Source organism: Urocitellus parryii, chromosome 8 (assembly GCF_045843805.1).
Source record: "Urocitellus parryii isolate mUroPar1 chromosome 8, mUroPar1.hap1, whole genome shotgun sequence".
Lineage (NCBI taxonomy): Eukaryota > Metazoa > Chordata > Mammalia > Rodentia > Sciuridae > Urocitellus > Urocitellus parryii.
The window spans coordinates 85615763-85687851 of NC_135538.1; the positions used below are offsets into that span (position 1 = coordinate 85615763).

Below are 72089 nucleotides of genomic sequence, written 5' to 3' on the forward strand. Positions count from 1 at the left end.
AAGGAAAAAAAGCTATTCCTTCAAGAGTAGCCTTTACTGCTGGGCACGGTGGTGCACTCCTGTAATCCCAGCAGCTTGGAAAGCAGAGGCAGGTGGATTGCAAGTTCAAAGCTAGCCTCAGTAATGGCAAGGCACTAAGGAACTCAGTGAGACCCTGTCTCTAAATAAAATAAAATACAAAATAGGGCTGGGGATGTGGCTCAGTGGTGGCCAGCCCTTGAGTTCAATTCCCAGTACCAAAAAAAGAATAGCCTTTACTGTCAATCAGAATTGTCTAAATTGTTTAAAAAAAAAATCAGGCTTGCTCTGAACTGTGAAGAGAATTGCCTTTATTCTGATATACATTCCAGGTGATTTTCCTACAGAGAGACTTCCATCTCATGCTCACACTTGTTTATTTCTGTATGTAGCATTCAGGCAGTCTCTGAAACAGGAGGTACTTTGTAGATCTACTGTTTATGATTTTTACATTATTTAAAATTTCAAAATTTCAAGCCAAGCAGCAAATGTGAAACCACATGCCCCCATTCCCTTTTTTTTAATCTTGACTTTGAAGCTCTGTTTGGTGAGTTTAGAACCAACTAATGATATTTGTTGCTACATGACACAAGAAACCAGGAAGGGCTATGATCTAAGTTTGCAAAACAAACACTATGTACTTATGAAAGGTTCCAATATAAATCTTTGTACTGCCATATAAACATTTCATTTTTAAGACTGTTTGTCTTGAGGAAGATATCTTCTTTCAGCAATAGATCAGAAATAGCTGCCCTCACTCATATATATCTGTTGATAGATATTATTGCTAAACATTTTTTAACTTCAAGGACTATTTATTGTTTATGATAGACTTTATACTAGACACCCATAGATATCAAGTTATGCTATGGAATTTTTGAAGGTCCCATTCTCCTTTGGGGGCAGAGGGACAGATCCAGAATCATCTGCAATTGACAAAGTCCATGGAGGCAGTGAAGGTGAGGAGGAAGCAGTGGATAGGAGACAAATTCAAGGAGTAGAATCAGTGGAATTTGTTTTCAAATTGGGTAAGTTGATGAATAAAGCCAGGAAAACATCCTGGTCTCCAGTGTGGGGATCAGGCAATGCCATTTAATAAGATTAGGAAATGACAGATTAGGGCAGCACAGTATAGACTCCATTTTACCCAAAACAAGCTCTAAAAGGGCTACTGTGTACAGTGAGGCACTCTGTTAGAGATGATTGTGCTCAAATATTATTTCCAAGCCCAAAGTTTCTTTCCCAAGTGAGAACAATTGAACACATCTCAGAATCTGGTAATCATGTGCCAAGTGTTGAAAAAGCCTCTTTCATGAACAGGACTCTGGTCTTGGATTTCTACAAGAGCATATGCCAACCTACTGCCTGGATTGATGCTCTTGAATCCATTTTGATTAACAGGGTGTAGAATGAGTTAAAAGGGGCCACACACAGTACACAGTAGGTCCACTGAGTAGAAAGCCCCAATGGTTGGCCAAGTTCCACCTCAGGTTCTTGCAACCAGCAGCCTTTGAGGGGTGGAGTTCATGACACCTCCCCGAACCTCAGCTTCATATCTGTCCAATTAAGATCCACATTCTCCTAACTATAAAAATCTGTAATTTCTCTTCCTGTGTCTGGACATTGAAACAGATAAAATTAGGGAAAATGTTTGAATTAAATCTAGATTTTTATTTTCTAAAAAAATTAAAAATATTTACTTTCTACTCAAGTCAAAGTTTATTTCATACTTCATTCATAGTACATATGTGGCATTCTGAGGGATAAAGAGCTGCCGAAGACAATCATCTAAGATCTGAAATGACCCCATTTTAATGTCATGCAATGAAAATACCTGCAGTTTAGAAATGTGAAAGTTGAATATTTATTTAGTATGTCATCTGTCTGGCTCTGATTATAAGAAAACAATGGCAATTAGGCCGTGTGTTCAAAGAATCAGTCACACACATTTTTAAATAGTGTTAACTTTTAAGTGGCTTTAATTTAAAGTTTGTTGCCTTCAGTAAGAGTCCAACTGATACTGTCCTGAAATAAATAGGTCTCCTGATTGATTAAAAGACTGAACCTCTGTCTTATATTTCAGCTATTCTCTTAGTAGACAAGGAATCATTAAAAAAAAAAAAAATATATATATATATATATATATATATAAACACATAGAGAAGGTAAGTAATGAATGGCTGTTTAGTACATTACATTCACAAGTGATGGAAATTTTTTATCAATATCAGTATGTCAGTATGTCTCAATTCTATAACTAATAGCTTTTTTGGTAAAAATTACATTAAAATTACAAGTGAAACTTACTACACTTGCTTCAATCTATAAATCTGATCAACATAGATTAGATTGGTTTCCATTAATATAAATGTTCTACAATTCCTCTTATGACAAAACATCGAATTATTTTCTAGAATACCTGCAACTAACTATGAGCAAGTGTCTGAAATATGTCCCTGGGGTTTCACACCTTCTCTAATCTTTCCAAGAACTCTCAAAGTAGATTTCATTACCAATGAGAGCCCAGAGACTCAGAGAATTTACATGGCCTGCCCAAAGCCACACAGTCTGTTAAAAGTGATGATGTTGCCATGTGTACCCAAGTCCATCTGGCTTCAAAGTCTGTTCTATCCCCATTAAACAAAATGTCTTTGCCCTTACTTCACACCCCACCCCCAGCTCCGGTTTTTTTCTTGAACTTTCTTACAACGTTAAATCATCCACTTAAAGATGTCAAACAATCTCATTGTGCAAGGATTGCTGTCAGATCTCATTTGACTCACCTTGCCTACCATTTTTCCTGTTTACTCTTTCTCTAGCCTCTTCCTTTTCCAAAGCTGAGAGTAGATTAAATCAGCTACTTCAACCTCAGAAAAAATATACCATATGCCACTTGGAAACAGAATATTTGTATATTTCTGGGTAGTGTTTAATCTGCAACAGGGTTATAAAAAAATAGAAAGATACTAATAGAGACAAATCAATAAACTTGGTCTCGCTAAGTCAAGTCAAATCCATGCTGGCTCTCTAATCTGTCTCTTTAGTATCCTACTTTAAAATGCTGTTCCAATTAATCCTACATATTCATGGGGATAATCTCAAAGGTAAGATAATCCTCATGTGTGTTCCCTTTAATAGGCTGACGACTCAGCCACCACTACCAAAACCTAAATTCACTCACAGGAACCAACTGTCCATCCGCACTTTCATCAGGTTGGGATGTCCTTCCACTCCTGCAACACCAGCAAGCCTGCTTTGCATGCACTTGAGCCTTAAAATAAGGGAAATGTTGTAAATCTTTTTTTTTCCCACATTCTCTCCCTTATTAAATTTTACATTCTTGTAGAAATGCAAGCTCAGTCCTGCATTTCTCACTATTCTGAGAAATTCCATTTTCTCCAGATTTTGAATTGCCTTCAGATACTCACTATGTGCAGAAAAGAAAACCCTTCTATCTTCTGCTACCAAAATGTTTCCATTCTTCCTCCATGACAATAATTGTTTGTGTGTGTTCCTTTTTCTACTAAGCAATTCATCCAAAAGTTTTCAGTTAAAACCTTGCTCAATCACCACTATGGCTACTTTTTTTCTATCAGTTTCTCAATTATGCCCAATGTGAACTTATTCTCTTTGCACAATTCACCCTTAGCTCTCTCATCTTCTATTTTCCTGCCTGGATAGGTCAATGTAGTTGAACCAAAATGTCCTGCTTTTCCTCATTTCTGTCCCCATTGTCTTGAGATTCCCAGAGCAACCTCTCCTCTTTGAGCTCATTACTGCATTTTTCTTAATCAAAAACTTGACTTCCTAAAACATTAGCCTGCTTAATGAAGAAAAAAAAAAAGCCATCTCCATTAGTTGCTCACTGTCATTAATCTATATAAAATATACCTTAAAAAATCTGCATGGAAAAGGTAAAAAAGAGAACAATTAACACCTGAGTATTTATACATTTTTCTGTCTTATAAAAATCTCACAATACAAATAACTTCATATGTAAATAAGGTTTCACCCTTTGCAATAAAATATTTATTTCAGAGGATAAAGGAAATAATGTCAACCTTCTATGTTAATCATAAAAATATGTTTAATCACAGGAAAAGAGCAAGTCATTTTTTTCCAGCTCTAAAAATATTTTAATCATGCAAAATCAACATAATGGACTCTAGAACAATGCTAAAATGTTACCTAAGATGAATTGGCTTTTATTAGCTTTACAGGATGTATATTTGGCAATAGTTATTAAAAATAATTACTCTAAAGGAATTCTAAATATATTATTTTAGAAACAATATTTTAAAATACAGCAGTAAGCAACAGAAACTATTGTTCTTTATACATTTTTGGCATAACACTGCCATACAGTTACAGAATTATAAAATAAGTATTTTATAGTACCATACAGTTCCAGAAACTGGTTACAACTTCTACCACATACACATGGTATTGGTACTAACAAACATGCATAGCATTCTGTAGTTCACACTGCAGTTGAATACAGAGCACAGAGAAGGCCCAGTGGCCACTGGATAATCAGAGCTGATGTGACAAGTAAAACACTTCTTTGTAAGAATCATATCCGTTTTCCTAAATATTCAAAATACAAAGGACACGATAGTTTCCAACTTTAAATAGTGACTACACTTAGCCAGACTGATGGTCTTAGATAATACAAAAGATAAGACAATATCCTACTTGGGAAACAGGTAAAAGGCCTTTTTAAGAAAAAGGGGGGGGTGGGTGGGAAGTTGTCAGAGGACCTAAGGTTTTGCTCTCACTTGCTTCTCTGAATGGTAATGCCCCACGATCACTGTGCTGGCAGCTCTTGACCATGTGGGAAACAGTACTTTACCAACCCACCTGTCACAAGTCCTTCTCCTGCTCTGCAGCCTGTCCCTCAATTGAACTTCTAGTTGGTAAAACCACTGACTGTTGGTACACATAGACAAAGGAATTAAACTTGGTATCTGATCATTGATTACTTCCATCAGTCTAAGGGAAGATTCCAACATGGAGTAGGCAAAATTTGTGGTTTAAGTGAGTATACTGACAGGATCTATTTCCACATCAGTCACTGATCTCCTTGGCACAAATAGTTCAGAGATGATTCTCAGAGCGAATCCCATCACTGAGCTTCTTTAGACCATTCCTCACTTAATTCCAATAATACTGACACTTGTACAAATTTATAATTTGTGGTCTTTATTTCTGTGGTTTCTTATTACTGTTTCTAATTTTTTGTTTCATTAGTTTTCTTTTTTTTTTTTTTTACACATGAAACTAAATCTGTTAGCACAGGAGAAAACAAAACAATTGACCAATGAGTGCAAAAGTTGAACATTTCTTGGACCTAAACTTATATGTAACTATCTCCTTAATGAATAGAAACTGCTACACAAACTCCTTTAAAATTTAAAAAATGAAAATATGATAAACATCATAATTTAAATATTTTTCTTAAGGTGTTCTGATTTACAAAAAAAAACTTTTAGCATAACATGTGAGCATTAATACCTTTTCTTTTAATCATTTTATTAAAAGTTTTTGTATGTTACTCTGAAAGAGCAAACCAAATTTTTATTAAAGGATGGGGGGGGGCGTGCATGGAGGGTTGGAATTTTAATGCTTCCTAAGATAATTATAAAGAGTCACAATTCATATAGCAGATCCTAATTACTCACAATTTTGTAAACAACTACAAAGTGGTGGCAAATAAATTACAGCAGATATTTTGTCAAAACTGATACCCATTAAAATTGTGTGTGGAGTGCAAAGCAGCCTATCCTCCCCAGAGGTCAGAAATCATAGGGCTCAACATGCTCATGATCCAGAAGATGCCCTGAGGACCCAGCAGGTCAATGAAGAGGGTAAAACCTAGTGCAGGCTCCATTCCCCAAAGTATCCACTGGGGTCTTAGTCACCTCTCCCTCTCTGACCTCCACCTCTAGCCAAGGTTTGGGCCATAATACAAAAAAATTAATAAGAGTCTCCAACATGAAGACTTTGATCCAGGAAAACAACATATTAAGAAGTTATTTCCCACAAATAACTAAAACAAAAAACTTCACAACAAAATAGGAAAAGTTGATGACACAGAACACTTTCTCTAATCTAGGAAGAAAAAAAAAAGAACAGGGCTTTAAAAAATGTATGAGATTATAGCATAAGTTTTTCAAATTAATTTTAGATTCCTACAAACATCTACTGAGATTAAAGTTTTAATGACTTCTCTTATATAACACCATTTTCTGCATCCATCTGAATCTAAGAACAAGAAAGAAGTAAAACACAGATAAATATTACTTGTGTAGTAACTAAGGAATGGTTAAAGTGAAAATTACACCATGTAGCAAAGAAAAAGCATGAACACATGAAACAATACAGGTTAATCTTTCTTCCTCGAAACTCTTGTCAAATATCACACATACTGTGGTGAGTACACTTTTTTAATGAACTTATGCTCTTATTCCAAATGACAATTTCTCCAAAATGATAAAGCACCAAAGTAAATTTCATTAAAATAACTGATGTGATATACATGGTTTGAATAGTTCCTTATGACAAGATTTTACAATGGAGTAAAAGTGTAAACATCCGAATGAAAACCATTTACATTCATTAAGGCACATCTGGACACCTCCAGGCATTCATAACTATATGATTATTAATTTCAGTAGTAAGAGATTTCTACAGTCTGTCCCTGAACACAATCTGCTGGGTGGGTTGGATAACTAGAACAAGGCAGAAGGCAGGGCAGGACTCACTGTCACCCTAGAGATTGCCCACACAAATCTGTTCCTGTAATGAGCCACACAGAACTCAATACTGAAAGAAGTCAGGGGACAGACACAATTCCTAAGTCCAACGTTTCCTAAGATCATCTTTCGCTACAACTGCACCTGCATTCAAATGACCCTAACATGTCTAATTCCTGCCTTATATTGAACGCACATGCCCCAAAGAGAAAGTGGAATTTTCTAATGGAAAACAAAATAGAAATCCTGAAAATATTCCTGAAACAAGGGATCTACTTACCTCAAAGGACATTAAAGACTTGTAGATGTCATTAAATTAAATTAAGCAACATCTTTCTGTTCCTGGTTTACATAACAGAGATTTTAGAAGAGCCTCTAATACAGTTTCTTAAAAAATAAATGTTTGACTTAGTTACTCAGTGGATTATAAACTCAGCCATAACTCTATTGACTTGGGACATTTAGCATTAAAACAATTAATCAAATATTCTCTTATTCATCAATCTAACCAGATTTTGACAATTTGATATGGTTTATTTTACCAAAATGATGTTTTAAAGACTAACTCAGAGGTATATTATACTGTTTTTCCTTTTTCATCATACTTTCACTCAAATTAAAGTATAAAAGCTAGAAGCAGAATAGGTAATTTTATATGACAAAATATGAAACATAATGACTATAACAGGTTTTATGCCATTTTTATGTTTATATTTTTAATACTTAGCAAAAAATACCAGAACTTCCCTAAGAACTCCTGAGTTGTAAATTTTATTTTCTCTTTGAAGCTGGGAAAAAAAGTACTCTCAAAATCTAAAACAAAACTATACAATATAATTTTTAAAGTGACAACTGACTTGATTTAGAGAAAGCAGATATATCTTCATTTCTTTTATGATTCTTTTGAATTTTTTATGAGATTGAGCATGATAATGTATAATGGTGCAATAATCTTAATGTTAGAAACTTCTCTACTGTACAGAAATATATCTTATATATCACTTTAAAGTATTTCAAAATAATTTCACATATTTTATCTCCTTTGATATATGAAAGCACAAAATATTAGAAATATACTAGACTAAACAAGCAATATAACACCTATTTGCCATGAAATTCAAGTTACTATTTTATTAATAGCCAATATTAACTATCCTTGCAGCCTGTAGTACAACAATAAAGACTATATTTGCAAATACACAATAATGTTTCTAGTTATTTGGCCATGCTTCACTGAATTTTCTATAACAGCTTCTCTGTAAATTTCTGCAAGCACATGGTAGTTTTTAAAAATACAAAACAGAAGTGAAACCCCAGGGGGCAGTTTCATATCTAAGACACACATAAACACATATCTATAGATCTTATTTTAAAAAACCATTAAATATACAAAGTATTCTTAATATAAAAAGTTCTAGACATTTAATTTTTATCTGCAAAAAGAATGTCATCCCTACTTATTCTCCACTTAATAATTCTCTCATTAGTTATTTACAGATTAAATGTAGCAAACTATAGTCACATATGAATATACATTTAAAAAACACATGATGGAAAAAGGCCACTATTTTGGATGGAAGCCAGGAAGTTCTCCCCTTGAAACTAAGTATTCTCAAATAAAGTAGCACAATGTAACAAAATCCCTCATAAAAAATAATATTTTAAAAACTAAACTGTTAAATGAAATGTTTTTCTTCTGAGGGCTTTAATATATTGTAATTTCTAAGTAGTTCAGATTATATTCATTTATTTTAGTATCTGGTAATGGTAACTGTTAAAATATTAACAGTTACTTATCTATTAACAGTTACTAATATTTAATATTAAACATATGTGACCGATTAGTATCTGTAACTGTTAAAAATATTAGAAGTTAAATTAAAATATTAAAAGTATTAATAGATGCCAGATACTAATCTGGTCACATGTTTAATACTAAGCATTTAAAAAGCAGTCTGAAAGTGTCTATACACTGTCTATACACAACTAGTAAGATATTTTGAATTAAATTAATATTATTCCTATAATTCAGCCTAATTTGACAATTCACTCTTATCCACTAAACTCTGTGGAACTGTTTATTAAGATCTACAGGGACACTGCTATGACAAGCACCGTGTCAGAGGATCCATGTATTTCCTACGCGTAAAAAAAAAAAAAAAAAAAAATGGAAAAAAAAAACTTAAACTGTTACCTCAAATTCTTAATACTTCAATTTGACATGTTATAGGAACTAAAAATGATAAGGTATTCTATATTCTACATATTGAAACATGAAATAAAACATGAGTGCTACTAAGACTTTCATGAAAAAAATCAAGATTAAGCAAGTGGGGTGTTTTTGCATAAATTTCAAAGCAATAAAATCATATTTCTAAAGACATACTATCAGTGTGATTATTCTAGAAATCCACTGCTTAAAGTGTGGATCAATAAATATAACAGAAGACAATATGATGGGATATGAAATAGGCCATATAAAAAAATCCTCCAGGGGATTAAAGTAAATAGAACTTTTCTTAAAAGTGAAAGGGAGATTTAAAAAAAAAAAAAGTCAATTTATTTCTAAGTGATATAATATGAAAATGTTTATATATTCATTGCTTTTTCCATATTGTGTATATGTTTTGAAGTTTTCATTGCAGTGTTTCTGATTATTTTGATTTTAATAGTAATTAGTATAATATTATTGGAAATAAAATTGTTTTCAGTAATTATTAGTAATAAATTAAGTTCTTACTAGAACTGAGTATATGAAATTTCAAACTGTTCTCGATTTGAAAGTTTGATAAAGATGCAAAACTATATATGTATATATTAAAAGATACACTGTAGAATAAACAACATAGTAATTTAATAATCCATATATCACTGAGATATATTAATGAGTTAAGAGATATGCCTATTGATAGTGCAAGAGGCATGCCTTTTAAAAATGAATAATTTCCTTTTTTAATTCTTCAGTCATCTGCATCCAGAATCAACCACCAAATTTATGTGGAACATCCATTTAAGTAAAGTTCTTTTTTGGACTTTTGCACCAAAATTTGTTTTTAAGCACTTAATACAGAAAATATTTTTATTATTATTTTAAAGAAAACTCTGAAATCATACAATTAAAAGTTGCCCTCTGTTCCATTTAGATGTCAAGAAGATGATTATCCTAATGTATACTATAAATACACTTGATAGCTGACAAAGATGGCGGCTCAACGGCGAGCGAGGAGAGAGGGAGAAAGAAGACAGCAGGACTGACAGATTAGCTGGGGAGGTCAGAGCTCCCCCAGGACCTCCATTTCATTTATCAGAATCTAAAAATAAACACATTGAAGCATTAGGATCAAAGAATCCAAAATATTTTCTGAATATATCTGGAAAAACTAAACTTTTTCTTCCTACTTCAAAAATTAATCTAAAAATCAGGTAAAAGTATGGAGATACAATGAAAATGTTGTCTTGATTTTTTTTTTTTCATGGAATCTGTAGTCTCTTGAAAGAACATATTTGACGTGCATATCAAATACTACATGATTATTTCTAGACACCTTGAAAATAAGTTTAAAGTAATTGTTATATACAGAATTTGAAAACTCACATCCTAAAACCATTACAGAATATATTCATTTATTAGATCTGGTCTTAAATCCTCTCATTAAATATCCAATTCATTGTCATCCAAAATAAACAAATAACAACAAAATGCTTACAAGAGAAAACACAAACAGGTGGCTAACAGTGGAAACATGACATCATCTCTGTTCTTTAGAATAAATTAGACAGTAGCTTTTTCCTCCCTTAACCTAAACTGGCTTTTGATTTTCTGATAATTCACTGTAATAGTACCTCATCATGGCAACTGGTATTTCCAGGATTTTCACAGTCTTTGTTATGATTTTCGCCCTCTTCTTCTTTTTCAGAAGGAGATGAACTCTCCTTTCTTTCTGTTGGAGCAGTAACTGTTTTCTCAGGTTGAACATTTGAATTTCCAGTATCACTGTCCTCTGTGTTTTCTGGTTTGGCAGCTTCATTGCTGGGCTCTGGGCTGGGCCTGTCTGTCTCTTCCCCAGACTCTTTTGGTGCCACTTTGTTTTCTTCAGCTGTTTTGCTATTTAAATGAACAGCTGAAGAGGAAGTTTTGGAGTCCTTGGATTTTTTGTGCATAGACTGTGTTTGACCGTTATGACTAGAGGCAGGAGGGGCCGGCATTTTCTGAGCTTTGCTTCCCTCTGATTGTTCTTTTTTAGGTGGTCCCCAGATAAAATTCTCTGAAGGTGTGTAATGTTTCTGGGCAAACCGCAGGAGCTTTCTCCTTTCTCTTCGATCTCTAATTGTATAAACAAAATACTCCAGAGCACTCTGCTTAATATTGGGAATAGTGTTTTCCACAAGAGCTTCATGAAGAATAAATTTTACAAGAGGAGATTTAAAACTTTCATATCCAAGCTCACCAAGGCTTTTGAGAATACGGGTGATTCTTAAATAGTTGTGCTGGGACCTGGAAGAGAGGATTGAATAAAATGAGGTGGATGGTGAAAACTAAGGGGAAGAAAGCAGGAGAATACAAACGATTGGGAAAACATATTTTTTATGGAAGTGCAAGACAAGGAAATATGCCTTGTAATGATTTTCTTAAATATTGATAAAAAGAATAAGAGTTTATGAAAACTTTACACCTCAATGTAATCTCAATCTATGTGAAACTCAAATGTATAAAACAAACTCTGCCCCTTTAGTTCTTTGTATTGGAAAAATATTTAGATTTGAATTTATGCCCCCTGGTATTAAATTATTTATTTATTAAATTCACCAAGGACTGAGGACAAGTGGTTTAAAAGAGCATTCATAGGAGCTACCACAACCAGCCATAGCATAGTACCATATCATTATATGAACGGTGAGTACAGTACAATAAAATATTTTGAGAAAGAAAGACCATGTTCACATAATATTTTTATAGTATATCATTAAAACTGTTCCGTTTATTTATTAGTTGTTGTTATTAATCCCTTACCATGCCTAATTTACAAACTAAACTATATCAAAGGCATGTATGTATAAGAATAAACCATAGTATACATAGGATTCTACACCTTCCATGGTTTCAGGCATCCACGGGGTGCTTGGAACCTAAACCTTGTGGATAAGGGGTAACTTCTGTATCTGCAACACTACCAATGATGTATAGTACTCATCAAAGGTAGCTAGGGTTGAACATAAAAACGTTAACTAACAGCTGAATGGTGTTATTAATAGTGTCCACTAACCAGCAAAATCCATCTTGTAAGCCAAATTCACAAGGAAAGCAGCAAAAACCATTCTGCCTGGCTAGAACAATTCTGACAAAGGATGCAAAAATGACTTATTTAACAGAGCATCATTTAACAGTTGAGAGCATGGGCCTCAGAGTCAGTCATACTCTGGCTCTGTCACTTAGCAGCTATGTGAAATCATGAAGACTCTCTTAGTATCTTCATCTGCAAAGTGGGACAAACATCCCACAACTTACTGGACTTTTGTAAAAATCAAGTGAATTTATAGATATATAAGGCATGAAAAACTTAACAAATATCAGATACTGTTTAACATGATTATTCTTATCATTATCTCTAAAGATTTATTATTGTGAACCACCAAATTTGTATCTGTTCCAAATTAATAACCTAATTCTCTTCCATTCTGGTCACTCTCACCTCCTCTTACACTATCAGAAAAATTTAAATCTCATTTCTGTGGGCCTTGATTCCAAAGATGCAATCTTTCCCCAAATTACACTAATATCTTTCCTCTCTATCTCAAAACTAAGGCCATTATTGGATTAATGCTTTCCCAGAGGTTTTTTTTTCACTATTCATACTCTACTTCCACAAACTCATTCAGCTCAATCCTTGCCTTACCAAAGCCTAAAGAAGTCTTCAGCTACACGTATTAATCATGTCTGTCGTCAACAGCTCAGGTAGGTATTATCCAACATTCCCACTCAACCAGAACCAGCACTTAAATTTCTTACTTTCTGAAACCTGTTTTATAGCTCAGTCACTTCACTTTTTACAAAGTTCTGTCCTAGCTTCCAAAAGTACTCAGAGTCTTTACTTAGGAATAACTAGGAAATTATTTGAGAATGGTGAAGAAGGATATTGACAAATTATTTTAGGTATGGAAAGGGGTTTTTCCATGGCCTTATATTTTAATGAAAGAATGTGGACAAAACAAAATCTTAATGATTCAGGCTAACCATATACTGGAAAAGACAAGTGTAACAATAATTTTTAACATCTCTATCCTTCTGGATGTTTTCCAAGTATTATACTAAGTATTGTTATACTAAGTAGTGTCTTTACATCCAACTCTTTGAAGCCCAAAGGGCAAAAAATAGCACAGATATGTTTTAGTTTTATGAATTTGTATTTTTTCATATTTAGGAAATAAGAGTGTTAGGAGTCAGTACAATCTGGGTGAAGTTAAGACAATGTGTCACCAACAGTAGAATTGACTTAATTGTTAACATTTGTATGGAGTTTGTGTATTTGAACAACTTAGCGACAAAACTCTTGAGGAACATCTGCTTCATATGTCTGTGAAAAATTAATGTATGGAAAGGTGGAAGAATGTTTACAAGAGATGCTATGTGACAAAATGAATATGTATTTGCAGCCAGCTCAATTTCATACAATTAATCTTCAATGAATGGTCAAGTTAAAATATCTGTACATTTATCTTTATCTACATATTCTCCAGTTAATATATTTACAGTATAAAAGGACAAAAACTTGGGTTGAAGAAAATGATGATCAGGAATTGGAAATAAAATTACAGAAGAGAACAATTGGCTGTTTCAGTATGATTTGACGTGTCACAATGAATGAGAGGAGAGTGGCTAAAACCCACTAGTGTTACAAGCAGTCTTGAGGATGTACAACACATAGAAAAGCAATTGGGCTTCAACAGATGTAAAGGCAATAAACAGTCGGGCATGGTCAGGAAACTAGATAGGTGAAGAGAGAACACACAAAAAGCAAGAACCAGAAAATAGGAAAGTTAGAAGGGATTTCTGGGCCTAACATATGTCCCCACTATGGCTCAGTAATCTCAGCTGATTACAAATAAAATCATAATTACACCTTAGTGGTTGGTCTATATCTCTATACTCTCATGACTGGAAATATTTCACTTCTTTTAAAATGGTCACTTGTTTACTCCATGTTATTGTATTTCTTTTGATTCAATAATTTTCCTTTGCTTAGCTACTATAAGTATACTGAATTCTTTGCCTATTCTAGAAAACTTAAGATGCCATACAGATTAAAACACATATACACTGTGACATTTAAGAATAAATGAGAAAAGGACTCAACAGAAGAAGAAGATGGAGTAGACATTTTCATATCATCCCACATGATTTGTTCAAATCTAGTTGAAAAAATTTTTGGCAACTAAACTAGAGAGGAAATGTTTTTTGGCAGATTCTAAGACAGTTAATCCAGAACTGGAAAGGCAAAGAAAGACAGTGCACAGTAGAGGAAAGGTAGCTAGATGGAGCAGAGTGAGAAGGATTGTTAATTCAGACTCCCCTCCCTGACTCAAGCCAGGAGATCTTTCAGCTAAAGCCTTCAGAAAGGGCCCTGTTTATAGCTATAAATCAGAGGATCTGACAATAAAACCCAAGGAGGATTTGAGTCTGAAAACTACATTTTGTTCATGATTTATTCATTCAACAAAAAATTTACTAAACAAAATTGCTATTCTGATCAAAACCAAGTTGAGAAAAAGAGACTTTGAAATGCTAGATGTGAGTACAAAAAAAATGTGGCCCTATCCGACCCTTTCTAAAGTCTTACTTCAACCATCCTTCCTAACAATAGACTACTAGCATACAGCTTTCTTTGACAGCGTGACCTAAGTGCTTAGAAACTTTGTCCAGAGATACTTACCTGCACTGCTCAGGTAGAGATCACACAAACACACACACACACACACACACACACACACACACACACACACCAAAACTTAACTTGAGTTATGAGTTAAGGGGTGGCTAATCAGGATCATAATCGGTATGCACATATCCTCAGTATTTTCTTACAAGTTGCCATTTTAATAGTGTTGATAATAACTAAAAAGGAAAAAGAAGGCTCAACTTTTTTATACCCATTTTACCAAAGCAAGACGAAAGTCCTAGAAGACAAATAATTTACATAACTGATGCCAAAATTCACATTGTTCTGACCAAAGAATTACTTAAGTTTGTTCTCTTTTTTTCCTCTTACTACTTGCCCAGTTAGCTAATTATAATGTGCTAAAAAGTGCTTTAAAACTGTTGGTTTTATAGTCCAGCTCTTATAAGTCACTCTATAATTAAAAGAAAAAAAAAGCCAGTGTGCGTATGAAGAAAATATTTTTAAAAATAAGCTTTTGGTTATAAGTATTGGTGAAAGTTATAAATATCCAAGCAAAATAAAAATAGCAGAACATATCCAAATAAGCTATGTTAAATTTTTCTTGTAGGTTTTGGGGGTTAGTAGCTAAAACATGTGTTTTTGATTTTACCTAAATAGTAAAGATAATTATAATATTTCCTCTGTTTTAGTAAAAGGCACAGGTACATCTCGTTCCTATAATATGATTGTTATACATCATAGGCTTAAATCATGAATTTAATCTAAGAAGCATCAAGCTTGAAGGTGTTAGAAACTGACTGTGACCCAAGAAGCCCAGTAGAAGGAAAACAAAAGGTTGCATGTAAACAATAACCATAAATTCCAAATACTGTGGTAGGAAGAGGGTAAGAAGCTCATTTGGCCACACGTAGGAACTTCAGCAAGAAACAGCTATGAAGCTAAACTGCTGTGTTTCTACTTGAAATTTAGTTCTTTTTCATTATTGTTTTATTTTAGAATATTGAACAAGGAATAAAATGCATTTCAGAGTGAATTCTGAACATAAATTATTGGCCCAACTGCTAGCTATTCCTATGTTCCACAGAGAACTCTGACTACAGGAAAATACCATTTATTTATCACAAGGGCTTTACTTACTCATTCAGATGCTGAAATCTTTCCTGCCAGTTAACAGCCCGAGCAACATTTCCATTTTTATCAATCAGTTTTATTCCAAAAAATTCAAGCATCATTTTATAAGCCAGGAGGAATCTTCTAATTGCTTCTTTTGTTTTTTTGAATTCCTAATAAGAAAAATGGAAAAAAGGGTCAGCTGACATGACTTAGTAGCTACCAGGAAAATAAAATGACACTATTATTTGGCCACTTTACATAAAATGAAATGAGTCTGCATTACCTCAATTTCATATGTAGTTAGTTCTTTAGCATAAAAGTTCAAGCCTTGTTCTCTCAGGGGAAAAAGCCTATTTTTTAAAAAAATAAATTTTTTTCTATTAACATTGTCTGTAAAGCATACATAATTAAATAGGAAATGGTTCAAGATAGATAAAATGTAGCTGACCATTGAATGTAAGTGTGGTTGTGCTCCAGCTTTTCATAATCTCCTTTCCATTTATTTAAAACTTCTTCAATGTAAACACCTAAACAGTAAATATTCAGAAAATGAAAGAGAGGATTAAAACACTGTGAAGGCATTTTAAGATTTGAATTACCTGAATTTTATATTAAAACTTTTTAAAATTTAAAAATAGTACACAAGAATAATGGTTTTTAAAGAAGAATATCCTATCCATATACTCAGTTATAAGCACAAAAAAATTAATAGTACTCAAATCACAGAACATTCTATTGGGCAATGTACTCTACAGTAGAGGTTGGCAAACCCTGGCCTGCCAGCTATTTTATAAAGTTTTATCAGAACACAGCTACAAAGATTAATTTATGTATTATCTATGGTTGCTTTTATACTATAATAGCAAAGTTGAGTAGCTGGCAACAGAGACTTGCTAATCTACAAATATTTACTACCTGCCCTGTAAGAAAAAATTCTCTGTATTCTCCTGTTTTACTAAGGAAATTGTGCAATTTGCTGCTCACACACTAGGGAAAAAATTAATCTAGGGAGTAGAACATAGGTCTTTCTATTTCTGGAGAGTATGCTCTTTTACCATGTCCCAGTGTTCCCCTACAAGAACTTACTATGGTAAAATCCTCCTGATATTCAAGTCTATCAAGGTCCTTACAATTGACTATGTAGCCATTAAGTCAATCTTATGAAAATAGAAGCATAGTACTTCTCTAAACATAGCTCACTTCCTTCTTTCCTCCAGACATCACCATTTCCATACTTGGTAAAATGCTAAAACCATTTGCCTTTGTCATTGTTTTCCCCTCCAATGACCTCTGTTCCTACTTGATAAGTAAAATATACCACAGCAAATTATGCTTACTGGCAAGTGTGCATTTGTGTGTACACACAGGAGAGCAAAGTATGTGAATTGACACATTTGTGTAATACACTAGAATAAGGTTTAATGTGACCTTAGCTAACATTTTTGACCCCCATTATCTAAGGTTTCAAAATAAATTTTGTGATAAAATACAAAAAATTTTATGTGTTGCTTGAAGCTGCCAGAGCTTTAAATTATTAACTCAAAAATAAATTCACCACTAGAAATGTAAAAATAGAGTTAAATACTGTCATAAATTTATGTTCAATATTTCTAACACTTAAAGGCACTTCTTTAGCTGAGTTTTATGACATTCAAATTAGAGACAAATCAACAAACTATATGCGTTTCTTCAAAAGGTTTTCTTACACCAAGTCCTAACAAAACTAATAATTTAGTTAATATTTTTCCATTGACTAAAATAAAAGCAGCATATTTCTATCATTAGTAATCAGAAAGTGCATTTTTATCCAGAGGTTTTCCTTCAAATTCAAGCAGGCTTTTAGAACACCAGAAAGTTCAAAAACAGCAGATGTGGCCACTTGACTCCCAATTTATACATTTCTCAGTACACAAATTGGGACTCCCTGCTCTTAATACCCAATCCAGCCTTTAGATCTCTTTCCTCCAGTTCAAGGAGGAAAAGCAGGATCTCTTTCCTCTAGTTTACCAAAGAATGCAATATCTTGCCACCTTGAAAGTCTTACAATCCATGATCCTCATTTCCTGAATCACTTTGATGTGGATTTGGCTCAGTTTCCATGAAGAACAAGGAGCAAGAACCAGAACTGTATAGTCATCTCAAACAGAAAGGGACTCTAAAGGGAGAAGTTGGCTTCAGCTTCCCTGGTTTGACCTGGATAAAATGAGGCTGCCCATCATGAACCACAGTGTGGTGCTTCAATGAAATATGCAATTTTGTGGTCAAATTACCATAGCAGCTGCATCCTCTCCCTAAGGGTTTGAAAAAGATTCTACAAGGGCAACTGTAGAGTTGTGAAGGAGACAAATTTTTTTGGCAGAAGTAGATGGAGATCTACCGCATCCTCACTCCCTGTCCCAGGATCCTGGAACACTAAACTGGGATGGCTGTATCTTCCTGACCCATAGCTCTGAAACTGACAGGAAAGATAATTCCAAATACAGACAGCATTTTCACTCACATTCTAAATAATTTAAGGGTATGGCATACTGGAAAGAACAGTGGACCCTAGAACCTAGACCTAACACGACAATTAGCTGAGTGACCCAGCAAGTCAATCACTGAACTCCCTCTGACCTCATTTTTAAGATGAGAAAGCTGAATTTGAGCTCCTCTAAAATCCTTAGTAGTCTAAAACTTTATGGTTCTATAAATCTCTTCTTTTCTGTTCACAAAACATTGCCCCTAGTACCTTTCAGATAATAGTGATGATATACAAATTGTGGGAAGGTATCACTAACAAATAGCTACTCCTCCAGAATTTACCAAGTGTGTCCACAATCCTAAAGCCTAGGACTTTGGAGACACATTTGACTGAATGGTAAAGTCAGTTTACAGATGCAATAAAAATGTACTAACCATGGAATAAACAAAGAATACCCAGGTGTATGCTATTATTTAAAGTTTGCTTTTTACCAAAGTAGCAGATTACTCACCATCTGGCTTAAATGGAATTTTATTCTTATAGAAACGAAGATTGCTCAAGTCATTTTGATATCGGATATCTTTGAAGTTCTGCTAAAGGAAAAAATAAATCAATCTCTAGTACATGGAAATACAAAAAAAGGAACAAGGACCCTTCTGATGTTTTTCTCATTGGCACCATAAAATTAGGAAAACAGAAGGGAAATATTTTACATTTAAAAGAAAAACATCCTACACTCTTACTGGGTACTGATGTCGGTATTTGTACAAATCCCTTGCAGCATAAAAACTTCTCTTTGGTTTGGCAGTTGCTTCAGAGGAATCACCACCCTAAAATAAAAAGTGAAACTCTATTTACATATTGATGCAAGAAAATTTCACTACAAAATTTCCAGAACAAATTTGAAATAATGAATACCCATAAAGAAAGTCTGAAAATTTTCAACTTGCCCAGAACAATAAAAAGATTATAATTGTCTTTTAGTAATAGTAGCAATATTTGCTACTATTCTGTTTTTCTTACTTGTACCAAAAATTTTTGCCCTATGGCATATTACTAAATTAAAGACTATTCACCAAATGCCTTTGGAGGACAAATGTTATGGATCGATATCCATCAGAAATAGAACTCAAATGAATTCAAAACATGTATTTTACCAGCTGTTACCCAAATGATCCTATGACAAAGCTTATTTTAGAATACTTTAGATAATACTAAAAAAAGTTAGAATGATAAATCAATTTTACAAAGAAAAATTGTCATTAAATTTGCAACATTTAGTTGTGCACAGAAGTCAAGCAATATTTATGAAAGGATGATTTTAAAACAAACTAAATAGCTTTCTAAACTCCATCCTTTATAGCACCATAACAAGTACACAAAAGCATGGGTAATCATCTGTTCATTTAATGATAATGTGAGGTGACATAAATCAGCAAATTTAAAATATATACACTCAAAACAATAAAATGTTCTCAAATGGAATGAACATCAGATTGAAGTAATTTACATGTGGTAGCTCACTCATAATATTTACATCCTAAGCTAAATTCTTATTCCCATGAAGTTCCTACCCCCCATTTTTAATGTAAAGATGCAGGTCAATATCATGAATTTGCATTCTCTAACTATACATATTGTTATAAAGTATGTTTTGTGTCCAGTTCACGCTGAAAGACAATGAGAACGACAAAAATGATGAAGACTACAATGTTTAGAACTGAATACTCATTATGAGCTTTGCTCCAAACTCTTTTCTCATTGTCCCTGCCCCCCTCTGTGTTGACAGACTGACATCCTCTAAGCAATTTTCACACATCTTTGAAGTGGTGTGATTCTCACTCTTACTACAAGTACAGAGATGCTTTAATACCAAATCCTCTGATATTTTACATTAGTTACTCCGTCATGTTACATAAACAAGGGAAAGTTTAAAGTCTGGCCCTTGCCACACGTTTCAAAATAGCTCTGCCTAGCAAGTTTCTGAATCTATTTAGCCTGAACTACAACCATATGAATCATCATCTTACACTTGTATAGAAAACACTTTTTCATTTATAAAGTACTTACATGTATATTATTTAATTTGATTCTTGCAACACACCTGGCTGACAATTATTAGTGTTTCCATCTTAGAAACAAGGTAACTGAGGTTAGGGGAAATTGAACAAGACCCAGGGCCCAGTGACAGTGCAAGAATAAGGCAGGTTCCAAGCCCAACTAATTAGGTCTGAATCAACTTCAGTTGCACTACAAGTGAAGGATATATGGAAAAATTAGTATAAGATTAATAGCCCAAGACTTGGAGTCAGACTAAGGTGAGTCTTAATTCTGCTACTTAGTATTTGTGAGGACTTAAGTAAATCACTTGGTTGAATCTAGTTTTATCATCTATGAAATGGAGATAATGACTCATGCCTTACCTGCTCCCCAGGATAATCATGAGAATGACTACACCCTCCAACCTCTAAGTGTATCAGCTTGACATATCTGTCACTGCACCTTCAGCCCCTATTTCTTTTGGACTCTGTCCTGACCCCATCTCCTGCTCAAGCAACATCTTGCTCCTTAACATATAGATCCTCTTACCTGGATCATCAAAATTTCCCTCTTCTCTGGATCAGTCTTCTCAGCAAACAAACATACTGTATATCTTTAATCTTGGAATAAACACACAACACCTTCCAAGGCCACCATCGATTATAGATCCTTATTTCTAATTTTATAGTAAATCATCAAATAATCACTCTTACTCCTCTTTCCTCCTTTTCTCTTTCACCATTGTCCACCCCAATCAGGCTTTATCCTCCGCATCCCTTCAAAATAGTTCTTGGGAACTTTGCCGACAAATCTCCATCTTGCCAAACCAATTTTCAATGCTCATCTCTGGTACCCTCCCAACAGCACAGAGCCAGTGAAGGCCTACATCCTTCCTGAAACACTGTTAGTACTTGGTTTTCAGGATACCACACTCTTAATTTACTTCTTGTCTCACTTATCCCCTTTGTCTATTTCCTTTTGGGGTTCCTTCTCTTTATATCTCTGAACACAGGAGTAACCAGGACTTAATTCTCATTCCTCCCCACTCCTGGATGACCTCTTATATTCTTGGACTTTATCTCTGATCTTAAATGCTCTACTCATAAATAAAATTAACTACTCAGCTGTTCTACTTGGATATCTAAAATTATATTAAACTCAAGAAAAACCTTGATTTACCCTCCAGAGCTGCTTTCTCCTTGAACTTTTTCATCTTAGTTAATGGTACCATCATTTATTTGTCCAATATTCACTGGGACTAGGATGACAATAGTGCAAGTGGTGAGAAGTAGTCAGTCTGTAATGTACTTTACAGGTAGCTCCAATAGTACTTGCAAATGGATTGACTGTTAGTGGGGAACAAATGGGGTGGACAGTCAAAAGGTTGAATTCAGACGTATTTTTTTTTTTTTAGAAGTTATATGGTGACACCAATGAGAATTAACCATTAAATGGGAATGAAAGGGTGCATGTGGTCTACTGTTTATTGTGGTTGCAATTACTTGTTTGAAACTTCAATTACATTGTTTCATACAGATTGACCTGGTTAATTGGATTGATATCCCAAATTTCTGAAGAAGTTCTATAGAAGTTAATTGGGAAGCAAATAGAAGGAGAAAACACCAGAACAGCATCTAATATTTCCCTAAGGTTAAATTAGCAATGTAAATGACAGAGGAGCCAACCAGAGCACAACAGGCAGAGGAGAGGTATACTCAGGATTCCAACAAGTCCAAGATTCTGACTGTGGTAATAGATGTACTTGGGTTTGTGTATTTCTCTTCCTATATGATCTTGGGCAGTTTCATTCTCTGTAAGCTTCAGTTTTCTCTAAAATGAAAACTAAAAGAAAAATTTCACCCTGAAATTGCAGCTCATTTAAATAGCATGTTTGGTCAGATCCTCCACTAAGAAAACATAGGTAGGTTCCTCCCTACCTATGCAGAATCATCATCAAGATGGATGAGGCAGAACTCACAGTAATAAGTAGGTGGTGGTTCCCCTAAAACCGGGAGGTCACATTGGTGTTTGGACTCTGTTTTCACACTCTCGCTGCTGCCCCATAACTGATAGAAGGCCTAATGAGGAACCACAAACCTCAAACACGAGGCACACTTCTTCATAGGGTGAAGAATATGTACCTCCTTTTTCAAGTTTCTGATTATTTTTTGAATCCAGAAGTTAAAGATGCCATTTACTTCTTTACTAACCTCTCGTCCAAACTGTATTAGTCGAATGGTTTAAGCATTGTTGGATCAACAAGTCTTCTAGGCGAAATAACACTTTTGAAGAATGTCCTGAACTTGGTGAAAGGCCTTACTTGGGATAAGAACTACGAAGTTTAACTTCGGATGAGAGGCTTCCGCAGTACTTTTAATGGCTGTAGACCCCACGGTAGGAGACACTGCCAGCTGCTTGGCAATTGCAGTCCCATTTTATTCGTAATACACTTTTTTTTTTAACCAATAACACGCACTAGTCGAGTTTTCACAATCCTCTATTTTTAGCCTGGTTCCTCCCACCCCACCTTCGCATTACCTCGCTGTGCTGCAGAGGCAAAGAAAACCCATTCAAGTTGGGTTTAAGCCCTGAGGGACTTCCCTGTCGTACCCAGAGTCAGGGCCCAGGCCAGCAGCGGGCGACCCCAGTGCCCCACGCCGCTGCAGGCCTCTCGGGTCAGCCGAGCCTCTAGACAGCCGCGGGCGCGGAGGGGTCGGGGCGCAGAAGACCAGCAGCCGCCCAGCACCCCTGCCCTCGGCACGAGGGGGTGCTCGGCGCTCGCTCCTCTCACCGGCGCTCAAGCCCGGCCCGAGGCCACCGGGGGCCGCGTACCTGCTCGGCGCCCGCCGCCTCGGCGTCCTCGTCCGGCGCAGGGCTGGCTCGGGGCCGCCCCCCAGCTCGCTCCGGAGGCTGCGCGGGCTCCTCGGGTTCCTGCCCCGGGCCCTCGCCGCCGCCGCCCGGCCCTGGCTCCTCCGGCTCCGGCTCCGGCTCCGAGTCCGTCTGCCAGGTGGAGTCGCAGTCCTCCACGGTGGTGGGCTCGCGGAAGCTGACCCCGCCGAGCAGGTTGCCCATTGAAGAGGCGGCGGCGGGCGCCGGGCTGCTGGGCGCGGGGCTGCTGGGCGCGCGGCGCGGGCTGCGGCAGGCACACTAGGGCCCGGGCATGGCCGCGGCAAGGGCGCTGGGCGGCAGCCTCGGCGCGCCCGCCGCCGCACTGCCTCAGCGCGGAGAGCAGCAGACAGGCACACTCGCGGGGAGGAGCCGGCGGCCCCAGGACCGCCGCCGCACACGCTCGAACCCGCCCATCTGGTTCCTTCTCCTCCCCACCGGCGGGAGCCAGTGTCGGCCCAGAGCCCGGGGGAGCGCACTGCCACTCCCAGGCCCGGCCGTCTTTCCTGATCCCGGGTGAAGCGCCTCACTTCCACTCCCCGCTCTGGAAGGCCTGTCACCGTTTGGCCTTTGGCTTTGCCTGGGGTGCTTAGGGGTCTGGGGCTCCCTCTCCCCACCTGGGGCCAGGAACCACCATGGAGGGAACCACCTCCTAGCTGAGCAGGAGAGTGATCCCTCTGGGTTCTGAGAGTCAAGGGCTGGAAGTTATGTCAAGGGGGTGTCACTGTCAGCTGGTGGGTCCTGGCCATACCCCCCACCTCTTCTCCCTCTGGGCCAAGAGGAAGATAAATGAGCTGCAGCAGAAGAAGACAAAAAGCTAATGGTGACTGGGCACCACATAAACAGGAAGTCCAAGCAACTATGACTGCTCTTAGAGCAGTCACCTAGAATCCCTGTGATCTAAATAAGGATGTCACCTCATCTAAAAAGCAAACGTCTTTTGAAACAAAAAGAGCAATAATGGACCAGCACATTGATCTCTGATAGTGTTACCCCAACACCTCCTCCAAATCCATGCTCTGTGTAGATAAAATGCCTCCTTGGAACAAATAGGCTGATTATAAGGGAAGAATCTTTAGCTCCATGCTCTGTTCCATAAATGAAAGGAGAAGTGGGAACCACATTAAGAAATATTAAAGATAAACAACATCATCAAATAAGTCATTCAGAGAAAAATGACTATAATAGAATTTGTATCCTGACTTTCTAACTAGTAGGGAAAGGAAAGCCTCTAGGAGTCAGAGCCTTCTGTGGGTGTCTCTAAAGTACTGGTTCAACTATAGCCCAGTGCCTTGGACCACAGTCAACCTTGGTAGGCACTCAGTAAACATTGTTGAATTGGACCAGAAATTGTACATAAATACGATTGGACAGTTGTACTTGGAATGGATGGTTTCTTTTTAAATGCTTCATGGTGAAAAGGATTCCAAATCAAGGGAGATGGGCTATTTCTAAGGGAAGAAGATCAGAGGAACAGGTCATCCATCACACAGTTAAGTCAGGATTGCCTCTCTTTAAGCATCACAATGACAATCCTTCATCTATGAAATGGGACCAGATTTCTATCTCCCAAGTGACTTCCAGTTCTGACCTTTTATAGTCTTATTTACTGGGAAAAGCTCTAAAACTAATAAGTAGACACATGACACATGAAAAGGCTTTTTGGTCATATGGTATGAAAGTTGATGATGTATACTGAAATTGCTTTCATCAGACCCAGATAAAATTAGAGCCAGGAAGCAATGAAGGGGCAAAGTCCTTGCTTGATTGAGATAAATACTTTCTCAAGGGCCTTCTAAGGCTCACAGGAGAGTTCTACAGAAACTAAGTGCTTTACACCTCTCTCTCACTATAACAGATTTTTGTAACAAAGTTTAAAGTTCTGTAAGACTGCAACAATACAAACAAGATAAACCTGGCAGAATACTTTCCCAGAAACAGTACTTCACCCTATGAACTAATAGCAACTCCTTCCTCCCATTGCCAAGACCAATTAACTCTATCTTATGTAAATTTCCTCCCTTTTTGCCTTTAATAACTTCCCCTTGCTCAACTTTCTTAAATATACCCATAGCTCACTATGGCATCAGACTCCCATTGCAATGCTCTGCTATTCCCAAATAAATATCATTATTCTTTGGACAATTTCTCTCTGATTGTTATTTAGGTTGACAATAGCTTAGTGAAGAAAATGTGTGACAGCTGCAAAACATATGAATCCAACACTAAAAGTTGGGAATTTGATTCATCTTCCATCTGCAGAGGACCAGAACACCCTGTAAAAGTAAATGCTATCCACTCAGCCTAAAGCATTCCAGGGCCTGTAACAGAGAGAGTCTACGGAGTTACTGGTGCTGTCTCAGTTGGTCGTAGGTGTACGTGGATTGAAGACAACCATACTTTCTTTGTTCTCCTCTCATTAAGATGGTGTTTGAATCAGCTTTTTCCACCACTACGACTAAAAGACCTGACCAGAACAATTGTAAAGGAGAAGTTCAGTTTCAGAGGTCCCAGTCCATAGACAGCAAGCTCCATTCCTTGGAGCTTGAGATGAGGCAGAACATCATGGGGAATACTGGCAGAGTGAAGCAGCTCACACAATGATCAGTGGCAAAGAAAAGGACTTTATTCATTAGATCCAAAATATATAACCCAAAGCCACACCCCCAATGGCCCACCTCCTCCAGCCAAACCCTACCCACCTTCAGTTCCCACCCAGTTAAACCCATCAAGGGACTAGTTCACTGATAGGATTAAGGATCTCGTGACCAGATCATTTCTCCTCTGAACTTTCTCACATCATCTCCCACTTGAGCTTTTGGGGACCACCTCACATTCAAACCATAACATAGTCTTATCTCTAACTCTTGAATTGGGGCTGACCTCAGGGACTTGCTTGAAAATTAGAATCTGGAAAATGTGAAATTCTGAGATTTTCAACGTTAAACCATAAGGAACCTACATTTTCCAGTGGTTTTTGTTGTGGTAGTTATTGTTGTTTGTTTTGTTTTTTAATATTCACTGTGATATCCCTGAGCTGACATGTAGGTTCAACTACCTTAAGACTACCACACTAAAAAGGCTACTGGGTACAGGTGTCCTCTAGTCACCTGTCCCAGCTGAGCCCTACTTTGCAGCATCCCCTCATGGAGTCTAGTCATTTTTTACTGAATCCTCCAGACCAATCTATCCATCAGCTGAATACCTTGGCTGTGACCTCCATTGACCCTACATAGAACACAGGAACCAGCCAGCAGAGCCCTTCTCAAAGTCCTGACCCACAGAACAGTAAAATGTTACAAAGTGGATGTTGTTAGGTCACTGAATTTTCCGGTAGTTTATTATACAGTTTTAGATAATGGAACAGTAAGAAGTAACTGTGTAAGCTTATATGTATTTGTGCACATAAATACATAAGTAAATGCTGCAACTAAATCCTTACCATTTCTAACATCTTTTGGCAAATATACCAGGGTTTTTTTTTTGGGGGGGGGGGGCTATAGATCCTGTGTGAATTTCTGCAATATATTTTCTAAAGAACATAACTGTAAATGAAATTACAACTTGATGTTATATTTTTTAAAGAAAGGCTAGAGCAATAGCTTGCCTGTATTTTAGCCACACTATACATTTAATAAAGTTAATTCTGTAGGTCTCTTATCCTTAGGTTCTACACACAGAAATTACTTTTCCTGAACAACCAATCTTTTTCATTATTGGTATTTTCAAGAGTATAGATCATTCCTGAATTGACAATAGAGACACTTGTCTTTGCAACATATTAAAAAATTTATCACTTTGTTAGGAGTAGTGGCATACATCTGTAGTCCCAGGGACTTGGGAGGCTGAGATAAGAGAATCACTTGTACCCAGAAGTTTAAGCTCAGGCTGGGCAAAATAGCAAGTATCTTTGTCAAACAACTCACCGCCTAGTCTTATTACCAGGGACATATCCATGTATCAATATATATTGCTTTTAATCAGTATATATCCAAGGTGTCTTTGAAGAACATTGGATTCAATCAATAATATAAATAAATATGGATTGAGAAAAAAATATTATCAAAAGGACAACTATTTAGTTTCTTACTTATATTCAGATTCTCTTTTAAATGATGCAGGTACTATAGCCCTGCTCCATTGTAACTGTGTTGTCAACTTTGTTTTGAAAGCTTTTAAGGAGAGGCCAGCTTAAGGAAGAACTGGTGCTTCGACTTGTACTTCATCCAAACTTTTTTTGGATGAAACCCAAATGCATCTGGCATATCTTGCATTGTCCTTTTTATAGTGAATTGTGTTTGGGGGACATTAACAAAGAAGGTTTGTTGTTATCTAATTTCCTTTGAGAGTTTTTTTTTTTTTAAAAGGAAAGGGCAGATCAAGGGCCATTTTATCCAACTTCAGGAGTTAACTCCTCCATAACTCCCTGGAACCCAAAACCTCTGGGGAAAAATAATATAAAAAATTAAAAATAATAAAGATAGCATTCCAAAGAAACATCTTAAATAAACAATAATGTATTATAATAGTCTGTGTTGGTTAGGTTTTCATCAGTGTGACCAAAATAGTATATCAGAACAATTTAGAAGAGGAAAAGTTTATTTGGACTCACTGTTTCAGAGGGTCACACCATGGTTAGTGGATTCCATTGCTCTGGGTCAGAGATGAGGCAGAACATCGTGGTGGAAAGCATAGTAGAGGAAAGCTGCCCAGCTCATGGCAGTGGGGGAAGCAAAGAGAGAGCTCACAAGCAGATGGGGCAAAATACACAATCCCCAAGGCACATCCCTAGTAACCCACTTCCTCTAACTATACCCCACCTGTCTACAGTTATCACCTAGGAATCTGTTCAAACTATTATTAATCCACTAAATGGATTAATCCACTAATTCAGTTACAACTTTAATAATATAGTCATGTCACACTAAAAAGCATTAACATTAACACAGGAGCTTTAATACAGGAAGCATTAACACATGAGCTTTTGGGGGATGCTTCATAACCAAACCATTATACAGTCTCTTTCACTAACCATAGTCAGGGTCTTTGCTAACAACTTTGGGGTCTTTGTGCCCTTGAGAATAACACGCACCTTATTCTAGGGTTTGTTGAGCTGGACCCCTCACAGCAATTTAAATTGACAGCTTTATGCAGAACACATCCCAGCCTGCACAACATTACATGGAGTCTCTGACTAGGCCAGCCTTGCTGAAAATTTCCTAAGACAGGAGTATCTTAACAGAGGTATAGGTATGCGTAGGTAAGACAGGAGTATCTTAATGTGTTTTAATTTATGAAGACAAAATGTTTTGGGGTTTTCTGCTTCTTCCTCCCTGCAAATGTTCTAAACATTTCTTCTTGTATGACTATGAGATGTTGATTCCCTACCTCCCACTTTTTCAAAATCTCTCCTGCCACATTCCCTGACTATCATCAGCACCATACATAATCCCTTCTACAAAAGTCTATGTTCTCTCTCTTCAGATGTTGTGATTTGGTAGTCCTATTTTTTTTTCTGAATATTCTTTTTATCTTTGCAAGGCTTAATTGCAAAAGTATCTCTAGAATCTGTTACCTTTTTCTTAAACTTCTTTTATCTTTATTCCCCAAAATATGACCAGCAATTCAACTTTTTTTTTTAAAGAGAGAGTGAGAGAGGAGAGAGAGAGAGAGAGAGAGAGAGAGAGAGAGAGAGAGAGAGAATTTTTAATATTTATTTTTTTTTTTAGTTCTCGGCGGACACAACATCTTTGTTGGTATGTGGTGCTGAGGATCGAACCCGGGCAGCACGCATGCCAGGCGAGCGCGCTACCGCTTGAGCCACATCCCCAGCCCCAGCAGCAATTCAACTTTTGTATACCGGAACCAAAGTTCTTAAGGTTGCTTTAAATGAGATGCAGAAATAAATACACATATATCTTAGTTTCATCTAAACAGAACTTGCAAATGGTAAAAATATTTCTGTATTTTTAATTATTGATATAAAATATCAAATATTTTGCTATCACATTTTGGTAACAAATGGATTCAATTGCCTCATTTGCACCCAAAGTGCTGCCAAGATTGTGATGAACCCCTGGGGTATTCTAAACATTCCACATCTAATTTATCAAAGTGACATACTATGATGAGTGTTTACTTCTGGGTTTTTGTTTTTGTTTTAATTGGTTTGTTTCAGTCTCCCCACTCCACTTAATTTGTTTCACCAGCATTCACCATAGGTAGCCACTGTGCCCAATGCAGACACCCTGACCGAAAGGGTTCAGAATGTATGTAGGGAAGACAACAGTTTAGGAAATTCAAAAATAATCAATCAATAGAGGCAAAGCAAGACCTCAGGGCTCTGGCTTTACTCTAGAGAGTTGGGGAGGTTTCTCTAAGGAGATTACATTCAAACAGGAGAGAAGAAGTTAGCACAACAGAGATCAGTGAGAAAGGGATTTCTAGCAAAGGGTACAGTATGGACCAAAGGCTTGTGGCAAAAACAAAATTCACCCCTGCAGCCAGAATGGTCAAAGAGTAGCCTGCTGGGGACCAAACAGGCCAGAGCAACTGAGGTAGAACTTTAGGATTTTCATCCTTGTTTATGTCTTCAAAATCTACTCTTCACTCTCTTTTAATGAATTTTACCTGATTTCATTGTTTCTGTAGGCTTTTTTTAAAAAAAATAATTCAGTAGTAAACATAAGAAGAGTAGGTGATTACCCTGGATGCATGTATTAGGAGCTCTCTGGCCCTTGGAGTATTGCACCAAAGCAATGATGTACAATAGCACCCTCACAGCATCCAAGAGACACTGATTCTAAGATGCATCTTATTTCAGAGATCTTTAAGTGTGAAAAATTATCTCTTCTAGGATCCATACAGTATGGTGGGTTGCTAAGAGGGAAAGTTTAATATTTTTAAAACATTAAATTATCCCTAAGAATTAGTTTATAATTCAAAGACCAAGTCTAGACTCAGAGCCTATTGAATATTTTCACAGCTTGAAGTTCTTAGTACCAATCACACTGAAGTTATTAATAAAGCAAAGGTACCAAAAAAAAGTGTCATAGAATTTATGTGTTGAATTAGTGCATAATAAAATATCAGTGGGGGCAAGGTGAAGTTAATTTGATAAGAACTAAGTGATAAATCATCATTTGCATAACTAAACAAATAGATTCATAATGTAGACTAAAAATAGAGCCATAAAGTTGAAATTATTAACAAAAAAATGTTGGTAGTCCTTCTTTAGCAAATCAGCAGCATTTAGACCATAATTTGACTTTAAAAAGTCATATATGCAGTATGAGACAAGAAGGATCTCAAAAACAAAACAAAAAAGGAAAAGGAAATTTTTCACCTCACTTCCAAAGTTATTGCTTATTTTTCATAAATAAAAAGAGACATATGTCTCATAATTTCTTTAATCAAATAATTACATGAAATGTTGGTTTCTGTTTGAGAAGGTGGGGTTTTCCTGGGTTTCCTCAGGCTTCCTCAGAGTTTCTGCCCTTCTTTTCATCTTGTTGCAAGCTCCTGAAGGAGTGGGTTTCCTCCAGGCAACGTTGCTATGAGAACACATCAGACTCAGCAATCCTGGTGTCACTGAGCCTTGGGACACGGCCTGGGATCTAAGGACATTTGACACTTTACCCTAGGACTTAATTTCAGCCTTAGTTCACAGGAGAAACCAAGTCATGTATGTTCCTGCCCAAAGAAGAATCCAGATTGCTTAGGCCTAAACCAACCTCAGACACTGGCCTGGCCATCTATAAGATGGGTGTTCTGTTTTAGAGGCCTAAAAAGTAATTCTTATAGACTCAGCAATTCCATCAGGAGAGAGCAGAGGTATAGGTATGTGTGATATACCTCAAAGAAAGAGACCATCCTGTTAAGCAACAACTGCTTCTTCCAGCCTTTATAGTTTGTATTTATCTATAGAAGGGTGCATACAGAGTAGCTTTGTCTCAATTTTATACTTTTTTCCCGTGGCTAATCTCTCTTACAATTGGTTTTCCAAGATAGCCCAAATGATTCTCATTTCCTGAAATTCAATCCCCTCCCACAGTGAATGAAAAGATTGTATGACCAGCAAAATATGGTAATGTATGGCACATGATTTCTGAGGCTAGGTCCTAAAAGGCATTGTTGCTTCCACCTTGGTCTCTTGAATCACTTGCTCTAAGGGAAGCAAGTGCCATGTTGTAAGAACATTCAAGTAGTCCCATGGAAGTGAATGTTCAAGCAGTCCCCTCCCACAAGGGGAGGAAAAGAGGCCCTCAGCTAACAGACAGCAGAACTTGCCAGTCTCCTGGGAGTCCTCCAATCCTCGTCAAACTATCAGATCCCTGCCACTCCAGCTCACCTCTTATTGCACAAACATAAAAGACATTTTTTTTCAACACTTCAATAGTGAGCACTATTTGGCTTACCCCTTTCTCAATTCCTGACCAATAGATGTGTGAGAGAAAATAAGTGATTATTGTTTTAAGTCACTATATTTTTTTTGGTGATTTATTGCAAATTATTTGAGTACCTGGAGCATCATCATTGAGTCAATTCTAGTCATTAACATGTATTCCACAAATTTACTGAGTACCTATTAAATATGCCAGGCCCTCTGATAGACTGGGATACAAAGACATAGTTGTTGCTCTCAATCCTTGGGAACATACGTGAGTTAATACAAATGACAATAAAAGAGCATATGAACAAAATACTATGACAAAGGGCAATGAGTCTCTTTCCTTCATCAATAAGAGGAGTTATTCTTTCTTGCAATAAATATGTATTTAGTATTTTCTAAGCATCAGTCACCATGGTTTGTGGTAGATGCTGAAAAAATACAATGAACACAACACAATCCTGCCCTGAAGATCATAAGTTGAGAAGATAACATATTGGAGGAAAGTTAAAATGAGGCCATCAAATTTGGTATATTGTGATTTTGGTAAGACCTGTTTTTATGGAATGGTAAAAATAGAAAATAAAAGAAAGAGGAAAGAGGATTTGCTGGTATAGAACATATGTATGTTTTCAAAAATGTTAGTGGGGCTGGGGATGTGGCTCAAGCGGTAGCACGCTCGCCTGGCATGTGTGCTGCCCGGGTTCGGTCCTCAGCACCACATACAAACAAAGATGTTGTGTCCGCCAAAAACTAAAAAATAAATATTAAAAAAAATTCTCTCTCTCTCTCCCTCTCTCTCACTCTATCTTAAAAAAAAAAATGTTAGTGGCAGAGGGAAGGAGAAAAAAGGTCAAGAGCTTTGTTCTCCTTCTCAATTTCCATCTGCTCTATTGGTTTCACCACCTGCAGCTTATTTCCTCTTCTCCACTGGAGCTGGAGATCCAGGCAAGACAGGAAAGCTGACTAGAAACAGGCTCAGGGAACTTGAAATCTCCTCAAGTGAATGCCTTGTGGAATTTGCACAATGGGCATCTTACTTGCCACCTCCTAGACTGGTCCTGCCTATAGGAAGTTGCTTTTTAACATTAAAATGAAATTAGAAAAGATTGTAACAACTCTCACGAGTGTTATACCAGCTTAAAGACGGTGACATGACGTATGAATGTAGAAAACTGCAGAATTGCCGAGGATCCGCCTGTGTAAGCTAAGAGGGATCACTGGACAGACTGGCTGGCTCCTACCATCCATTACTGGGTAGCATTTGCCATAGTGAATTCGGCAAAGCAGAGGGACTCCCCTGGGTCACACAAACTCAGAACCTTTAACTTCCAGTGCTACTGAGTTGATCTGACTTGACAATGCTCATTCATACATACTAACTAGCTCTTGGGGAATGCCTCAAGAGACTGGCCCATAAACCACAATGCCACTTCTTAATTCACAATGAGAACTGTAACTGACAAGACTGGTGTGCTTCAGTGTCTGCCCACCCATTTTGGTGAGCATGAAATCAGAATAAGGGAATGCTATGGGATGCACCTGTTTAAAGAGCTTAAGGCCCCACAGTCCACAGCCTCCGTGTTTTTTGTTTGTTTGTTTTGTTTAATAATGAGGATCATAGCACTGTACCCTCCACCACATCATGCCCATTAGATTCTACCTTTTCTGAGGCTCTATCAATGATTGAACTGCTTGAATGGATTATTCAGGCAGGATAATCCAAATGTATAAGAAGCCATACATCTTGTGCTTCAGCCAAGTAGAATGCCAGTAGAAAGGTAGATTGTTGGAGGCTCCCTGCTCTGCTGCTGCTAGATTGTGGGATGTTCAGTTGGTTTAGAGAGAGGAGGAACACCAGGGATTTGTGGGTCATAACTAAATAGCAACCGGATCTAAGTACTTCAGTTTTTAATGATAGCATACTGATTATCAATTTTCTTCTTGTATGAGCCCAGGCTGCCTGGGAAGCCTTGAAGCTGCAATTTCTCTTTGTGGTAACTTCTTATTTCAATCTGAATCCTTTGTATGCTGAGTTAAAACTTATTCCCAGTTCTTGAAGATATCCTATTACTACCCAAGTATGAACTGTAATAAAGATTAGCAAATTGCAATGGCATTGATGTCTTTCTTCCTCAGAGTCTTTTATAATAGGTGAGATGTGGTAGGCACTCCTTAAGTGCTTTCTAGATGAATGAACAAACATGCCTAACCTAGGGATATGTTCATGTGAACAGGTATCTATTACAGCTACCAAATTTTATTACTGAACAGAGTGCTAATGCACAGATAACTTTTCCAATTACTTATCCCTGGTAGCTCTTAGTGGTTCATAGACTTCAATGACATATGATAGTTACTTGTTGATTTTAATAACATGTTATCTTTAGCTGTCTTTGATGTTATGAAAATGTAAATAGTGATTTTTGTTTTGTGTTTCAAAAAACAAAATTTAACAGTTTCTCACAGGTCATTGACATGAACTTTTAATTGGGTTTGTGCTTCAAGTATGATCATTAAGGAATCATTGGGAAGTTACAGACATAACTTGGCCTGATCCCACGTATGTGAACTGCATTTGTTAAGAAATAAGTGTATTTTTTATTTAAAAATGAATATTAAATCATCCTGCTATTTTCCCTGCAGAAGCAATTGCATGAAACATTGTGACCAGCCCTTCAATTCATATAGTACTGCATCTAGTAATCCATTTGAATGAAAATCCTTTTCCTTCCTTTCATCTTCTATATTTACATTCAGAGTGTAATGGATTTCTGGACTTTCACTTGAGAGTTTTGGACATCTAATTCGGATAACTCCCAAGAAACCATTTTCTAGGTTCTACTTTAAACAAGTAAAAATATCATTTCTAAATATTTATGGTAGAGCCCAATCAGTCCACATTGTTTATAATGCTAAGCACAGGTGGGAGGTGGTTTCTCAATAAATATTAATTGATGCTGATTGAAATCATTATATAAAATGTTTTAAGGAAGATGAAGCAAAACTGGAAATTTAATAGAGGAAATTGATTCAGAAATATCAATACTACTTATTAAAACATTTTATATCTCAGACCTTTTTAGCAGTCTTTTGGAAAAAATATAAATGTTCTAACAGTTATGCTCTTTGGTTTACAAGTCCAGAGAATGAGAATAAGGGTGAAGAGTGAGGTAGGAAGTAGAATCTCTTCATGCTGCCCAAAATTCTGCAGTTGTCTTCCAGCCAAGTCCTGAGGGGCTCTGGTTCAGCACTTCTCTCTCTTTTTTTCCCAACATTGTCCATCTCTGCTTCTTCACTGGTTCTATCTCTTCCTCTCTCTCTCTCTCTCTCTCTCTCTCTCTCTCTCTCTCTCTCTCTCTCACACACACACACACACACACACACACAGATTGCTACACTAATTGCTACACTATATTTACCTCCTGTTTACCACCAAACTTATACAAAGGACAAGTGACCTGTGTGTTTTCACTTATTCATTCTCTCCAGTGCTGTCTGTATTCCGCTTCCCTACTGCTCTTCTGAAACTTCCAGAAGTTATTGAATATGCTTCAGAATCTCCATGACATGCCATTCTTCTTGCTGTATTTGCCACTTGGGTGACCTAATTCACTTTCAAACCCTTTACTCACCACTTTCAGAGTCTACACTATCCTAATTCTCATATCATCTCTGATTCTTTTCTTTGTCTTCTTCGAGTTTCCTTGTCCACCTGCTCTTTTCTCTCTGTGTACTGACTCCCTTTGGGGATTCATCAGTTATTATCAATTTCAACCTCAATAATATCAACCTCAAAACATCAGATCTTTGTGGTGATGGACACCCTTCTGTATCTTCAGCTTTGTCCTCTCATGGGCATTCTATGATTGACAAGAAGTCTAGAAACTGATTTTTTTTAAATATATATTTTCATTGTTGAAGGACCTTTATTTTTTATTTACTCATTTATATGTGGTGCTGAGAATCAAACCCAGTGCCTCATGCATGCTGGATAAACACTATACCACTGAGCTACAACTCCAGCCCTAGAAACTGATCTTTATTTTATTTTTACACAGGTTGAACTTTATTGATTGCTTTTTCTTACCAAATTAAAGATAGGGGCCTAATAGGTGAGAATCAGGGACATACATCCTCTGAGGAAATGCACATCAGTGTGCAGGGATTGTTGGAAAGGCTGCACTGCACTTCATTCATAGCAACATTGCTATGACAATGGATTGTTGACTAGGGCCAATACATTGACTTTATCACATAATGTCACTATCCATATTGCAACATATGATAAACCATTTATCAAGCACATTTTCTTATGTTTCCTAAGTGTATGACCATACTATACTTCCACATCTTTGACTGATTGCTATATAATTCCTCTTTAATTATTTCCTGCTATCTCAAAATCTCACTGTGATTTATTTGAAGAATATGTTTTGAATATCAAGTGCTATACTTAGGAGCTAAGATACTAAGGTGAATGACTCATAACCCTATTCAAGAGGTCCTAATATAAACTCATATTCTTCCTTCTTCTGGAATCAGGGCCTTTCTCAACTTTCCTGCCATTCCCTTAATCATTCTCTTAAAAATCTTGGCATTGCTCTGGATTAATTCTTCTTACTTATTTCTCATAGTGATCAATTTTAAATATTCGGGAAATTATTTTCTTTAAAACGTTTGTGCATCCACATGTTCCTTTGTGTTTCATGGCATATTGTTACAATACTAGTTTATGCCCTTAGCACTACAAAATTCAATAGCCCTTTTCATAGTCTTCTATAGTCTTACTTCTATAATCTCCCAGCTATTCTTTATGATTCTGTCCTCTCCCCTTCTTCCAATCCATGTAGTATATGATTGCCAGACCAATCATCCATAAAAGTTAATGTAAAATATTCCCTCATTTCCTGATCAATGCCTATAATATTTCTCAACTCGTTAAGATAGGAGGTTGGCTTTGCTGGTCTGTCTTTATTTCTTGTTCAAACTTATCAGTGTCTGCTCTCAGTGGACTTGTCTTCTCACAGATATCTTAGGTTAGGCAAAGAGGTTTTACACATGAAATCAAAAGCATGATCCATAACATTTTTGAAGTCAAAAATTGTTTTTTAATCAAAATTTAAAACATTTTCTCTGCAAAGGATACCATTGAGAAAATGAAAATCCAGGTTATAGATTAAGAGAAAATGCTATACAGAAAAGGGCTTGTATACAGTATATCCAAAGAACTCTTTATTTCTATAGGTTAAATTCGAACTCACAAAATTCGATAACATGAAACCAAACAATGCAGTTTTTTAAATGGGCAAAATATTTGAATAGGGAATTCATCAGAATAAAATAAATATACAGATGGTCGAATAACAAGTCAGATAGGCATATGAAAAGAGATTCTTTCTATCATCAACCATTTGTGTAAATAAAAATTATAATAAGATATCACTCCACACCTATGAAATAGAAAAAAATAAAATAAAATAAAAAACAGTATCAAGTTCTGACAAAGATACAGAGCAACTAGAACTGTCATATATTGCTAGTGAAAATCTAAAATTTTGAAGACATTCTTGAACAGTTTGATAGGATATTATAAAGTTAAGCATGTAAGTACCATATGACCTAACAATCCCTTTTAACCTATAGAAATAAAATTTAAGTTCACAAAATAAACTTGCATGTAAGAGATTATAGCAGCTTCCTACAGTTCAATAAACAGTTTTTAAGTATATACAAAAAGGCAGAAAATGGCATGTGTAATATTTATGAGTCAAAGATAATAATTATGAGACAGAAATAATCATTGTCTAATACTTGGTAATAAAACAAACTAATTACCATGGTGGTTTTAAAATAGATGTGAATTAATAAATCAATTGTAAGTATAATGACTGTCACAGTTAGTTTAAAATGTGATGTTAATGATTTAATGAGGCTGAGATTATAAAGAGAATCTGAACATATATGAGGAAATGCTACTGTGAAAAGGAGCCAGATGAGAAGGCGAATAGAAGAATTTCTACAGGTCTCTTATCCAAGTCTTCCCAATACAAAGCCTTGTACAAAGTTGAAAATAATAAGACATCAACTTACAAGATATCTTTGAGCCCCAAACTTTTAAGCTCTCAGGACTTTCCATAAAAACTCCAGACACACTTTATCTCTATTAATTCAATAAATACATATTATCTTCAGATGCCCACTATGTATTTATTGAATTAATCTGCAATGAAAACAAATCTAAGTAAACAACACAAACCCAATCTTTGAAGAAAAGAGAAGGCCCAGTGTGCAGAGTGATGAAATGTCAATATGATGGATGACATTCTAGAAGCTAAAGAAACTTCACACAATATTCCTGGATTGCATGTAAAACAAACTAACCAACCATGGAAATGATACTTCTTCAGGAGAGTCCATGGAAACTACCATTGCCTATTCTAATTTGGAAAACCAACTAATACAGGCCAGTGAGGAGTAAACTCACCAACGATGGCAGCTATGAGCTGAACATATTCATTGGTGTGTGTGTGTGTGTGTGTGTGTGCGCGCGTGCGCGCGCACATGCATGCACATGTGCCTAAATTTACACACAACTGATTTTTTTTTTACTACTACAAATGTTAAAAATCAAATGTTTGGCTCAGACATGTAGAGAGCTTGAAAGAATGTCCCTTTATTGTCATTTATGCAAAAAACACTGCCAGACTAACTGCAAGTTTCTTTTCTTGAACCCATTGGAGGGCTGAGGTTTCAGGATGACCAACTGGCCCCAAATCTAAAATGTGAAAGGCTCCTGCAGGGAGAAGAAAGATAAGACCACTTGCTGACCTGGATGAATACAGCACTAGAGAAAGAACTTAATCAAATAATTAAGGAACTAGTAGAGGCTAAACATGGGCTGGTAGGAGAATGTGTAGCCCCTGGGAACTTTAGAAACAGAAGAGTCTGCTCCCTCTTGCAGCCTCTTATCCACAAACTCCACTGAGAACCTTATTGAGAAAGCATCCCCCCAGTCCTGCAGGCCTGAGGTGCAGAGTAGTGGCTTCTGCTGAAAGCTCAAGAAACTCCCATGAGGACCTTTTCCCTTCATCTCTCCTATGGAACAAGATTCTTTGTCTGTGAATGGGGAAGTCAACAAACACATCACCCTAGGACAATGGGGAAACCCATTCCCCCTGAGGAACAGAAAATAATCCTTGTACTCCTAGACTCCTAGTTTTAGTGTACCCAGGAATAACATGGGACTTTCAGTGCTATAACTGAGAAAGTCCCTGACAAACTAGGATGTTTGGTCACTCTAACCTTGGGTTAGGGCTAGAATACCTGATGCACCCACAAGGGCAGCTGGGGGAAGGACAGAAGGACTGAGAAGAACACAATAACCAGCCCCAGTGCCTGCCTAACACTCAGGCTTAACGACAACACAGAACTTCTCCTCATCATAAGTAAAAAGTAGCAATGGAATATTGCAGGAAAGAGGACCAAGAGTGTAGAAACAGTCCTTTTGAGGTACAGTGCAAAAGAAAAACCTAAAGTTTAGGGTAGAGTAGACATTGAGCAAATTGAAACACAATGTCACTGTAGGAATTTGATGCCTGAGGGCACTGAGGGTCAACACTGCAGCTGAGGAAAAGAATAGCTAACTCCTAATTCAAACTCAAACTAGAATTCTAACAGTCAGGTATATACATTCCCAGGCGTACAATCTATTTACCTCATCTCGATTACAAGTTATATGACAGGTTGTTCAAGTCATCAACAGAACAAGATTTGCTTCTTCATTCAGTCTTATTTTACACAAGAAGATTCATAATTATCAACTCATTCTTCGGTGAGAAACACACTAACTAGAATATAGTATATTTGTACAATATTTTTTTGCCTTTAGCTTTAGAAATATCAATCAAAATACTCACTTCAAATACTCACTTTGCTTAGGTTAGTTCTGTTCTGTTATTGGATGGGGGAATTATTTATAGGCTAGGATAGTAACAAAAGAGTGTATATTCCATCTTGGTAACTTCATATCCTAGTATATCTTTATTTAGTTTACAGAGACTAAAATTCATTCATTGTTGCATATAATTTTTTGTGTTTTGACAAATGGTTAAAGTCATGTATCTTGACACCACAGTCATGTCTTGGAGCACCAAGGGCCCTCCTGCTGTTCCTTTGCAGAGAACCACTGCCTTCATCTCCAATCCTTGGCAAACACCCATTTGTTTTCTGTCTCAATGTTAGCCTTTTCCAGAAAATTGTATAAGTGTAATAACACTTGTATATGTAGCCTTCTGGATCTGGCTACTTTCACTTGGCAAATATATTTGAAGTCATCAATGTGGTTGCAAGTATCAATAGTCCATTCCTTTCTAATAACAAAAAGTATTTGAGTGTTAAATGTATCATGTTTTGTTTTCCTGTTCACTGGTTGAAAGACATCTATGCTTCATTTTAGACATATTATATGTCTTCAGGCACAGATTTTTGTGTGAACATTTTTTAAAATTTTCTTGGGAAAATACCTAGGGGGATTGGAAGTTTTTCCCTCTGTTTTTCAGTTTGGGTAATTGCTACTGGCTGATGTTCAAATTCCCCCCTTTTTTTTTTTTTTTTTTGGTTACAGCTACTGAGAAGCCTATTGAAAGCATTCTTCACCTCTGTGACTGGTTTTCATTTCTTGCATTTCAATGTGGTTGGTTCTTTCTTATGGTCTCCGTCTCTCTCTCTCTCTCTCTCTCTCTCTCTCTCTCTCTCTCTCTCTCTCTCTTGAAATTATTCTTCTGATCTTGCATGTTATCTTCCTTTCCCTCTAGAGCTTTATATGATATAGATATGGAAATGAATATGTGTGTATGCATGGTGCCAACACACACACATGACACTTGTTATTCAAATCCATGCTCCTCCTTCAAGATCAGCTAAATGCCTTCTCTTCTGTGAAGACTTCAAGATTGATTTTGGAAGATTTCCATTTTGCTTTATAATTCTCTTATAGCATCTGTCCAATTTGTCTTGTACTTTTCTATATGTCTTACAGACACTTCCAGATAGCAAATTCTTAAATATCTTATTTGGCTTTTATCTTTTACAACATTCTTTGTGCTCTCTTACATAATACAGGCACTGAGTAAATCTACTGAATGGAATTTAATGTTAGAGATATCTAGACACAAATCTGAATGTGTCAAATTAACATACCCTCGAGGTAATCAGTTATGTTCAAGCTAGACTTATCAAGGTGTTGCAAGGTTCAAATGTATTCAGGGTTCAGTATTGAGTCTTCAACTTTTCCCCTTTTGCTATGACTTCAATTTAGTAGTCCCTATGCCTATGAAATCTTAATTCAATGCACTGTCCACTTCTGAACTCTCAGAAAGACTCAGGCATCTTCTTGATCCCTTTTCCTATTTCTCTCTCACAATTTTTCTCCAATCCATCGAGGATACTCATGACACCTCTCTTCCACTTCTTCCCCAGTTAACTCACCCCTGCCCATCGCTGCCAGGGTCCAAGCCATCATCCTTTCTCCAACAAACTTCTGAAAAGTTCTGAACTAACTCTTTAATTTACTTTAACCCATTCTTCATTAACTGGCAAGAATAATTATTTTAAAAATCTAAATCATATAAATGTATCTTTTTCAAATTCTTCAATGGCTTTTCATTATTTAGAATAAAATTCAGTCACTTTGTATTTTTGTCCTCAAATCTCTGCACACAACTTGTATTCCCAGGCATAAGCTTCATTTCTATTCTTCAAACTTGGCTGCCTCTTTCGTTTTAAAGAGCTTTTGCAACTGTGGTTTATTTCTACTGTAGCAGAGCTTCTCAAACTGTCTGTGGTTGAAGGACTAAATCTCTTTTTTTTCTTGCAACTGTATCATGAATTATACTTTTTTTGAAATATAGGAAAAAATCAACAACTAGAAAAAAAATTTTAATGTTTTATTTTTAAATTTAACAGACATGTACTGTAAATTACAAATGTTTACTCTCCATGGATCTAATTAGGGCCCAGGAACAGTTTGCTAATGGGGACTTACTCATGGGCTACTGAGTATTGTGTGAATAACTAAGTCCATCTGCTTTTTTAAGATCTCAGCTTAAATAACATTTCTTCTAAAAGTCTGTCATGACAGACATAAAGCTATCTAATTAGGTTCTTCTTTCTTTTGGGTATTTTCTATCATTAAACTCTATTTCATTCATAACATATACACAAATCTCACATACACACACACACACTCCTCTTACTCCCCTGCTTATTTTATTCTCTGCCACTCCCTGACAAACTCTAGGTATCAGGAATCCTGCCTATTTTGTTCACTGTGTTATCTCGACTGCTAAATCAAACAATGTCAAATGTGATTTGAGACTAAAGGATTTCTTAGAGCCTTTAACATGCTAATCTGAAATGTGAAATTCCAAGAGGAGGGTATAAAGTCAGTTTCCCAAACTCGCTTGTCCTTGGGTCCTTTCTTCAGGATGCATGCTACATGGTAGAAAATGCTGATCTAAATACCTAGAAAGTTTAAATGTGCTAAACTACTTTTTCCAAGTTGTAAATGTTAAAGTGTTTTTATTTATACTCAGTATTTTATTTAAACATAGCCTACTATAATTTTTCCCCCTAGGATACAGGAGAAAGTAGAGGATTGGAACTATACCAAAGATTTGGTGTATAGAATATATGATATTCATTTGCCCATTTTTTTTTCTTAGCTTCTTTTCTATCCTTTCACGCTCTGGGGCTGAAACACTGAAAATTAAATTTCCCAAATATCTCAACCAAATGACTTCTGAATAAGGAGTCTCCCACAAAGAGGCAATAGCAGGATATTGGAAAGATGAAAGAAAAGGAAAAATTCATTTTTTAAAAAAAATTCTAAATGCTTCTGACAGCAGTAGGCAGCCTCAGGCTTCAGTGATTTTCTCTGGCTCCAACACCATCCCCAGTCACCAGAAGCAGAAAAGCAGCAATGAAGCCAGCCAGCTGCACCCTCCAAGGCTCTCACTGCTGCAGAGACTCTGTCAGCAAGATGGGCACTGGTGTAGCTTCTGCCTCTAGTAGGATCTGCTGTGAGGACTGGTAAGAACTTCCGGTAGTTGCTGGTTAAAGGTCCGTACACCTTTTTATCCTTCAGTCCTTCCAGTGCTTTTGAAATCAATTCCTTGTGTGAAATTCCCTATGTTTAAAATACCTGGAGTAGTTTTCTGTTTTCCTGAGTGAACACTGATTGATATGGGATCAGGGTGGGAAAAGGTGTTTCTTTCTTTCAAACAGATTGCATCAAAGTGAAAACAGTCATCTTCTCTGTCCAATGTTGATAAGAATAAGGAAGTGAATACTAAGAGAAACACCCAGAGCAAAATGGAATAATGAATCATAGGAACAGTAGCATGAATGAAAACAAGAGCCCAGGATTCTAATTTTCAATCACTGATGGGGTGACCTTTGTGCATCATTTTATCATTTTAGGCCTGTTTTTGATTCCTTCCTCTTTTGATTGCCCCTCATGATCTCTCTCAATTCACTCAAAGCCACCCCAAATAAACAATCCAAGTAAGGCCACAAGCTTGATCCGCCAGTGTATCCAGTGTCAGGATTAGTCTCCTAGTTTGTGACTGGACTCTCACCCTAAATCCTATGTAAAATCCTTACTTGCCACTGCTCAACAGTTAGTAATTAAATATCACTCTTGTGAGGCACTAGGCAGATGGAAAACAAACTCATGTAATGATGAGTAGGAGACAGTGATGTACAAATAACAGTAAATCTTGGAGTGAAACAAGTGCTGTTATAGAGGTACAAATTAAACAGTAAGAACTTCGAGGAGGGAACAATTAATTCTGTGGGGATCCTTCAAACAGCTTCACAGACCAAAAAAAAAAAAAAAAAAAAAAATCATGCAATGAAGCATAGACATTGTGGAGCTGAGTGAAAATAGCCAAGCCTAGAGCGGTTGAGTGGGGTCAGATCGAGTGGGACCTTCAGAGGTCAGAACCTACATTATTATCCTTTATGTCACCAGTGAGCCCAATGAAGCTTTTTAATTAAGAAGGGATGTGAAAATATTTTAAAACATTGTATATAAATACAGGGTATACTTGTTGAGCAATCTCATTTGAGGAAGAAAACATTGAACATTTCATACCTTTCTATGCAATATCTGTGACACTTGGGGTTTATACATAATAAAGGTATCAATGGAATGCTCAATACATAATAAAAAGGAATCATCTTAACCACTTGTCATAATAATGATGTAGCCTGACCAACTGAAAATTTCTTAGAAATTATGTTGAATGACTAAAAATGAATTTGCAGGAAATAATATCTCTTTGAACGCCCTAGAGTAAAAATAGTAACTTTTAAGTTTCCAAATATTGAAAGGATGCTGAGAAATAATAGTTTATAGGTGGATGTAAATATGAAAGTGTAGTTTAAATATTCCATTAAAAGAAACAAATTACAGAAACATATTCGGAACTCATTTAATTCACACATATTCCATGATGCTGAAGAAACAGTAATGGCATAGAGATTTTTGAATGCCATTACATGGGAAATTAGTTATGAATTTTCAAAGTAAGATGCCAAAAACACCAATAAATTCAGCACTATTCTGAGCTACATATAAATGAGGGATTCTAACCAGTAAGAGGAAATTTTAAGCTCTTTCAAACAACCTTAGGATAAATTGTGCCTGAAATATCTCATTTACTTTGATTAGCACTATATCAGAAGATGGAGACAAATTGAATAGAGAACTAAGAAAAGCAGCTTAGTATTAAGGAAACTGATTTAGGAAAAATATTACAGGAACAAAATATGTGCAGCTTTGTGAAGAGATGACTAAGGAATGATGACAGCCCATAAATATTTGAAAGGTATAAACATCCAGTAGGAGGAGGAATTATTTAGCAATGTTATAAAGAGCTATAATTACAGTTTATGGGATGAAATTAGACAACCAAGGTTTAAAGCATTCAAAACCACTTTCCTTGGGATAATGAAGATCTGTATTTGAAAAGATAAGTAACCTTTGGAAGACTCGAATGCTTATGTGTGCTTATTCACTTTCAATTTTTTAGAAAATATAATCAATTTAATGAAGAGAGATAAACATAAATCTCTTCTGTGTAGGTACAATAAAAATCAATTAATTTATTTATTTTGCACACTTCCTTATTCTAAGAGATCCACAGGAAGATCATTTAATCATTTGGCAAGAGAATTACAGAAGTCTATAAACACTTCTCCAACCTAATGTTCTTCTTTTTCACCACACTTACTAGCAGTGAGCAAAACTCACTAATTGGAATTTTGCCTAAACATTACTAAAAAGATCGTAAGTCATTGATTGAAAGTAATTAGAGTTCTGTACCTAATTGAGGTGAAGACATATGTTGGCTGCTTTACATTAAAAGACTCAAGATTTTATTTGCACTTGACACTAATTACTGCCTCTTCCTTGAATTGTTCCCTTCCTTGTGAAAGACATAATTCTCAGCCGTTTTCTAGTACCCATGTTCCATATTGCATGTCTTGCTATTTCCTCACAGTCAATAGTCTCCAAATCAAATTCATTTGTCAAATAAAATACAATTTTCTGCACACTTTGTGTATACCAGGCTCTGTGCTGCTGAGCTAGAGATAAAATAATAATCATAAAAGAAAGCCTACTCGGAGGAGCTCCCAGATCTTGTCTCCCTTCCATTAACCATTGCTCAAGTTTTAAACTACCTAATTCTGTTATAAAACTATCTAAAGCTAGATACCCAAAGAAGCATGTGATTTATTGAGACACCATTGTGCATGATTCATTGAGAGAGCTCTCAGGATAAAAGGAACAAGGTCAGCAAGCAAGGGCAGGGGAAGAAAAATAAGGCTGTGGTCCCCACTGGAGTTCGGCTTTAGCCTGTTTCCACCGGCAGCTCTGGAACATAAACTGTGCCACTGAGTTGGCCCCATCCTGAGACAAGAAGGATTGCCTTTGGTACTTCATGTCAATTAACCACTGTGGGTGGATGCCTGTCTCCCTCTGTACCATCTCCCCCATGGTTTTGCTCCCATTCTTTCAGTGGATGGTAATTTTCAGAAGAAGGGAGCCACTGTGAGCCACTATCAGCAACTCTCAAAGCATCTAGAGGAAGTATGCTCCACCTGGTAAAAGGCACTGACTGGCTACAAACCATGCCTCCTACAAACACCATCACTCCTCTGACCACACAGGGTCATAACTGCTATTCTTGTCAGGCTGTATCCGATTCTTCACTAAATCGTGGAAAGTCTTCCTTATACTTTCTCTCTTGTGTTCCTCCCTTCATGTTTATTCTCAACCACAACTTAGAGTAGTCTATGTGCTTACTGATTCACATTTACTTGGCAATCCTATTCTCCTAATCAGTCTGAAGGCTTCCAGGGGCAATAAAATCATCCTAAATGGACAACGGCATTGGATGAGAACTGAGGTGTTCCATGGTTTGGATGCAGCCTCCAAAGGCCTGTGTGTTGAAAGTTTGGCTCCTAACCTGTGGCACTATTGGGAAGTGGTGAAATTATTTAAAGTTGGAGCTTACTGAGAATTTTTTTGGTCTCTGGGGATATGCCCTTGGGAGATATTGAGACCCTTGCTGCTTCCTATCTCATGTGCTACCGGCTGCCATCAGACTATCAGCTTGCTTCATCATGCTTTCCCCACCATAATGTACCCCCTTGCCACAAGTCCAAAAGCAATGGGCCAACAGACCAAGGACTGAAACCTCCAAACCTGAGAGTCCAAACAAAGCTATCCTCTTTTCAAGTTGATTCATCTTGAGTATTTATGATAACAATGAAAAGCTAACTGACACAGGTATACTAGAAAGGTCATGCTTGGTCTGAAACAGCTTCTACTGAGTGTAAATGGATAAGAGAACGTGCACCCTGTTGCAGATATTTTGATATTTTAAAAGAAGTCAGACATCTACATTTTTATGTGAGGACTTTTTGTTTTTCTATACGTAATAATTAATTCTAGTTTGTTTGGTTTTTTTAAGTTCTCTCTGAAGGAAAAACAAAAAAAAATGTCTGTATATCAAATCTACTCACCATGATCATTTTGAAAATTCTGGACAAAAATATAAGGCAATAGATGACATTTAGATAAATTACAGTGGTTCAAAGAGAAGAGGAAAATCTCAAGGGAGATACAGATTACTTTTATCTGTGGGATTCTGATAAAAGTAAGTAGAACCCTGGCTTTCATGAATAAGGGCCTTGTCTTTATTAAATATTGCATCTTTTGTATCTAGCACAGTGCATGGCACATAAAAATCCTAAACACATGTTAAAGTGAACAAATTAATAAAGGGCAAACAAAGGAAGAACTATCTCTGTGGTTGTCAGTTCAAAGGAGCAAAGACACAGTCCATAACCAAGCCATTGTCCTAGTAGCTACCAAGTACACAGTTGAAGCTGTGATACAGTCTCCTCTGGGGGTTCTGTCAGCCCAGAGTCACACAGATCCTGTCCCCTTCTCATCCCCGCTCCACCTCTAGCACACAAAGCATGAGTCATTACATCCTTAAGTACTGTTCCTGAGCTTGTTGGCAGCAGCAGCAAAGAGAAGAGGCCAGAATTAGTTTCCAATACTAAGCGTACTTTGGTTAGGTCTATTTATGCTGTGTGTGGCAGTAGTGGTCACCATTATACAGCCCAAACTCCTTGTATCCCCCAACATATGGGCAGCTCTTTGTTTTCATTCCACAGACTCCGACTGTTAGGTCTTCTTGGAGGACCTCAATCAAAAGTAGCTTTTGGAATTAATGCAAAAAAAAAAATAGTGACCTCAGACCACAGTTTACCATTACTTGGGAAGGTCCTATTCTTGATCCAGTACCTTGGCCCTAGTCCTACCTATGTTTGTGGAAGGGAGCTGAGTTGCCAGATGTTCATCCCAGAAAAACTGAGCAGAGCTGAGGCTAGGTGTGCACAGTGTCCAATTGGCTGCTTCCAGGAATTTCAAGCTTTTCCCAGAATAATCCATGCTCTTATGTATCATTCCCACCACAATGGGGTAGTTCCACAGCACTTTGCAACCAAGTTTTCCATTCTAATTGGCAGCTAAACATGAAGCTTCTTCACTAAGTGGGCTCATCTTTTATGCCTACCCTATTTCTCTAGGATGCTTCTCTCTTCTCTACTCAGACTGAGTTTGGATGGGAGAGAATCCCTACATTATGGAATCTCAATTGCTTCAGCTTTCGTATGGGGTATTTGGGGCTCTCCTCTAGCCTGAGTTAAGTTAGTAAACCCTGAAAATAAATACAACTTGTGCTGTGTTAGTTATCTGAACTGTACCAAACAGCCCTTTTGTGTGCTGTTTTGCAGTAAAAATAAAAAAAGATTGCTCATTACAAAATTGAAATTCTTTTCATTATTTATAGAATTGGCTTTTGACAAATTCACCTTTTATTAACCGCCTTTCCTCTGCCTTCTTTCCCTTGTGTTTCTAGAAAATACCTACTTAACTTTTGCACCTACCTGGCAAAACTCCAATCTTGGCTGAATCCAGCTCTCTGCCTGTCTTGCCTCCCTGCTTAGTAGTGAAAAACAATCACACAATAAAACTAGTTCTAGTCTACTTGTTTGTTTGTTTTGTTTTGTTTTGTTCTGCTTTTGTTTTTGTTTTCAACAGGGGCCTCTTCCTTCACAGAGGAATTAGAAGCTTTTGGACAGGAATTTCTACAAATCATGCCATGTGTCCACTTTACTGTAATAACAGGCACTGCCCCAGCCTTCTGCCACTGTGAAGGAGGAAGGGTTGATTTCTGCAGATCTGGCCACTGGGCTCTGGAGTGCAAGCTTTCATAGCTTCTGGTCCTCAGCAGCTTTCTCCTTCTTGCAGCAGGGTTTGATACACTTGAGCACATCCTCTTCCCCAGGTTTCTTATCACACCTTGCAGTTTTGCTCTCCTGCTTCCCTTTTTGTACCTCTATGAGCCCTTTCTGCCACACTTACCTTTTAATATTCCTTCTGAACCTATTCCTAGGTATTACTACATTCTATTTCTAGGTAGTTCAGTCGATCCTTTTTTCTTTAATTTGCATGCTGATAACACTTAAGATGATTTTATATTAATGTTTATAAAAGTGAGGCATGAATAGTAAACAAATCAGACCTTAGAAGGCTTATTTAAAAAAAAAAAAAGATCTGTGCTCTCTTGCATAAGTCTTCTCTACCCAGAGCCCCACACACCAGAAGCACCCTCTTGTAAGCACTGCTATCTTCATTCATATTGTTTATTTCCATAACTCTAAGTAGTGTGCTTAATCTCCTTCAGTATAAGCTTCAAGTGCTTGTACTCCTCCCCAAGCCTGAATCTAAGCCTACCCTAACCCTAACCAAAAGTCCAATAGTGGACGTAGGCAATGTCCACTGACCTCACAACATGAAAGGTGAGGGACACATATTCCTTATTTCCCCTCTAGTATCTACAATTTGTATCACTTTATGTTATCTTTGTAGCTTTAAATAATAAAAATTAAATCGCTATTTTTTCATCAACTTTCAACTAAATTTCCTGTTTCTTATGCTAAGACTATCTTCTTGTCTTTATATCTCCTACATGTTGTCAGCTACTTGTACTTCATTATTATTTCTACCTTCCTACCACAACCAAATATTTTGTTTCATATAGAAGTCACACTAAAGATTGAAACAAAAAATAGCATTGCTATTACTCTTATTAAATAAAACAGTATTTATATTACCATTACATTGAAAATATTGCTCACTATGGGACAAACAATGAGATGAAATAACACTTTCTCCTCAAATTCATGGCCCCTTTCCACTGCTGGATGATTCTGAGCATCAAGATCAAATGGATTTCCTTTTTTACCTTCTTATACTCCCTGATTACTTAGAGTTATGCAACATTGTAATTTCATAATTTTTAAATAGTGAAATACTTATATACTTTTGCCCAAAATTTCGAATAAGGTTTTACCTAAAATGTTTCCTTTCTTTAGTCCTGTCATTTGCTTTTACCATTTTCTTGTCATTTTCAGATTCTTCATCATAGTCCTCCATGAAGTCCCTTTTTACCCCCATACCTCCATCTCCTGGCCAATCTCTTCAGCTTTGTCTTTAGCTTCTGCATGCCTGTTATCCTAGAGCTTTTCTTCCAGGTTGACACCACTGTCTCCTGGTTTTGTCTGCAATTTTGTTTTTCATGGATATGCCCTTGTTTTCCTGGAATACACTCTCTGGGCAAACTTCTTTTCAAATGATGTGTGTGAGGCAAATGGTCTGATTCTATATACATCTGAATTTTTGTTTTGTTTCACTTTCACTCTTGGTTCTGAGTTTGGCTGATTATAAACTTTGAAGGTCTTGTTCCCTTGGCTTCTATCTAGCCTCAGGGATACTGATGTCAGACTGACTATATCTCCTTTGTAAATGCTATATTATTTTTCTTCACTGAATCTCTTTTCTTTATTCAGTGATTGAAACTTAATGCTGTTTTGTCTAGGGTTGGGCCTTTTCCTTTCAGTTCCTGGATACACAGTGAGCCCTTCCAACCTGAAGGCAATTGTCTAAGACTTGGTTTCCAGCAAACATCACCTGAGGTTAAAGCCTATTGGAGGGAGATTTGTATAATGAAAGAGAAACGGGAGTGAGAGAAAGGGAGAGTGAAGCAAAGAAGAAGAAAAAGAGTTACCGAGAAGATCACATCTTCGTGGAAAGATGATTAGCTAGGCCTAGCAGGGCGTTGATAAGAAGTTTAAAACTGTGTCTCTCCAGAGTTCTTCTGAAGGGAAAAGAGTATTGTAATGCCCAGTCCCATTTCCTTTTGGAGATACTTTAGGTTAAAGAGTGCTCCATGGGTAACTTCTGTACATCTGTTGGCTGTATATTGATTGATGCAAAAAGGTCCTCAGCAACAATAAAGAATCCCCAGGGTCAGAGGCAAAAGATGCTATGGGGCAGAGCACAGATGCTGTCAGGTTGGGTGGCACGAGGGACCAAAGGCAGCTGCCAGCACAGGCCTCTTTGAAGAAGCAGCAGCAGAAGCAGCAACCTGACTCCATAGCCATAGGAACAGTGCCTGTCGCCCGTAGATTCAGCCATCACCGCAGACCGGTGTAGGTGGATAAACCAAATTCCGTGACAGCTTTGGGAAATTGTCTTCTGGTTCTTCTATTGTTCTTCACATTTTCAGAGCTCTCTAAGAGCTCTTTCTTAGTCTATGTTTATTATTTTCCTAAACATCCTATTGTTCATTTAGACCATAAAACTTTATCAGACACCCATGGAGTATTAGATTTTCAAAGTTTTCTTCTATCAGGAGGTGGTTGGTATAGTTAAGATGGTGTGTCTGGAGCCAGGCATCCCAGATTTGAGTCTCAGCTCTGCTGTGGCTTTGTGACCTTGGGGAACTTGTCTGGGACCTAGTTTGATGGAGTTTAGGACACAGTACACAAAACTATAACATCTTAGTGTACTAATTAAGAAAACCATAGAATCAAGGGCTAGGGATGTGACTCAGTGGTTGAGCACTTGCCTGGAATGTGAGGGGCCCTGAGTTTAATCCCCAACCCTGAGGGAAAAAAAGGAAGGAAGGGGAGTGGAGGGGAGGGAAGGGGGTGCGGTGGTGTGGGGGTTAGGGGACAGTAAGAAGTTTCCTCTGATCTTCCCTTGCCTTTTTACCTTGAAGCAGACCATAAAGGAAGGATTTTTTCTGACCTGTCCCTGGAGGACATCCCTGTACTTGGAGGAAAAAAGCATCCTTCCTTCTGAAGATGAAGCGACACAGACAAGAACTGAAGCAAACAGGCCTGGCCAAGTTCCCCGTTCATCTCCCTCACCTCGTACTGTTTGTCTACCATGTTTCTCCACAACCATCTGCTTTTCATCAAACCTGTTATACAAAGGCTTCTGCGTAACTGCTTGTTTGGTTCTTCCTTTTTTCATAAAATGTATAGGAAATAAAATTGTATGCTTTCTCTTGCTAATCTGTCTTTTGGTTACAGGATTTCCAGCCATAGGTAGAATAAAAATATATTTTTCCACCTTAACAGCTTCTTGTTTCTTCATCTCTCTCTCTCCCCCTCTCCACCCCCCTTCTTGTTTTGATTTTAATTTAGGCTTGCTTTTTGCTTTACCCCTCCTTCCCTCTTTCCTTCCTTTCTTTTCCCTCTCTTCCTTTTTTGCTTCACACATATACAATTTAGTTATTACACAAAAATGTAAAAATATTAATTTCTTAAATTTACCAAATTTATGACCGAAAAATCTCCACGTTTTTTGTTACTTTAACTTACCTCTAAGGTCTATGAGTTGCAATTGTTAAAAAAAAAATAAATTTGTTTTAATTAGGTATACATGACAGTAGACTGCATTTATGCACTTTGATATATCACACATAGATGGGATGTAATTTCTCATTTTTCTGAGTGTACATGTTGTACAATCACGTTGGTCATGCAGTCACATAATGGCTGTATCATTCTACTATCCTTCCTATCCCCACATCCCCTCCCCATCCCTCCCTTTACTTCCCTCTACTTAATCTAAGTTAACTTAATTCTTTTCTAGTGCCCCACCCCTCTTATTGTGAATTAGCATCTGAATATTAGAGAAAACATTCAGCCTTGGTTTGGGGGATTGGCTTATTTTGCTTAGCATGATATTCTCCAACTTCATCCGTTTACTGGCAAATGCCATACTTTCATTCTTCTTTAAAGCTGAGTAATATTCCATTGAATGAATATATATATATATATATATATATATATATATATATATATCACATTCTCTTTATCCATTCATCTATTGGAGGACACCTAGGTTGGTTCCATAGTTTAGCTATTGTGCATTGAGCTGCTATTAAAAATATCAGTCTGCCTCAATTTTTTATAATGTGACATTATGTTTATTAGGCTGTTATAATGATTGAACTCATTAGATGTAAACAGTTTATGACTCAGATCATTATATCTACTTTTTCAAGTCAGTTTTTAAAATTCTCTTTAATGCATCTATATCTTTCACATTCCTCCTTATCCTTGGTTATGCATTCATGTTAAGTTATAAAAACCTTTAAAGGTATGTAGAACAAACCTTTAAATTTAAATAGGTTTTATATCAGTAAGAAACAACATATACGTTAAAAACTCTCTTAGTACAAACAGGAAATACTAAAACAAGCATGGAAATGTCAGTTCAAATAACAATACAATTAAAATCAATGTGACTATACTAGTGATATTTAAAGAACATGGTTAGTCACTATGACTCCCAGAATAATTGAAAATGCTTGCATTCTCATTAACTAAATACCAATTTTATTATTTCTTACTGTTTATGTTTTTGTCTTCAGGTTAGAACAGCCCTGGGTGGGTTGTGCAGAAGTGGCCCAGAACTTCCTGGCTTGATTTCCAGTATCATTCTAATATCCTTTCTATCCCCACATCTACCAACCTTCGGTAGAGCCTAGAGGCATGTCTGCTAATGTAGTCTTTGGTCTTTTGATTTTTTGCCAGTCTCATTTATTATTCTGCCTTTCATCTTTCTTTGCCTATCTATCTCAAATTTTCAATTCCAGTATATGTAAACTTCTTTGTTGAAACCTGGAAATTTCATCCACAGCAGTTTTTCATTTTCTTTTCTGCTTTTTATCTCCTTTTCAGGCCTCAAAAATTCAGTTCTTTTTTATTCTGGGTATAATTTTCTGATGGTAATTTCATTTTGAATTGACATTCATGCTCTTTCTGATGCTTTTTCTTTCTCTTCCTTTACTTTTAAATGTAAACATATTTCATTGGCTTACAGTAGTGAACTCCATAGATACTATGTTTCCTCCTAATACATATGATAGAGTTTAATTTATAAATCAAGTATAGTAAGATTTTAACAACTAATAATAAAATAAAATAGTTATAAATATATGCTACAATAAAAGTTATATAAAGGTAGTTTCTCTTATTCAAAATATATCATTTTAATAAGTTTTTAAAGTAAGTTAGGTCTTTTTTCTTTACATATTCAGTCAAGAACATTCACCTTTTCACTCAAAGGAGCATTTTGTAGCTTTTTTTTTTTTTTGTCAAAGCCAAATTGTCATCTACTACTTTTTCACTTTTGAACTATTATTAAGTAAAATAAGGGTTACATCAACACAAGCACCCTGATACCCATACTGTTGATCTAATAACTGAGATGGTTACTAGGACTAATGAGAAGGTAGAACATACAGTGTGGATATGATGAATAGTGGTGATTCACATCCAGGGTCGCATGGAGTAGGCTTGCATGAGATTTCCATTATTCAATTGCTTACTTCTGGGATTTTTCATTTAATAATTTTGGGCTACAATTGACTGCACATAACTGAAGCCCTGGAAAGTGAAATGTTGGATAAGGAGAAAATACTATATGTGCTTTTCTGTTTTTTTTTTTCAAAGCCTAAACTGCTCATTTGTCTTTCTTTCTTTAATTTTTTTCTTTTGATCATATTTCTGCTTATTATGATGGAGCATAGTTACATGTGTCTGTAACTTGAAAATTTTCTTCTTTTTGTTGTTTTTAATTTTTTTCTCTTTCTTCTAGAGTCAGAAGTTTTGATTCTGATTCTCATACTGTTGTACTTTATCCTGGGCTTTTCTAGGATAGTGTTCCAAAACTTCCACCATATGAACTGGCCTTCTTTATGTTTGCTTCTCACTTTTACAAAGTTCTGGTGATCATAATTATCCAGTTCTGGACACCATCCTGTTTGCTGAAGGAAGTTTTCAAATTGCCATTTTCTTGGTAGTCCTCTGTATACAGGAGCTTGGCTTGGCATTTCTCTGAAAACTCTTGTTGCCAGGCGTTCCAAAACCCATGTGTCAATTTTTCGAGATACAACTCTTGACTCATTATCAGTCTTTCTTGAGGGGGCGGAAAGGAGGGTCTTTATTAAGCTTTTCACATATCACCCTCTATTCTTCCTCTAAAGTGTATATTGAATTTTCAGTGGCTTCCATCATTTCTTAGAGTTCTTTAACAAAATCAGGAGTATATGCTAACATCTTCTTATATCATTATGTATTTTGAAGGGGTTTTCTTCTTAGTTGTAGACATGACGGTTTGATAACAACTTGATTCTTAATCATTTCTAATGTATACATGAACTTTGCTTTCATAATCTTACCAGCTGTCACACTTCCAGTTTTGAGGTTGAAAAGGTCGAATGCCACCTGACGTTCTAAAACAGCCCTTCTGTGCTGTGCTCAACATGAGGGTGCCATCTTTCCTCGAAGAGAATCTAGGCTCCTTGGACAAAGCAGGCCTGGGCATCTGTTGGCAATGAGTCTTAGGAAAAGGTCTCATTCCCTGGAGATGTTGTTCCCTGATCCACAGTTCTGGGCCTGGTTTTGAGCAAAGGTGTGGGGACAGGGGAAACTGTGACTTAATTCCTACATCTGTAAAATGGAATAAAACAGTATTTACTTTATTCAGCTGTTGTAATGATTGAACTCATTATATTTAAACAGTTTATAGCTCAGATCATTATATCTACTTTTTCGAGTAAGTTTTTAAAATTCTTTCTAAAGCGGCTGTATTTTTGACATTCCTCCTGATCCTTGGTTGTCCAGCCATATTTTAAAAGGTTTGAGTCAGAAGGGTTTCCTCTGCTATTGTATAAGGAGAATTATTTCCCTCCTAGTTTTCTCTAATGAGAAAGGTTTTGACTGAGGACTTCATGCACATTGCCAGAATGGGGCACATTCACAACAAACCTTCACTTTAGGGACTAATGAGTAGAAACTGAGTGTCAAACTGTGGATTCCCAAATATGGATGGCTTTTATACACACCATTTTCTTTTTCTTTTCTTTTTTTTTAATAGATTTTCAGTTAATATGGCATTAAATAGGGGGTGGTGATGGTATACTAGAGTGGTGAGTATAATTAAAAGAAATTATAAAATACAAATAAAATCTTTTCAGAAGTCCTTCCCTTGATAAGAGAGAAGAATTAATTGCTTAATTGAATGAAATGTTTTAATCACTTTGAAATAATGTCCTAGAATTTTTTAAAGTTACATGTGCAGTTGGCTCATTAAAATTAATGGTAATTCTAGAATCACTTTTTTTTTAAATGTCTTTAACGTTCTTTTTAGTATTAGAGGAAATGTTGTAAACTTTATCCTCCTCCCTTGAGGTAACTTCACTATACTTTACAAGTGGTTTTGGTTAAGGAAGTTTATAATTGAGAAGGGGAGTCAAGATACCAGAATAGGGAAGGTCACTTTCCTGGCTGCTCTATGGCAGGAAACCAAGAAAGGAGATAAGCAGCTTTTCTGCAAGAGGTTAAAAAAAAAAAAAGCGGTGGGGGAGGCGGCGGGGGAATTTACTGGGAATTAATACACAATATTCAGAGCAGATTGAGGACTCAGGAGTTTAGATATAATAAAATAAGGTAGAAATGCCTTGTGCGACCATCACTGCCACCACCACCAACTGCAGCGGTCCCCCATGAGCAAAGTGGAGGAACAAGGGAATTAAAGGAACCCACATTTTTAGGAGGCCTGTGGCACATCTGGGTTTGGAGAAATCAGAGATCAAAGACACTGCTGAGCTAACCTGAAAGTTTTGCTGCATCTATCCTTGTGTGACAAAGTGGCCACATCTTTCCTGGTAGCTAGCAGAGGATATAGGAAGGAGCCATTTTTTCAACCATACCACAGGGGCCAGCAGCCATGGGAGCTGATTCCTGTCAAAACCTTGCTGGGCCCAGAATACAGGCCTGGAAAACCCACACTGCATGACATAGAGCATGCCCAAGTGACCAGGAGAAAATCAGACACTGAGAGGGATTTACCCAGGGGAATACAGGTCATGGAAAACCCCACCCCACTCTTTCCTCCCCCTTGAGGCTAGTGGCTCCCAGGACCAGCTGGGAGAGATGCACCAGATGAGAATTCAAAAGGGCAGGAGTGGGGAGTGACTGACTTTGGAGACTGAACCCCAGAGACCAGCAAACACAGGGTCTGCAGGTGACAGAGAGGACAAAGATTGACCCCTGTTCTACACAAGTGGAACCCAGAGGAGATTCCTGGGTGCAGTCTCCCAGCATGGACTGGCAACTGCTGGGCCCTGAGGTGTGCTGATTTAAATCTTCAGAAAATTCACCATTCAAGGAAGAACCGGGAACCTTCCTAGGCCTAAACCCTGCCTCCAGGAGCTCTGCCTTCAGGATCTCCTCTCACACTTCAGCAACCCCACCCTGAGGGCGGAGCAGACACTCCCGCCCATCCCATCTAACACTGCTGAGAAGGGAAGATTTGAATTTTTTGAACTCCAAAGGAAATAATTCTTTAACTTTTCATCAAAAACTTTTTTCTTTTCTTTGTTTAATTGTGAGCTGAATGGTTCATGAATACTTATTCGTGTACATATTTGTCTCTTTTTTTCTCATTTCTAGCATTTTTTTGCAGGCAGGTATTTTTAATGGCTCAATCTTTAGAGGGCTAGGATGCTTGATTAGTTATTTTGGTTTTGTTGGGTATTCTTTTTTTTATATTTTTAATATATTTGTCTCACACTTATCTGTTTCCTTTGATTCTCTTTCTCTTCTGCTAATATCCAAAATTTACTTTCTCTCTTTCAATCTTCATTTAATTTTTCACTTCTATTATCTCTCCTCCTCCCTCATAATCATCATCCTACATCTCTTCTGTTTTCTCCCTTTCACCATTAGAAATTGTAAAACATTTGCAAACTTACTGTTTATACTGTGGGCAATAACTGATCATATCATTTCTGGTTATTGTGAGAATTTATCACAGCAGGAACTATTTGGTTGAATTATTTATTGAACTATTTGGCTAAATACTGTAAATTGTTTGCCTTAGTTTTTATTATTTATGTCCCCCTAACCAGTGAGGTATTTGTAATTTTCAGGGACACTACAAGTCCACAGGGCAGAAACTCTACTGCTTCACATGCATACTGTTAGATGGGTAGACACACAAACAACATGAAAAAGGAAGGAAACAGACTCTACCAAATGAACCAAAATACTTTAATAACAGAATCCATTGACACGACAGTAGAAGAAATGTCAGAGAAGGCATTTCAAAAATTTATAACTAAACTGATCTGTGAGGTAAAGGAAGATGTAAGGAGTGAAATCATAGAGAAAATATAGGAAGTTTAGTAAGCTTATTATTTATTAAAGATTAATTTAATAAATAGATATTCTGAAAAAAATCAAAGAATCAATAAACCAAGTTTAAAATTCAATGAAAAGCATCACCAATGGACTAGACCACTTGGAAGATGGACTTTAGGGCAACCAAGACAAAATATATAATCTTAAAAATAAAGTTGGCTATGGGAAAAATATGTTAAGAGACCATGAACAGAACTTTCAAGAAATATGGGATAACATGAAAAGAGCAAATATAATATTTTTCATGATAGATGAAGGTGTGGAGACACAAACCAAAGGAATACACAAACTTTTCAATGAAACAATATCAGAAAATTTCCCAAACCTTAAAAATGAAGTAGAAAAATTAAATACAGGAAGCTAAGAGTACTCAAATTATACAAAACTACAATAGGCCCATACCAAGGCACATTGCTATGAAAATGCCTAACATATGGGAAAAGGATACAATTTTAAAGACTGTTATAGAAAAATGTCATGTTGGGGCTGGGGATGTGGCTCAAGCGGTAGCGCGCTCACCTGGCATGCGTGCGGCCCGGGTTCGATCCTCAGCACCACATACCAACAAAGATGTTGTGTCCGCCAAGAACTAGAAAATAAATATTAAAAAAAATTTCTCTCTCTCTCTCTCTCTCTCTCTCTCTCTCTCTCCTCTCTCACTCTCTCACTCTCTCTTTAAAAAAAAAAAAAAAAAAGAAAAATGTCATGTTACATTTAGAGGTTAACTAATCGAAATCTCAGCTGATTTCTCAGCACAGACCCTCAAAGCTAGGAGGTTTTGGAATAATATATACCAAGCTCTGAAAGAAAATTAAGCTTCAGAATTGATGATGAAATAAAGACTTTCCATGATAAAAGTTAAAAGAATTCACAACAGAAATCCTGCCCTACAAAACATATTCAATAAAATATTTCATGCATTGGAAATGAAAAATAAAACTACAAACCAGTAAAGGGAGGAGCTACCCTGAAAGAATAGTTAATCAAAGGAGAAACTAATTCAAACTAAAAGCCAAAAAATAAAAATAAAAATGACAGGGAACAAATATCTTTTCTCAATAATAACATTTATATGTAAATAGCTTAAATTTATCAATCAAAAGACTTAGACTGGCAGATTGGATTAAAAAACAGGACCCAACAATATCATGTCTTGCAGCAGTCTGGCTGGGCACAAAATCACGAGCCACTCACAGCCTTGTAGATTCAAACAGCAATTCTTTATTCCTGAACTCACACCGGCACTCTACATGCATGTTCTGGGAAAATCCACAACTCCACTGGGCTCTGCATACCAAAATACTCTCTGAATCCCTCGGGAACTAAAGGAGCGGGTGCCTGAGGCAGCAGGATAGCATTATTCCCAGCAGGATCCACCCTAAACCTGGAACCACCCTAAACCCAGATTCGCCCTGGTTCTTGAGCAGGGTCACCTTTCTCAAACATTCATGCAATGTCATTGCAAATGACCTGGGTCCAAGGCAAGCCCATTTCCACAATGGAGAGTCCTCCCTCTAAGCAACATGAGGTAGGCTGACAAGGAAATTGCCATACGTCATTCCTACTTGGCTATGGCTCTCAGCAATGTCTCCAAAAGACTCACCTCATAGACAAAGACATCCTCAGACTGAAGGAGGAGGAAAAAAACATATCATTCACATGGATATCATAAACAAGCAGGGGTTCCTATCTGCATATAAGGTAAAGTAGCCTTTAAGACAAAGTTAATAAGAAGGAACAAAGAAGGTCACTTCATACTGCTTAAGGGAATTATATATCAACAAGACATAAAAATTGTAAATATGCCCCAAATTATGGAGCATCTAATAAACCCTTCTCAATTTCAAGAATCAAGTAGGTCAAAACACAATTATTCTGGGGACTTTAACATGCCTCTCTCGCCACTGGATAGATCCTCCAAACAAAAACTAAATAAAGAAGTTATAGATCTAAACAATATAATTAATAATTTAGTCTTAATACATATATAGAATATTGCATTCATCAATGACTGAATACACTTTTTTCTCAGTAGTACATGGATTATTTTCTAAAATAGACCATATTTTAGGCCACAAAGCAACTCCTAGCAAATACAAAAAAAAAAAAAAAACAGATAATACTTGCATTCTATGAGATCATAATTGAATAAAATTAGAATATTATAATAAAATAAAAAATAGAAGCCCTCTAACTCCTGGAGACTAAATAATACACTATTAAATGACCAATAGACAGCAGAAGAAATCAGAGGTGAAGCTAAAAATACTTAAAGGTAAATGAGAATAATGATGCAATATATCAAAACCTCTGGGACATTGTGAAGGTGGTTTTAAGAGAAAACTTCATTGTATTTAGTTCATTCACTAAAGACATTGAATGTTACCAAATAAATTATCTAACTTTACATCTCAAGACCCTAAAAAGAGAACAAATCAACACCAAAAGCAGTATAAGACAGGAAATAATTAAAATCAGAGTCCAAATCAATGAAATTGAAACAAACAAACGAAAAAAAAAGCAATTAAAAAGTCAGTGAAAGAAAAAGATGGTTGTTTGATAATATGAATAAAATTGATAAACTCTTAGCCAAGCTATCAAGGAGAAAGTGAAAACTCGAATTACCAAAATTTATGATGAAAAAAGAAATATCACCATGGACACTATTGAAATACAGAAAATAACCAGAAACCATCTTGAGAATTTATACCATAAAATAGAAAATATTAAAGATATTGACAAATTTTCAGAGACATATGACCTAGGCAAATTTAATCAGGAGCACACAGAAAATTTGAACAGATCAGTGTCAAGCAACGATACTGAAGACGCCATCAAATCCTACCAGCAAAGAAAAGCCCAGAACCAGATGGATTCTCAGCTTAGTTCTACTGGACTTTTAGAGAAGAACTAACATCAACTTTCCTCAAGTTATTCCATGAAAGAGAAAAGGAAGGAACCCTTCCAAACTCATTCTATGAACATAGTATAATCCTGATATTAAAATTAGACAAAGATACCTCAAGGAAAAAACTTCAGGCAAATATCTCTGATGAACATAGATGCAAAAATTCTTTTTTTTTGGGGGGGGGTACCGGGGAATGAATCCAGGCACACTTAACCACTGAGCCACATCCCCAGACCTTTTTTGTATTTTATTTATATACAGGATCCCATTGAGTTACTTAGGGCCTCACTAATTTGCTGAGTCTTGCTTTAAACTCACAATCCTCCTGCCTCAGCCTCCCACACTGCTGGGATCATAGGCATGTGCCACGATGCCCAGCTCAACACTTCTTAATAAAATATTGTAAAATCACATACAAAAAATATTAAAAGATAGTGCACCAAACATATTAAAAAGATAGTCTTTGCAACTTTAGCCAGAGCAATTAGACAAAAAGAAAGAAAGAAAGAGAAATTAAAGGGACACAAATAGGAAAATAAGAGTTCAAACTGTCACTATTTGCCAACAACATGACTATACATTTAGAAGACCCCAAAAATTCCACCAGAAATCTTCTAGAACTCATACACAAACTCAGCAAAGTAGCAGCATATAAAATTAACACCCATAAATTAATTGAATTCCTACACACTAATGATGAATAAACTGAAAAAGAAATTAGGAAAACTGTCCCATTCACAATAGCCTCAAAAAATAAAATAAAATGAATCTAGAAAAGGAGGTTAAAGATCTCTATAATGAAAACAAAAGAATACTAAACAAAGAAATTGAAGAAGACCTTAGAAGATGGAAAGATCCCCTATATCCTTGGATAAGTAGAATTAATATTGTCAAAATGGCCAACTACCTAAAGCAATATATAGATGTAATGTAATTCCTATTAAAATTCCAAAAATATTCTTTATAGATATAGAAAAATTAGTCATGGAATTCATTTGGAAAAATAAGAGGTACAAAATAGCCAAAGCAATACTTACCGAGAAAAGTGAAGTAGGAGGCATCACAATACCAGACCTCAAATTATACTACAGGATTATAGTAGCAAAAACAGCATGTTATTGGCACCAAAACAGACACGGAGACCAATGGAACAGAACAGAAGACATAGAGACAAGCCCACATAAATACAGTTATTTCATCCTAGACATAGGTGCCATGAGCATACATTGAAGAAAAGATAGCCTCTTCAACAAGTTGTGCTGGGAAAACTGAAAAATCATATGTAGCAAAAAGAAATTGAACCCCTATCTCTCACCATGCACAAGATTTAACTCAAAGTGGATAAAGGACCTAGGAATTAGATCAGAGACCCTGTGCCTACGAAAACAAAATGTAAGCCCCACTCTCCATCATATCAGCTTAAGAACTGACTTCTTTAACAAGATTCTTAAAGTGCAACAAATAAAATCAAGAATCAATAAATGAGATGGCATCAAACTAAAATCTGTCAGAGCAAAGGAAATAATCAAGAGTTGAAGAGAGAGCCTACAGAATGGGAGAAAATCTTTGCCACCTGAACCTCGGAAAGATCATTAATCTCCAGGATATATGAAGTACTTAAAAAAAAAAAAACTTAACACCAAAAAAAAAAAAAAAAAAAACAAATAACCCAATCAATAAACAGGCACTTCATAGAAGAAGAAATATAAATGGTCAACAAATATATGAAAAAATTATGTTCAACAATTAGAAAAATACATTGAAATGCCATTTCACCCCAGTCATAATGGCAATTATCAATAACACAAGTAACAATAAATGTTGGCAAGGATGTGAGGAGAAGCGTATACTCATACATTGCTGGTAGGACTGCAAATTGATACAACCACTCTGGAAAGCAGAATGGAGTTTCATCAATAAAACCAGAAATGGAATCACCATTTGACCTGGTTATACTTGGTATATGTCCAAAGGAGTTAAAATCATCATACTACAGTGATATAGGTACATCATTGTTTATAGCAGCACAATTCATAATAGCTAAGCTATGGAATCAACCTAGTGCCTTTCAACAGATGAATGGATAAAGAAAATGTGGTATATATAAACAATGGAATATTTACTCCACCATAAATAAAAATTAAATTATGGCATTTGCTGGTAAATGGAGGGAACTGGAGACTATCATGCTAAGTTAAATAAACCAATCCCCCAAAACCAAAGGCTGAATGTTCTCTCTGGTATGTGGATGCTAACACACAACAAGGGGTGGCAGAAGAGTTAAGGTTTAGTGTATTAGACAAAGGGAAATAAAGGGAATGGAAGAGGTATAGGAATAGGAAAGATGGTGGAATGAATTAGACACAACTTTCCTATGTTCATATATGAACACACCACAGTGAATCTCCACATTAACTACAACCACAAGAATGGGATCCTAATTAGAATAAGATATGCTCTCTGTATCCATAATATGTCAAAATACACTCTATTTTTGTGTATATCTAGAAAGAACATGAATAAAAAGAAAGTCTGAAATTGATAGTTCTCACAGCAGTATTTAAATTAATGTAGAAGCTTTGGAAGAGGAGGTTAAGGTATATTTGTGTAAGATTTTTTTTTCATCTTTCCCTCCCTTTAGTTTTAACTGTAAATCATATTTTCTGCCTTTAAAGTGTTGGTGTGAATTATCTGGCAATTGAGTGCTATCACTTAAAAATATCCTTCTTATATGCTAATAAAGACCAATAACAACCAAATATCTGAACTACAACATTTAGTCTTCTGATGCCTAGCCCCTTTGAACTTAGTAGTGGAATAACTGAGTATTAAACATGCATTTTATTTCATGAGACATATTATAAGAGATCGCGGAGAACAGTGAGTTGTGAAATCTAACCCAGAGGGGAAATATGCAAAGCTAGTGACCTCCCAAGACAAGAATTAAGCACAGCCTGCATCAGGGCTTCCTGAGCCTGTGACCCTATTCTATGTGCTGTTAGGGAGAAGAATCTCAAAAGTGGGGTCACATGGCTCCCCTCCATCACCAACTCACCCATGTCCACACTAGCATGCAATGGTGTGCGGATGGCCTTAGGCCGGAGCCTAAGCAACTCCTTTTTAAAACTCCAGTGTGAAACCTGCAGTCTCACCAGGCACGCCTAACAGAGCTCTCCAGTATGGCTCTCAGGCACAATCAAGTCACTTCTCCCCACCCTGACAAACTTAGAGTGAAGTCTCTGACAGGTTGTCCTCTTCCCGATAAGGGGGAAAGGCAAGAAAATCAGGGTGGGAATCACCAGACCAAATGCTTTAACCCCAGGGTAAATGATGTCACTGAGAGACTCGGTGGCAGCTTATAGGGATTGAAAGGGTGGTCAAAAGTCCCAAAATTTAGTATAAATGATGGGGCAAATGAACAGACATGCAGCCAGCTGACACTGACGCACACAAGCCTGAGAGCCTGATGAGGACCTGGACTGACATCCCAACTCTTCTCATCTGCCTGATCCCCTGCGTTGTTCTCACTGCTCTCAAACTCTACAGCAGCCTCTTGACTTTGGTGAAAAAAAGGACTTCTCCCCATGACCACCTCCTTAGCCAGCTGTCAGATCCACCTCAGGAGAAGCCTGCTTTGGTTCCTGATCTGATCACCGCAGGCTGAGTGAGTGTGAATCTATTGTATTGGGACTTAAAGCCTAAGGCTTGAGACTTTTGATCTGACACTCGACTTAGCATGCAGAGGGATTGTCTGCCATGAGCCTGTCATGATTAAGTGTGTTTGCAGTGCTTAGAAATTAATCTAGAATGGTTTGCTGTGAATTAATTAATCTAGAATTGTTTGCTGTGACTTGATTATGTCTATGGCAGTGCCTAGCAATAAGGATTATCATTTTCTTGATTAAGAACCTGAAGAGTGAAATTGTATTGAGTGATTTGAGTGAAGACAGCATTGACAAAGGCAGAAGCACGTGGACATTCTTTATTTCTCCCCCTTGACTGCGTAAGTCGCGTCTTTTGCCATTGTGACAGATGGTAAGGAGAAAAGTTTGCCATGTTTGGCTCACCTACCTAAGCCTTAGGGAGGCTGGGGAAGATGATCCTACTCCTCAAATGCTGAGGAGATGGGAGATAGAGGCTGGGTGTACAGGAGCTGGCAGAAGTAGCATTTATGAAAAAGTACATTTTGTTTGTTAGGACATAAGACATTTATTTAGGAAAGGATGTGGTCGAGATAATATCCAAAGGTATTTGCCTTTTATTTTTCCTGTATTTTTCATTCTTCCTTCCAGGGAGTCAAATGGATAATATGTTCCATTGTGATCTTTATTATAGCTTCTTTGATCTGGTTGAGTAGAAAAATGGATTTTTAAATTGTTTCTCCCTGACCTAATGGTATATCTGGGCCATCTGCAAATTCTGGAACCTGGGAAGGGAAGACAAGCAAGAAAGGAGGAAATATTCTTCAGTAAACAAGTCCTGTGATCTGAAAGTGGAGTAAGAACTTCCTGTCCCTGTCTTGGGAGGTCACTAGCTTTGCATATTTCCCCTCTGGGTTAGATTTCACAACTCACTGTGAAGTCATTTGCTCTTTCCTCCCTGGCTTGAATTTGGACTTCCTTCATAGAGTTGTACCAAGCCAGTTTCCTGGTCACTTTAAATTCAAGAATATCTACTAACGTTTAAGAAAAGAGCAGTAAGAATTGCTAAGTTTCTAAGGATGATTTTCCTTCTTACAATGGGACTTTAGAAACCACGGTTCATACCGAGTGCACATTTCCTCACAACTCCCTTTCTTAGAAGGTAGAAAGAGCTTCCTGACAAAGTGATGAGTTTCCTGTCATTGAAAGCAGTCCAGAAGACACTTGACACTCACTTCTTAAGACTCCTGTGGAATTTTTTATATAATACAATTGGACTTGGTGGTTCTAAAAATATTCCTCTGAACTCTGAAACTCAGTCATTCTCTGCCTTGGTTCTATGGGAACAAAGAAGACAGGGAAGGAATAAAAAGAGACCTGACATATTTATTCAACCTTACATGAATTTCAGCCTTGGTCTCCGGAATTGCTCCAAAATTTCTAAGTGTGTGCTTCTGCTGATCCAGCCTAGCACCACACCCTGATACCTACTTTGTGGTCTACCATGCTTAGATTAGTATCCTTAAGTTGAAGGCAGGTAGATCCCTACCAGTAACTAGAGGGGTAGCTAAGCAATGCAAACACAGATTGCTCTGAATTTTATTCTTCATCTTAAAAACATAGTAGAGGACTGGGATTGTGGCTTAGCGGTAGAGCGCTCGCCTAGCGTGGGCAGGATCCAGGTTCGATTCTCAGCACCACATTAAAAAAAAAAATAAAGGCATTGTGTTGTGTCCATCTACAAAAAAGATATTCTCTCTCTCTCTCTTTCTCTCTCTCTTTAAAAAAACATAGTACAATAAAAAACTGTACTTCATATTATACCTGTTTTAATATAAAATAATATTTTAAATTATCAGTTACCAGGGGATGAAGATCTTGCCCAATCTACCCAGGCAGATGTTTCTCTGGTTTCTTCCTATGCATGGAGCAAAAACACTCCAGTTTAAGAAGCTCAAGTCTCTTCCTTGGACTGGCACTGGATTTGGGTTTATTATCCATGGTCTTGTTATAAGCCTGGGGAAATATTTCGGCAAGGCCACCTTTCTCCAACACACTAAGTCCCTACCCCATATAAAATGGGTAAATCTAACAAAAGGGAAAGTTCATGATATTATTTAAACAGCTTTCTGTCAGCTCAATCATGCTTCTCTTTGTACTTGACTTCTTAAACTGTTTATAATGACACATTTCGGTGAAAATGTTTCAAAGACCTGTCTTAATTCAATCTGGATGTGCCTCACTGAACCAATAAAATCCTTGCCCCTGAAAAGGGGTATTTTATATGCTGCATTTTGCAACAACTTATGATGTGTCTTTGGAGAAGAATTATACATTTCATATAATTTGTCAAGGACAATTTCAAAATGCATAGCATCATCAATCTCACTGACAACATCTCTAATGGCTTCACTCTGTAGTCAGAGTTTTGTCAAATGCAAGTCAACACTCAGACCATCACACAGCTGCTTCCCACCTATTGTTTCAGTTGTATCATCTGTCGAAAAAGACAACGGAGTTTAGGAAAAGAATTCATCCTTGAAGCATTCACTCTAATTAAGTCAACAGATGTTGTTTGAAGTCTACACCTGGGGAATTTATTACTTCGATTTTAAAAAGGAAGAGAAATTCAGAGGTGTGACTTCGCTGTAACCGTATTTTCTTAATCAATGTAGTCAGCCTGAAAATAACTGATAACTGTCAGGAATTTGTGATGGCTGTCATTTTTGGCAATTTGAATGATATCTTTAAAAAGTACTTTCACTTGAGCTATCATTTGGACTTCACTACTTTCTTGCTGGGGATCTGTTTTCCCTCTCAAGGTGAGAGACTGAACAGAGCTGGACTGGCTCAAGTGGGCTTGGGAGATGTGGCAGAAGGCAGGACAGCTCTAAAGGCCTTTATCATGCATGAGGTGGCAAGCAAACAGTGAAACCCATGGTCAGAATTGGAAATGCTGACCCAGTCACCAAGGCAAGAAAACCCTGAGGCAGGCAAGAGTTAACTGGTACAATCTGTAGGTCAAAGAGCCCGTAAAAATGAAAACAAGGACCTGCTACCAAGAAGAGGCCAGCAAGATGGTATTCTTGGGAGAGAGCCAAGAAGATGAGCTCTTGCTGCCTTCTGAAGTGTGAGAATCCAGGGCCAAAGTGACACTTGGTGACCTGCCTAGGCTTCAGCTTCTTTATCTGTTTCCTGCTCTCCTTGACTAATAAGGATATGAAAACATTAAATTCATTCTTATGTGATTCTAACATATTGTTATTATTATAATTACTAAAACTTGTTATGTGATTGAGAAATATATGGAATGAACCCTTTAAATTTCTGGGAAAAGAAATAACTTCACAGTGAGAATATTTTCCTTTTTGTGGCAGAACAAAATAGAACAAAGCATTTTGGTGTTAGTTTCTCATTTGTTTCTAGCCAAAGTATTTAATTAGCATCTGTGATTGCCAACATTTGTGATAGTTATAATCTGTGAACAAATTATCTATTGATTATAGAGCAGGTTTGGATAAATTCACAGATCAAAATTTATATACAAAGAAAAAAACTCAACATGAAAGAAATGGATTTTTTTTAAACTCCAGGACTCAAATTATTCACCTACTTTGACAGTTTTAGTGTCTTGATTAAATATTTTATGATGATACTACTTAAGATAAAAATGTGAAAGCTAATTTATAGTGCCATCTCTATGTAAAAGGTTCCCAGGCTGATTTATTGCCAGATTGAAGCATGTCAGTGAATACAACCATTTCTAAGGCAAAGGGACTTCCTAATTTTCTTCCACATTCTTAGTCAAACAGCTTCTGCTAAACAATTTACATGAAAAACTGGGTCTTTAATTTTACAAGACTCTACTTTATTTTCCTATAATATCTCCTTTGGTTTCATTCTTCAGTTCCATTTAGTAGCTGCTGTGTTCTATACTAAGTAATAAACTTGGAACACTATGCCCAGTTATAATTCATTCTAATATCTGCAAATTTGAGGAAATTTAATGCCAAAGATTCAAACTTAGTTCCTCTCTGACTTGATTCTTTACTTATCATTCTTTAGTCAACAGAAAAGTAGTTAATCACTGGCCCCATTAGTGCTGGTATTTTTTTTCCAGTTTTCTAATTGCACTTTCTGATATTCTCTTTTGCTAAATTTATTATATTACAACATCCTGGAAAGACTCTGAGAAAGGTACACTCATACACACATACACGTACACACAATCAATTATTTAATCATATTTTTTGTTTGGGCAGAAAGGATTAAGAGACTAGCTTTGATGAAGTATTTACAGCTACTTAGAATCACTTACCAATACAACAGATGAAATAATGCACTATAATTATGACACAATTTACAAATTCAGAAACTCTGGGAAGTGATGGATGAATATTACTGCTGAGGCTTAAAAGAATTTTTAAAAGTAAATGTCTTTTAAGGATTATTAAAGGGGAACAAATGACATGGGATTTTATATTGTTAATAGTTTGTGTTACAGGAGCATTAGAGACACTGTGAAGTAAAAGATGAGGCCAAGAAGATGCGATAAGTAGGACAAGAAGAGGAAGCGCAGTAGGCAGAAGGCAACGGGGTAGCGGCTGATGGCACAGTGCACAGTCTTGGGGACAGTGAGTGATGGCAGGAGGCGGCAGCATCAGTAGCATAATGGGAAAGGAAGATGTATTTGGTGACAGCATTTTGGTAGGAGGGAACAGGAGAAAATAGGAAAAGGATTAAGGGCAGAGAGAGACCAGATGGTGATTGTATTGAGCCAAAACCCAAAATATGTCAGGGACTCAAATCTTTAGCTGAAGAGACCAAGAGAAACAAAAAAATAATAACACAAACAGAAAAGAGTGGCATTTGTTTTTGTAATTTAACGTATGCATATCATATCTTGTCAAAATGTATCTGATGTTTGCAACAAGATTAACAACAATGAATCAAACAGGGAAGGGGCAAGACCTGCTAATCATAAGAATCGGTCAAGTGGCTATGGTCACGCGAGGAACCTGAAGCTTCCTCCTTCTTCATAAATTATGAGACATTTATATCATTATCTTAATTTAAGATACTTACTAAATATTTGGCAGAATAAATTTTCCCAGGTAAAAACAGTCCCTGTGTGACAATGGAGGGAAAGAGATATTATTAGTAATATTCTAAATATTGATTTTGCAGCATAAATTTGATGAGGTAAATTTGCATGTCTAGTTTTGAGAGCAACCCAAGATTTAAAAAAAAGGCTAAAAATTGAGAAACAGCTCTATAAAAGCAGACAAAGATGTTGTTGTCCAAATGCACAGCCTTCTTGTGTTGTTACTTGGTCCAAGGATGATGATTCATATTGAAGGGTGCTTGTGCTGGGTTCCAGGACACATTTGTGAACAACAAAATAGCCACCGTTCTTGTCTATGTGGAGCTTAGATTTTGGCAGAAGAGTAATAAAATCAAGAAAAAAATACGTAAAAAATCATTACGACAAATCGTGATAGATGCTTAGAAAGAATGTTAACACTGTCATTGAGAGTTAAAGGCATAAGAGTGGGGTGCTTCCTGTTTAAATTATTCCAGTTAAAGGCATAAGAGTGGGGTGCTTCCTGTTTAAATTATTCCGGAAGGTCTCTTTGAGGAGAACACATTAAGGAGAGAATTGGAAGTACATAGGAATGAGTACACATATGACCCAAGATAATCTTTCCTAACTACCTCTCTGTCAGACCTAAAGGTTTAAGACAAAGCAGGAGGTTTAAGACTATGTACTATGATAATAAGGAGAACTTTGAGAAATCTCTTGAATAGGTGACTAGGTGAGAAAACCTGTTCCAGAAGGTTCAGGTGACTCCTATATCTTCAAAGGTGTTTAGTGGCTGGAAGTATTGTGTAAAGAAGCTAGCCAAGACTTACAGACTTCATAGAAGAAACACAGGGACGTGTTTGGTTGGCTAAACAAGGAAATTTCATAAATTCTAGAAATCAACAAGCTGATAATACAGTTAATATCTATAAACATTAATAAGGTCTACAAGCATTCTATCTCAAATGAAAGTTAGAAATGGGACTGAAAAAATGGTGAGATTTAGAAAATGAAAGAAATACAAAATTGTGTTACGAATGTTAGTTTTAAATCCCAATTGTGCTACTGACAGAAGTGTATAAGTCCAAGTCTTCCTTCCACACAAGGAAAGTGTGCCCTCAGTCTCAGAGGTGACTAACTACAGGACACCCTCACTGGGCAGCTCCATTTTCACAAGCCCCCAGTCTGCACTAAAAGGGTCCTGCAAGCTAGGATTGAGGGACTATCTCAACCCTTCTACGCTAAATATGAGTCAGTACTAAGTCTCCTTAATTCAATAATCCAACGTTGTGTAGTGTTTCCTGGGGTACCAGGGATTGAACCCAGAGTTTCACACATTTTGGGCAAGTGGTATATCACTGAGTTATACTCCAGTTATCTTCTGCTATTTTCAAAATCACTTATTTTATATTAAAAAAATTTTGTTTGTGCAAAAAATTAAGCAAAATAATAATAATAATAATAATAATAATAATAATAATAATATACAGTACAATGGAAAGTAATTCTCCTTCTGACCTCAGTCCCAAAGTCTCTCCCTTCTCCAAAAGCTGCCAATGTTGAACAGTTCCTGTGTATAATTCAAGATATACATAACGCAAACACAAACTCAATGCTTGTATGATACACACATGGTCGAATAATACACACGTATCTTGCACCATCTTTTCTTTCATTTAACAATATGTCTTAGAGGTAGTACATTGCATTTTATGGACCTTAACTAAGTTAGCTTCTTTCCCACTGACACTTCTATTAATGTTCCCAGCCTCCACTATTATTAAGAATGTTAAAAAGAACATCCTTTATAAGTATTTTTGTACATATGTGTAGCTATATCTAGAGGAAAAGCTTCCAAATTGATATTGCTGGATCAAAGGAAAGACACATTTTAAAATTTACACAAAATACTAAACTCCATCCTAAACAGGGATTACTAAAATATATTCCCATGTAACTGAATTCTAAATTTTTTAGCTAACTTATAACAATCTTAGGAGAAGGAATAATTATGATTCCCAATTTGAAACTGAGTCAAGAGAGGCACAGGTAGGTTAAGCAACTTAATAAAAGCCACACTGTTAAGAGATGAAACTAGGAGCTGGATTTAGCTGTTCACCCTCTTCTCTATTATACTCTGTGCGTTTCATGTGTTTCAATTCAGCTTCTCCCACTTACAGAAGATGACACTGGCCAAGTTACTTAACTCAGATCTAGAGTTTACTTATATGTAAAGGAAGGTAAGTTGTATCTCAGAGTATTAATGAGATAAGGAAAATTCATGCACAAGGGACTAAGTCAAAGTAAGTTCACTTCCTCCCTGTTGAAAACATGAATCACAAGGAATAAGAAATTATTTCCCTAGAAAATCCTTTTCAAAGGCATGAAAATAAAAGAAGCAACTGTGACCCATTTCAAAACTAATGCTAAAGCAACAGACCAACAGACATTGTGTGTTGGAAGGCAACTCCTCTCCCTGACCTTCTTCTATGGAGACTGTAAGTCTAGGCTAGCTTCTTTACACAATACTTCCAGCCCCTAAACACCTTCAAAGATATAGGAGTCACCTGAACCTTCTGGAACAGGTTTTCTCACCTAGTCACCTATTCAAGAGATTTCTCAAAGTTCTCCATATTATCATTGCATCTTTGGCTAATGATAACATGCAAGTGAATGCAAATCAGTG

At 36.8% G+C, this 72089-nt stretch overlaps 1 protein-coding gene across 3 annotated transcripts; it reads right to left on the minus strand.

Moving 5' to 3' along the window:
- Positions 1-4143: 4143 nt before the first annotated feature.
- On the minus strand, positions 4144-23410 carry Ogfrl1 (opioid growth factor receptor like 1). 3 transcript variants are annotated; one of them, XM_026391332.2, is made up of 8 exons: positions 23118-23410; positions 18989-19075; positions 18757-18835; positions 16230-16308; positions 16065-16131; positions 15806-15951; positions 10617-11268; positions 4144-10084 (listed from the first exon to the last, which is right to left on the minus strand). In XM_026391332.2, exons 1-8 carry the CDS (start codon positions 23355-23357, stop codon positions 10046-10048), a joined length of 1389 nt encoding a protein of 462 aa, XP_026247117.2. In that variant the 5' UTR covers positions 23358-23410; the 3' UTR covers positions 4144-10045. The 3 variants fall into 3 exon arrangements, with proteins under 3 accessions (XP_026247117.2, XP_026247116.2, XP_026247120.2); XM_026391331.2 differs by having other exon boundaries at positions 18757-18838; XM_026391335.2 differs by lacking the exon at positions 4144-10084 and having other exon boundaries at positions 10097-11268.
- Positions 23411-72089: the final 48679 nt, after the last annotated feature.

Excerpts from the sequence above, each read along its gene's own strand:
- Ogfrl1 (XM_026391331.2), bottom strand. The coding sequence starts at position 23,357 with ATGGGCAACCTGCTCGGCGGGGTCAGCTTCCGCGAGCCCACCACCGTG. Across the intron at positions 19,076-23,117 it reads AGGCGGCGGGCGCCGAGCAG|GGTGGTGATTCCTCTGAAGC; the intron begins GTACGCGGCCCC and ends TTTTTATTTTAG. Across the intron at positions 11,269-15,805 it reads AGATTTCAGCATCTGAATGA|GTCCCAGCACAACTATTTAA; the intron begins GTAAGTAAAGCC and ends CCTCTCTTCCAG.